A 66,845-nucleotide genomic window follows, 5' to 3' on the forward strand; every position below is an offset into this window, starting at 1 on the left:
AATATATACAAGTTACATAACTAGCAAATCCACTATCAACCGAACTGAAAACAGAGAAATTACAAATTACCGGAGAATAAATATGATTTCTCACTAATTAATTTTATGGTACATGAATTGAAACATATATATACACCTGGCATAAACTAAATAACTAGCAAATATTTATGTATCATTTCCTTTGAATACTTATTGATAATTTCCTTTCCAAATATATATATTCACACACAATGATTATAAAAATTATACGAAAATTAAGTCCGATCGATCCATTGATAATTCTAATAATAATGTGGTTAAAAAAATGTTGGAAAATGACACACAGAGAAAGAGAGAGTGGTCCAGGTGAGTCTATGGGTGACCAGCTTTATAGAAGCAACAGCCGTGTAAGAGATAAGGTGAAAGAAACAGGCGGAAAAAAGAAAACAAAAAACAAAAATCTCCCTTTAAGCTTAGCTAGCTAGGTTTCATTCCCATGTACATTATTCATTATTATTTTCTGCTAACATGCAAGAAAAACCACTAAATTCTCTGCTCCACCTTCCCCTCATGTAATACTAGTTAGTTAGTTTCTTGACCCTTTTGATCTTTTTGTGCTTTGTTTTGAGGGAAACAGGTCAAGCAATTTCTTCAGGGTTTTTGCCATTTTGCACAAGTAATCCTTTGTTTTCTTCTTCCTGTTCTTGAGTGAGATAACACACACACACACACACACACTAACAGACACATGATCATCAACTGGTCTTCTCACATCCCCTTTTGAGTTTATATTAATTAATTAATACTTGAATTTGTTTCACAAAGTTTCAGGTTTTTTTTTGTTTTTTTTTTTTTCTAATTTTTTCTGCAGAAAAAAATATGATGTCTGATGATGGGCTTTCTGCTGTTCCTTCTTCCATTAGAGGGTTCATTCAAGATCCTGATCATATGAACCCTAATAATCACTCAAACCCTAGTTCAAATCAATCCAAGAGGAAAAGAAATCTGCCCGGAACACCAGGCAAGCTAGCTAGCATATATAAATTATACAAGAAATTTTTAAAAAAAATAAATTTTGCAAAATCCCTTTGATGGCATAATATAAGACATGTATGTATGTATTCAGATCCAGATGCAGAAGTGATAGCGCTGTCTCCAAAGTCTTTGATGGCAACAAACAGATTCATCTGCGAAATCTGCAACAAGGGTTTTCAGAGAGACCAGAATCTGCAGCTTCACAGAAGAGGACACAATCTCCCATGGAAGCTGAAGCAAAGAAGCAACAAAGAAGTGATCAAGAAGAAAGTGTACATTTGCCCAGAAAAAACTTGCGTCCACCATGACCCTTCCAGGGCACTCGGGGACTTGACAGGAATCAAGAAGCATTACAGCAGGAAACATGGCGAAAAGAAATGGAAGTGCGACAAATGCTCCAAGAAATATGCTGTTCACTCTGATTGGAAAGCTCACACCAAGATCTGTGGAACAAGAGAGTACAAATGTGACTGCGGTACTCTCTTCTCCAGGTATCTATATATATATATTAATCATATACACAACAATATTCAACATATTTTTATATCTCTCTCGAATCCAATTTCTCTGTCATGCTACCTATAGCTAGCTATTAAATGCAAGTATGGAATTTAATATATTCTTGGTTAATTTGGTGTGAGAAATAATAAATGCACATCTGAAATTAATGGGACTGAGCTAGCTTGATGTATTTGAAAATCTTTCCTTTTCAAGCTATAGGATCTTGATTCTTGGAACATATATAATCCCATATTAATTAAACTCTGCTCTAGCTAGCTTTAATTGTTTCTATGTATGTAATAACAGAAAGGATAGCTTCATCACACACAGAGCCTTCTGCGATGCATTAGCGGAGGAAAGTGCAAGATTCACTCCAATTCCCAGCTCGGTGAACTTGAACCTGCAGAGAAACGAAGTAGTACTTTTGAACAACAATCTTCACAACGCTGCGAATTCCCAATTCGCCACCATGTTCATGAGGCAAGAACAACTCGCGGGATTAGAATCAGGAGGAAACCAGATGATGATGAGTAGTACTATGGATAATAATTTGCAGATCAAACCAAGACTTCCCATATGGCTAGATCACAACACAAATCCTCATCTCAATCTGAACCCAACATCTACCAACGCAAACTTCTTGGCATCGAGTTCATCAAACACCTTGCCTGCATCCGATCATCAATTAGTGCAAATCACGCAGAACCCGTGGATGATCAACAACAGATCGTCGGGAGATTTGAAAGAAGAGGAGGAAGACAAAGGTAGTAGTAGTATGTGCGAAGCCATAAGTAATTCAGTACTTTACTACAACACCAGCAGCAGCCAAAGCCTGCAGCAAGAAACGAATCACCCACCACCTCCAGCTCCAATGTCAGCCACCGCTCTTCTGCAAAAAGCAGCTCAAATGGGGTCGACGAGAAGCAACAATTCCGCCATTTTCGGCACCGGTTTCGGGATGATGAGCTCAAACTTCATGAATCCCTTGAACCTACAGCCAAGAAACGAAGCGAGTCACATGAATCCATTAATGGGCTCAGATCCTGATCTGATGATAATGGGCCAAAACAACAAAGGGAAATTACAAGCCCAATCAAGTTCGGTAATGGAAGCTGCAGAAAGCAGTTTAACCCGGGATTTCCTGGGCGTAGGAGGGAACGACGAACTAGCGAAATTCGCCACCATGGCTGCTGCTGGCTCTTCTTCCATATTGGATTTGAGGCATTACAGCAGGAATAATATCTGAGAATGGTAAAAACCATGAAAAAGTTACCGGTGGTTAAAAATCCGACGACAAAAAAGCTTCCCTTATGGATTCCATAACAGTAGCCAGTACTTGGAAAAACAGAAGAGATCTTGTGAATTGTCAGAGGGGGGTGGGGGCCCCACTGCATGTTGGCGTTGGAGGGGACGTGACAAAAAGGTGACTTGGCAATCACAAGAGTACTGAATCGATCGAATTCATAAATATTTTAATTATAACAATTATATTACTGCATTGCATGTAGAAGAAAGATTTTAATTTCTTTTTGCCCATGAATTGGAAAATTTTCTCAGTTTTTTTTTAAAAAATTTTTTGGGCCTAGGGTTTGATGAATTGGACCACAACACACACTGTAAGCATGTGATTATTGGGAGGGGTCAGTATTATTATGTGTGGAGTGTGATTTTATATTTGCATGTCCGAAAGGGATTTTTGCATGTGACCGCCTGCTTCAAACTTGCCAAATTTCTTGGCATTATTACCATTTAATAATTTCTTAAACTATGCATGGAATCATTAATTTGTCCCACAGAATATTTTCGAGAAATCACTAATACTTCAATTTTTTTTTTTTTTTTTTTTTAGCTGGTTGATCTGTTAACGGTTAAGTCTCGAATGTTAGCTTTATGTTTGATTTAAATTCCGTTATTTCTTATTGGATCAATTTTAGTTTTCTCTTTGAAATTAAAAAATTATCCCGAATGTTGGAGGTTGCAATAAAAGATTTAATATAATGTGTAATAGTGGGTAAGCGTATGTATATACTAATTAAAAAATTAAGTATAAAAATGTTACTTTGAATCCCACACCAATCCCTTGTCATTATATTTATGGAAAAATGATTTTAACGTGCTTGGTCTAACAAATACATGTCACATGAAGAGGGTATGTGTCGCACAGAATTTAAATATTAAATTATAAGTTATGTAATGTAGTGTGTTCTTGTAGACTTGTAGTTTAAAAAAGATTGAATAGTGTGTTCTTGTAGTTTAAAAAAAGATTGAACTAAAAAATAATTAGCAATAATAATTTAATTTCACGTGGATTCAAATTTTTTCAAACAATTAGAAATACATGCACCATGTATCCATAATAATATAGATTCAAAAAAAAATGTATCCATAAATGATCACACTTAGATCTATTATGAGATAGTGTCTATAAAAATAAATTGAAATGATCTCTCAGACAGTTATCCCACTTAAAAAAAGAGTAATGCTAGATGTACACCTCGGTGTACACCTTGGTTTACACCCTTCCTTATTAATTACAAAACTTTTCTTGATCAACTAGATATTTATTTTTTATCATGGGTATTTTGCAATTAATGAGAGAAATTAGAAAATTTTAAGTAAGAGTGTAAACCAAGGTATACATCTAGCATTTTTTAAAAAAAAATTCAACCATGCCGATAGAGAGATATTAATGTAATCTTATAAATTTTATTTCCTAAAACTATATGTGGAAAGTCTAGATGGCGAATTTACTAATTTAGATTGTCTTTTAGGATCTATAATAACTAATAGGAGCCAAATAATAAAAGTATATAATTATTTCTTTTGATCTATATATATCTGAATGTATCCAATATTTAAAGTTCAAAAAATTGATCCAGAACTCATAGTTAATTTTTTTTTAAAAAAAATATGCATGTAAACTTTCCGCTGCAGCTTTATGTGAAACATATCACTTTTATCCAAATATCATCATTGTATATAGTACACTCTCACACAATGTACAGTAGTACTAAATATAACACATCAAATATAAGGCGTTAGAAGCTACGTACATGTCAGCTCGCGAGTTTTATCCATTGCGATCCGAAAGATAGCGTGCCCAAGTTCAATTGTCATAAGCAAAAAAAAAAAAAAAAGAAAAGAAAGAAAGAAAGAAGGTTTAAGGTTTTAGATTGATCAATTTGAATATATGAACTCCGTGTCCCTAAAACCATTCTTAACTCCTTCAATTTTATTATTATTATTAATTTAATATTGTATGTAAAATGTACATTACCAAAATACTGATTTTATTGCTTGTGAATGGCGTAACTAAACGAAATTTTTTTTATTGAATCAATTTTTTCCTCTTAACTCCATTTTAATGCACCCAAATGATGGCTAGCGAATGTTCAAGCAACGTTCTGAATAAAAGTAGCAAAGAACTATAGAAGATTTTGGAATTGTTATTTAAATACTATATATCTACCTGACGAAGCAGTATCTGTATTGGGCTGAAAATGGCAACATTGCCATTAAGCCCAAATGCCTCATCCCAGCATATTTTAACAAATTTGAAATATAGACTTTTTAACAGTATATAATAATAGCTCTTTACTTAAAATAGGGTGCTGGTTAAATAAAGATATATTTCTAATAAATGTTCATACTTAATGAGATCTTACACTAAGGGTAATAACCAAATCATATATCCAATGGTTCGTATATCTACACATAGGCGTAATTAATGATACATTTTTTACGTGACAAATCATAAGACATTAGATCTATCATTGGAGTAATGCTCATAAGATAGGTTGAACTCTACTTTTTAACGGATCGAAAAACTGATCATTCAATAACTTTTTACTCGTCGTATAATATGTACTGACCCAACCTTATAAATAATATTATTTTATATTTTATTTATTTTTAAAAGAATAAAATAATAATTTATTTTTTTAATATAATATTTAATCAATCAAATCAAATATACTATAATCAATCAATCAAATTCAATATTATATTAACTATAATTTCTTATTTATTTTTTATTACAATACATTACTTATCCATATATTATTTATCTCATTACTCAAACCAAACGGTACCAAAGAGTATATCTTATATTATCCCAACTTTATAATAAAGCAATATTCTCATCAACATTTATTAGGAGCTTCAAACAACTAAGCAGACATTTCGATTATTTCAAACAAATCCCTTAATAAACATAATAATCTCATAATACACAAATCGTAAGTACATAAAACCCAAAAAGAAAACAATTAAATTGGGGAAAAAAAATAGTGGAGAAAATTGACTCGATGTTACAAAATTTAAATTTAACTTTTGTCCCCATGATCACGGAAATTTAAACTGGGCCTCAACTCGGCCCATCACTTCACATTTGAATCAAAACCCAAACCAAATCATATCATCGGAAAATTGGGCTCATACACTCGAACAGCAAGAGCGCCTTAAATTCGTCACAAGTAAAATATTCCAAATAACGCAGCTCCAAAGGCCACCGCGCCATGCACAGCATCACCAGTTGCCCACGAAGAATCAGCCGGAGAATCGGTAGCGGCAGCCGAAGGGCTACCGGACGCTTTTTTCTTCTCCGTACCCCCCGCCACGGGCGCGGGAGCAGGAGAAGGCGGGCCGAAGATGCTCAAAGGGAGAAGAACCTTGTCCACCTGATACACCGCCAGCTGATTATCCGTATACACGGTGTTCCCCAATGTTGCATCGGTGACACCGGTGGAAATGTTAACCTGGTTGCCGGAAGTCGTGACGTTCAACGGGAACTCCCCGTTTCTGGTGTCCCCGGCCTGAGTTCTCAGTGGATTGCTTACAGTTTGGAACTGTGACAGGGACAGGAAAGTTGGCAGGACATGAAACTGGGTCAGTGCCACCTTATCTTGATTGGTTAAAGTGTTGAGAGTGCCCGGTTTGAGGTTCGAAAAGGCGTTATCGGTCGGAGCAAAGACCGTTAAACCCTGGTTGGAGTTGTTGAGTTGGGTATCGATTTGTTCTCCTAGTTGTGTGGTTTGTAGGAGACGGATGAATATGGCGAACTGGCCGCCTTTTTCGAGGATTTTGGTTATGTTGGTCGGACCAACGGGAGCGGTGGCCGGTGGCTGAGCTAAGGTTTTGGTGCATTGGAGGATCATAAGTAGAAAAAATGGAATATATGGGAGAGAGATCAAAGAGATGTTTTTGGCCATTTTTGTTTGTAGAATATTGGAGAGATTAGAAAGGTGGTGTGAATTTGAAGAGAAGGGAGAGTAGGGTTTTTATGGGAATGGGATAGTTTGGTGAAGTGGCATTTTAGTTGGCAATTTTTAGTTACAAAAATGAGGTGGACCGTGCCCAACATGGTTGGTGAGAGGTTGAAGTATCGATTACAATTGAAATTATTAGCATCTATTGTGGTTCAATTGCATTGGTCCATTGCATATAACTTAGATTTTAGAATGATCTTTTTATATATATATAAAAAAATGCTAATTCTTCATGCATCCACTTGAAAATTTTTAATTTAGAACAATATTTTAGTATTTTTAACTTAATTTGTATCAGTACAAAGGACAGGGAGAGAGAGTAGACATAACATGGGATTGCTTAGAATTGCAGGGAATAGAGGACATTATCAGGGGTTCAAATGCATGATTGTTTTCTTTCCTTTAGTTGTACAGATAATGGCTTTAAATGTAATTTGGTTGAGGCAGGCTTCAGAGTTAAGTTTTCTTTAATGATTATGCCAGCATACAGTTTCAATTTTGTGTCTGATGTTAATGCGATTCCTTCTCCCACCTTTTAAAATGGACATCTCTCACACAAATTATATGATTTGATTCAATCAATTTGGGTTGGAGGTTAACTTTGATTGAAGGGTGGGGTCAAATCGTGTAAATAAATAAATGATACAGCACAGGAACATTAAACCTAAACCAATCCCAATCAAATTACTGATCAGTGTAGTAAAAAGTTTGATATTCTATTTTCGTTATTAAAAATTAAAATTACTTGAACACAAAGCAAATTGTTTTCGAGGTATTTCCCATGTTCAAAAATTCATCAAAACAAGCATATGCAAACATTCTATTAATGCTAATACATTCTATTATGTTATATGTAAAAGATTAGTCTCCGAGGACTATACATTGTATTAGAGAAATTGAACTAAACTATACAGCACGTATAAGCAAGAACGAGATATGAGGGCCTACCTAATCTTGAAAAAGAAGAAACAAATTTAAAGAATATGTATGTGAACTAACACTGGGAACTATTCTACAACCATGTCAAGCATAGAATAAACAATGCTGGAAGGTGTTCAATTAGATCCTACAAAGCACGTATCAGATTCTGCTACCGAGATTCCAACAAATTTACTTCTCCGACTCTGAAATCTGTGCTAAAGCGTCCTCGGCCTTCACCCTCTCGGGAATGAAATCTAATTGCAAAAACAGTTTCAAGATATGGAAATGAATCAAGAAGGATCGGGTAACAAGTAGAACATGAGATGCTGCTAATTTGTAAGAGTTTGTAATAAAGAAAGGGAAAGCACAATACCGGAGACAAAGTCAAATCTCTCTCGTTTAGAAACAACAGAAGCTGCACAAATTTTACACAAGAAAATCAATACACTGGATTAAAGTGAAAGTTCGATAGGTTCTGATAACTTTAATAGGTCTTATTTGAACCTTTGTGCAGAAAATGTGAGAAGACATTTTAATGTATGAGATATCCAAAATCCAGATAAAGAATGATGCGGTCTATATGTATGTTCCATATGCACCAGACATTCCCACATGATATAGCATCATATGATTAGTGTCACTTCTAGAAAATGTAACAAGAAATTATCACTCTAAAACAGTATTAACAGCCAGTTTCCAAATGATCTTCAGAAATGAAAGGGACACCCAGCTAACATTTCAAATCTTGAATGTCAATAATTTAAATCCTTTAACTTCATAACTAAATAAAAAAACATACTGAATATTGATAACATAGATACTAAATCATGAATTTTGCCATGAAAAGTTGAAATGTGAATACAATGATGAACATCATATGCAACATTGAACTTCAGATATAAATACACCACATGGAACGCATTACTTTAAAACATATCTAACAAAACTATAGAGGGAGCATTACATAAATGGTCATATGCAATATAACTTTTGCGATCGAGAAATGCACAAGCATAAGCCTCCCTGCTGAACAGTTCAAGAAACTTCTCCTGCAATTGATAAGCACTATAGGTCATAAACAGTAGCTTAAAAAAACAGTAGGTTCAAATCAAAATCAAATCTAAATGGAAGCTTTAAGTTTTGCTACAATCACAAATTATTACCTTACCAAATGATGAACAATTACCAAATATTGTCAACCAAAAACTATAATCAGAAGCAATCCTATCAAGTACCATCATAAGTATTCCATCACATTTTGGCAAAGAACTCAAATACATAGATTAACAGTACCAAAAATCAGCAGACAAATTTCAAGGACAATAAGATGAAGGAAATTACCAGAAAATAGCAATAAAAGAAACTGATCCAGACATTTCTGCATTTTTCCAAGTTCATTTGGGGAACCATGTTCACCATTGTGTACACCAAGATCCTAGGGCTACAAGCATACATTTTAAAAATTATCCTTTTCAAGCTTTTACATGCCTTGTCCATACCGATCTTATTTCCAGGAAAAAATTCAACATAGCAAAACACATTCAAAATATCTTCGGTCTTCGCAATATATTGTGGAAAAAGGATAATCAAGAAAGGGATTCCCTTCAATAAGTTGAATCTCTTAAATCATTAACACTTATGAACTCCTTTCCAGGAATGGTTTCAAATGCAACTTCATGGCAAAGTTGACGCATATAGGACGTAAGAAACGGTATTGCAAGAAATTTACAAAAATAGAACATCATATCAAAAGAAACGATTCCTAATGTCTGTTTGATTTTCAACCGAAATTAGAGAATGCACACGTTAGCCATAGTCTACACTTTGAATGGCAAAAATCCGATTCCGATCTCACACAAGAATGCATCTATACAACTTTGTTATGCATAAGCATCTTTGAATAACTACAGTAGAATGCAAAATGTGTGATGCGGATGCCAAAGTCATTTTTAACTTGAATCCACCAACAATTACAACACATCTGCAGCCCATGTACCTACAACTATCAACGAAACTAATATCATGATAAATTCTTACAGAAGAATTCATGTGTTCCCAATTGCCGGTTAATCGAAAGGACTAGATGTTTTCTCCTCATAACACAACATGGATTGATTCTCTACAGTCTAACCAGAAAACACACTTTGATGGAGCAGTCCTTTCATGAAGGTCATCAAAATCACCCAAAATTCAACTTTAGACAATTTTTTCGCACCAAACATTAAGAAAAACGTCAATTCAAACTCTAAGAACAGAGGTTGGAATCGATTAAAAGGCATACCGAAGCTCTGTTAATGACGTAAACCGCCTCCTGTGAGAGTCGAACATTAGGAATCTCGCTCCGAATAATCCGACTAACGCGATTCATTGGAAATTTATAAAGAGCATCCTCGCTCTTCCCTTCCGCCTCTACTTCTTCCTTTTTCCTTTTCGTTTTGCCCAGATTTTTCACTTCCTCCTTTTGACCTTTTCTCATATAGCCATTGATCTTTCCAACAAGTACTTTTTCCTCATCTTCGTCAGAAGCGATTGTCCCATTCTCCCCGCTCCCGCCCACCTCCTCGCTTGATTCCACAGCGTCACCGTTTTCAGTGTCCGTGCTTGAAGAAGGAACCACGAGATCCTCAGGCTCTTCGCCCTTAATATGGCCATTCATAGGCTTTTCATCTTTAACATGGCCATTCATACTTATACTCCTGCTTCTGCTTTTAGTTTGATTGGTGCTGGAAATGGCGCCGGAACTTTTCTCTTTGAGCAGTTTTCGGCTTTCTTGCGCCGCCGTCTTCCCCATCTTTCGCCGCCGCTCTCAATTTAGGGCCAAACTACAAATACGAGCACAAATCACAAATAGTTAATACTAGACTATTGGGCCGTCTAATGGACCATTCTTCTTGGGCCTTTTTGGACCACAGAGCAGGCTACCAAATTGAAAACGATAGAATTAGGAAGTCAGTTAAAAAATAGTTGACATGTTTCCCTAAAATCTTTTTAAAACACCTCAATAATTTTATTAAAAATTTGGTATTTGGTTGGAGAAAATTCTAAGCCCACTATTCCGTTAAATTATCGTTACAATGTTTGTAATTTGTTATATATTGTATTAAAATATTTTTCTACATAAAATAAAATACTCATTCTACTAAAAAAATACACATTAAGAGTGAATGATTTTCAAATATATCAAGGTTACTTTTGGGTTCATGGATGAAATCCATGAATTTCAATTTTATTGTGGGAAAATTGTAAATTTGGTCTTGTATGTTTGTCACTTTGCGATTTTGGTCTTCTATGTTTTCATATTTCAGTTTTAGTCCTGTATGTTTTGACTTTTGGCAATTTTGGTCCTTTTTATTCGAAAATGCTTACGTGACACTATATACGTCAGCTCCAAATCAACACTGAATTGGTGTCACGTCAGCGCTACGTCGGAAAAAGGACTAAAATTGCCCAAAAAAATAAAGATAGCGGACTAAAACTGAAATCTGAATATATAAAGGACTGAAATCGCAAAGTGACAAATATAATAGAACTAACTTAAAAAATTTATCATAATTAACATAAAATAACTTATAAACGTGTAGGTGGTAAATTTCAAATTTATTATCACCGAAACCCAAGTTTATAGTGTGCAAAAAAAAGAAGAAGAAAAGAATGCTTGTCCTAATCTTAGAAAAACAATGAACTAAATACGTGTGAATTTCCAATTTTCACTATTTTTTGCATCAAAATTCGACAAGACCAGCGGAGAAGTAAAACAGAAAATGCATCAAACGCACCAAACCAAACACGAAGAGAAACTCACTCAACAAAAGCCAACACAGCACAAGTTTCACACTATATATATGACACCAACTAACTCAAACAAAAGTAGGAAAACAAGAAATCACGACCTCTTTCTCCGTATATTTTTCGACCATATTGGAATTTAGAAACCATATATACAATGGGAAGCGAATCTCCGGCGGCGCCGTTGCTGGTCTTTCTTCTGTTATCCGGCATGGCGTCGCTTTGTACAGCCGTGAACGTGACGTACGATAATCGGGCGTTGGTGATCGACGGGAAGCGTCGAGTTTTGGTCTCCGGATCCATTCATTATCCTAGGAGTACTCCTGATGTGAGTGTGCAGAAATGATCAATTTTTATTTAATAGTGTTTGTATAATGTATAAAATTTTGTTTGATTTGCATGCATGCAGATGTGGCCGGATTTGATACAGAAATCCAAGGATGGAGGACTAGATATTATAGAAACTTATGCATTCTGGGACCTGCATGAACCAAATCGAGGCCAGGTTAATTCTTCCAGATCTTTCAAATTATGCTCAAATTTTATACAAAATTATTTTCAAATTTAAGCTTATATATATATTTCAATAAGAACAACAAAGTAATGGGATAGATTCCATTTTTGTATCATCATGATATCTAGTTAACACATGCTATATAAGCATATCGAACTGATCGGTGAAGAGAAATATTTGCAGTATGATTTCACAGGAAGAAAAGATCTAGTAAAGTTCATAAAGTTGGTAGCTCAGGCTGGCCTATATGTTCATCTCCGAATCGGACCTTATGTATGCGCTGAATGGAATTATGGGTACGTAAAAAATACTACAATATTCTCTGTTATGTAATTTTTTTAGAACTTTTGTGTTTGCAGATTTTTCTTGCATTCCAATGAAAATGGTAATTTTTTTTTTTCTAATATGAACTTAATTAACAAATGATTTATTGATCTGAGTTTTCTTCTCTAACACAGTGGATTCCCCATTTGGTTGCATTTTATACCCGGTGTTCACCTTAGAACCGACAATGAGCCATACAAGGTAATTGATTGGTTTCCTGTATTTATGATTGGGTTACTAAGTTAGCGTATGAATGACATGATTATTTTACCTTTTAGGCCGAAATGAAGCGATTTACGACCAAGATTGTGAGTATGATGAAGCAAGAAAGGCTGTATGCCTCACAAGGGGGACCGATTATTTTGTCTCAGGTATTATAGAAGGAATGATTCGTATAAAAAAAGACATGTTTTTTGTTAGCTCTGAATCTTTTTTCTGAAAGGTGTGGTGGCATTTCAGCATTCTGGTATTGATGATGCTTTTGTTTTGAGGAACTTAATGATAGTTTTTTTCATGGCAGATTGAAAATGAGTATGGCAATGTTGATTGGGAGTATGGTCCACAAGCCAAAACTTACATAGAATGGGCTGCCCAGACGGCTACATCCATGAACACAGAGGTTCCTTGGGTCATGTGTCAGCAGAATAATGCTCCTGATCCTATGGTGAGTCGGCCCGTCTGACTGTATAGCACATCGATAGAAATCTTGTCTTCCAACTGTTTTACACATTCAGAGATTTGAACTGTGAACTTAGGTTCCGACTCACAATATCTGTTCGCAATGAGTTTACACTGCCTTTGTTTAATGAAATCTTGGTTGGTATTGATAGAATGCATACTTATTCTCGTTATCGTTGCAACAGTTTGATGTGTCGAATAAATGCATACTTATTCTTGTTTGCAGATAAACACTTGCAATGGCTTTTATTGTGACCAATTCACCCCAAACTCTGATAAGAAGCCAAAAATTTGGACGGAGTTGTGGAGTGGATGGTAATATTTCAGCCCTTGAGTAGCGTCTTTCGTTGTAATTTTGTATATGTTTATACCAGAAGTTATGAGGTATCGCGCGTTGTAAAATGACAGGTTCACTTCGTGGGGCGACCCTATTCCATATAGACCTACTGAAGATGTCGCTTTTGGTGTTGCGCGATTTTATCAGCTCAATGGAACCTTAGTCAACTATTACATGGTCCTTTTTGTATTCATCATTGTTTTAGTGGTGATCATCAGAACTTTTTCAAGAACTTTCAGTTTCATTTCTGCAGTACCATGGCGGAACCAACTTCGGCAGGACGTCTGGGGGACCTTTCATTACTACCAGCTATGATTATGATGCTCCTATCGACGAATTTGGTATACCTCTTCCTTTGGTTACATTGTGCCACGATAAATACAATCATTCTTTACCATAGCAAACATGATTTTGTTGTTACCAAAGCATTTAAATGTAATCAGTTTCATGGCTTGATGTGAAATTATGTGGAAAATAATCAACCCCTCATTCTGGTTTTATCATCCTTAGGTCTTCTTAGGCAGCCTAAATGGGGTCACTTAAAAGATCTACACGAGGCCATAAAACTTTGTGAAGAGCCAATGGTAGAATCGTTTGGCAATACGACGTCTCTTGGCCCGAATTTGGAGGTAAAACTTCAACTTTCAAATCCATTGATTTCCTAAAACAAAGGCTGACATTTTCTTGCTTGAAAGCTTTGTTCTGTTAAGTGTTTATTGAGGTATAACATCTGGAATTTCCGCTGTCTCAGGTCACGGTTTACAAAACTGAATCAGGGCAATGTGCTGCCTTTCTAGCCAATTTGGGTAACCAAACAGACGCGACCGTGAGCTTCAACGGCGATTCCTACGACTTGCCTGCTTGGTCCGTTAGCATATTACCTGACTGTCAGAATGTAGTATTTAACACTGCTAAGGTTGGCCTGGCACGAGCCCTTCTGTTCAAAAATATGAATATAGAATCATGATACTCGTTTTCCCCCCCCCCCCCCTTTTTTTTTTGCAACTTTCATATGAAGCATCTTGGATGATGTTGTTTGTATAAATGTCTTTTCAAACGATAGATCAATTCTGCGACGACCATACCAAAGTTCATTCATCAAGCTTCACAAAACGGTACATACTCTGTTGCATCTAACCAAAATGGTACCACTTCTGCTGGTCCACCTCTCTCACAATGGAGTTGGTTCCGTGAACCTGTGGGCATTTCAAGTAAAAGCGCCTTTGTATTACTCGGGTTGGTGGAGCAGATAAATACTACCGCTGATAAAAGCGATTACTTGTGGTATTCTATGAGGTACATATATATATATTCTGTGTCATGAAAAATGCAATTTCTGAGAAAGATGAGTGTTATTTGAAGTCTTTCTCTTGTTTCCCAGCACCCAAATAAATGGGAACGATCCTTTGCTTCGAGATGGATCTCAGTTACTACTTCATGTTGATTCACTTGGTCATGCCCTATATGCATTTGTCAATGGACAGCTTGCAGGTTATCGAATTACTCGCTCATAATGCGAATCTCACTCATTGACATAGTTTACAGCCAAGGGATGACTCGAAAAGAGAAGGGGACTCAAATAAAAAAGGATCTAAATCTTCTAAAGTTCTTTCATGTTTCAAGGTCACGGTTCAACAATAGTTTTCCGGATGAAAATATTAACTGAATGTTATGTAGGGAGTGGAAAAGGCAGCAACAGCAACAATAAGGCTTCGCTAGAGGTTCCGGTGTCCCTCGAGCCTGGAAACAATAAAATAGATATCTTGAGTTTGACAGTAGGACTAAAGGTCTCAACTTTCTGAGCTCTATTTTTCAATATCAATGAGTTGATTTATCTTCTAATAGTATGGTATTGCCTAATCCAGAATTATGGAGCTTTCTTTGATTTAGCGGGAGCTGGAATTAATGGCGTGCAGTTGAAAGGTGCAAGTAATGGCTCAACGATTGATTTTTCCTCAGAATCTTGGACATATCAGGTTGCGGACTTCAACTTTATATATAGTATTCAATGAAGTTAAAAGTAATTATGCAATCATGGTGAGGTTTTCTTACATGGAAATATGCTAAACAGATTGGTCTGAAAGGGGAAGAAATAGGCCTGTCCGGAGGAGGTTCACCGATGTGGATTAACGGGCCTGTTTTGCCTAAGAAGACACCTTTGACATGGTACAAGGTGATGACATTTCTCTCTGCTCCGCAAACTCAAAACTCCTTTCTCTATAGTGCCATTCTTGGCTATATTTCCCCTTTCTGATTCAAAGTGAATCTTTTTCCCCAGACACTGTTTGTTGCTCCTGGTGGAACAAGTCCATTTGTGATAGACTTTACAGGAATGGGAAAGGGTCAAGCCTGGGTAAACGGGCAGAGCATTGGACGATATTGGCCGTCCAATGTTGCTAATCCTAATGGTAAATGCACCGATACATGCGACTACAGAGGAAACTATGACCAAAACAAATGCCTGAAAAACTGTGGAAAGCCAACTCAAGAGCAGTAAGTCACAAGAAACTACACATTTCTACTTAAAACTTTTTAGTCTAGCCAGTGACTGATACTCATGCAGTCTTAATGAGATTGTTTAATCTTGCAGATACCACGTCCCGCGATCATGGCTTAAACCGTTTGGGAACGTCCTGGTGCTATTGGAAGAAGCCGGAGGCGATCCAACCGCTATATCTTTTGGAACTAGAGAAACAGGACATATATGTTCAAAAGTTTCAGAAAATTACCCCATCCCATTAGATATGTGGAGCTCTGTCTCTGACCACTCACGAGGCAGCACCAATGTGAAACCGACCCTTTCTCTCCAATGCCCCTCCCCTAATCAAGTCATATCAGAGCTCCAATTCGTTAGCTTCGGTAATCCTCACGGAGCATGCGGTAGCTTCATACATGGTCGATGCAGGAGCAAACGTGCTAGGCGAATCGTCCATCGGGTTGGTCCTCCTTGTTTTTTGACACCACCTTATCATCAAAATCCCTTTTGCTCACTTGAGATTACAAACTCTTTTTGCAGGCCTGCATGGGGAAGGCAAAATGCAGTTTTGAGGTCTCTGTGAATACTTTTGGCGACCCTTGTGCAAATGTTACAAAGAGCTTAGTGGTAGAAGCTTCGTGTAGTTGAGTCGCGTCGGGTTCCCGGATACAATCGAAGCATGCATCTCAGCAGGAGCTGGGGATGAAAATTTTCATTTCTCAAATTTAGAGTTAGTTCATACTTGAGGCTGTTACATGTAATACTGGCCCTGTTGAAGTTGTTCTTGAGGAACTGTTTCAGGTGTGGTCAGGAATCTAGATGAGTAAGATTATGACAAAAATAATGTTAGATTTCATGTTGTAACTTCTTCCATTTCTAATTTGGACATGGCTTGCCTTTTGTTTATTCACAGTTTTCCTTCCAAGAAGCAAGTAAAAAATTATCCCCATCTTATCTTTCTCCCACTTATATTTTGAATTGAATATTTCAATAATTTTAGAATGTATTTAAGGCATGTGAATAAAATATCTACACATTAAACTTTCAGAATCACGAATTATGTTTCTTGAATTAAAATTTTCATTGATACTGATATTTTAGACAGACTATATATGCGTGTGCATACACTATAATTAGGGGTGTCAATAGAATTAGCCCAAAAAAATTGACCCCGAGTGAAATTGAACGTTCGTTTATATACACTATGATTTGGGGTGTCAAAAATAAATTCGACTAGAAAAAAAAATGGGGTTAGGGTTGAGGGTTTTCGAGCTCGGGTCAAATTGGGAATTGGAATCCGATTAAAAAAAAATTAATAGAGTTGTGTCGAGTTCAGGTCAACACGTTTTGACCAAATATGACCTCAATTTTTTTTGAATTATTTTTTATTTATTGATTTAAATTATTGGCTACATTTTAATATATCGTATGTTTGAAGCAAAATTTATTGTATATTGATATCATAAATTTTCATTATATAATATTTAATTTGTAAATGCTTGATTTTTTTAATAATGGTTTATTTTGTATAGCAAATATAATTTAAATTTTCTACAATTAGACTTTTAAATTTAAATCAGTGAGATTTTGTTATTATGTGTTTAAATTAAAATATTTACTATTATTATTATTATTATTATTATTATTATTATTATGTGTTTTGAATTTAATTTAATTATTTTAAAAAAAATAAATTGGGTTGGTTTGGGTTAATCTGATTCGGAAACCGGGTTGGACATTTTTGGATTAAAACATATATAATTAAAACACTAGTCACTATGCACATATTTTATGTATAAATGTAACATGATCATATGAATATTATATATATTGTGTATATTTTGTTCTTAAAATTCTTGATAATAATTTTTTCTTTTTTTCTGAAAAACAAATTTAAGAACAAATTATATGTATTAAAGCTAAACGTGTGAGAAAAAATTATGAGATTATAAAGACTTTACCAAAAGAAGTTAAATGTATATTCTCGGAGGATTACAACTGTGCCAGAATCATCTCTGATCATACTCCCAAAGCCCATTCTCAGAGGATTTGTGAAAATCGCCGCATCCACGTTGCATTTAAGAAAATGAGATGGTGGCTTTGTCCAGCTGGTTGCACCAATATTTGTGTTAGAAGATGCAGTGGTCGAAGTCCCTGAATGTGCAAAAATGTAATGGCTGATGACGTTAAGCTCATTTGATATTAAGATCTCCAATTTAGGATGAATAAGAAAAATAAAATTATGGTTTAAAAATATGCTCCACCAAATAATTATCCATTCGTACATATATCTCCTACAATTGTTAAAACAAATTAGACAATCTCTCGACCCACCTCACCACATATATAAAATAAGTAAGCTAGATTGGTTTTCGATCCGTCAAAATAATCATTCGAACCCGACCCTATTTCGTTTTAACCGTTCCATATTCTCTCCATCAGCTTAAGAATTATGAAGGATACAAGGAATTGTAAAATTTACCTTGTTTTGGTAGCCTTGAAACAAATCTAAATATTTTGAATATATTTATTTTTTTGTTTTTTAAAAAAGAAACTACTTGGAACTAACTAGATTGGAGATTTTGTTCACGCTATTATATGAATAGTGTCCTTAATTAGCGCTACCTTAGAACAACAAATATATGGACTCATGTAAAAAATACACGCGACTCTATAAATAGCACCGTAGCAGGAGTACTGATATCATCCAAGTAAAAAATAATGATTTGACAAAATGTTGCAAGTTAGGCCATTAATTGAGAAAAGAAATGAAAACGTGATGGCATATATATCTCTAGTTAGATCAACATTGAAAAGAATTATAGAATGGTCTTCAGATCTGAATGACCCTGTATAATCACTACATAAATTACTCTACCTTTGCTTTTCTATATAGTTGTTTTCCTCATATAAGCATGAGAGGGGTTTCACAAGGAAAAAAAAGGCATACTTACTCATCGTCTAGATAACATAACAATCTGAACATATGTACATTATTTATCGTTCAATACGTGTACACTAGTCAAACGACTCAAACCTATGGTACATGGATACAACAATTTGCAACACATGGATGCAACCATTTCAAGTAACATTGTTATCTATGAAATTTAATATTTGTTTTTCTTTAAATAATGAAGAACACTCACATTAATGAGTAGGAATATTGTAAGATATTTTCACATATCTTTATTTGTGAGACATGTTAATCATATTTCATTTTTTATAGATGACCTAAACAAAAGTTTCGTATCACAAAATTGATCCATAAGATAGTATCACGCGATTTTCGATATCAATCTATCTCGATATCAAATAAGCTAGGAGTTGCGGATAATTTACATGTCTAGGGGGGGCTATATTGATATTGAAAATGACATTTGATTTTTGAAAGAGCAATGGATAGGTGGCATGTATGAGCGAAATAATTGGGAAAGACACGGGGTTTCCCATCGAACACAAAAGTAGAATCCAAACGAGGGACCCAAACCCGCCTCGACATTTTGCCATCGCCACGCGGCCCCATCTCCATTTCCAGTGATGTGTGTGCATATTTGTGTGAAACTCCATCAATTGGACCTAATAATTGCATTGTTCGGCAGAAGGGGAGCAGAATCTCATCGAAACATCGGCTTCTTCGCAAATCTAACCAAACACCTGAGACCCGTCCATAGTTCCATTCATTGGAGTTGGAATTGCAACTCGGGAATCATTTTTTTTATTGTCAATTCTTTCCTGAGTTCCCTCGTCTTTTGTTAGCTGAATTTAAAGAAAAGGGCTTGCCTTGGAATTGGGATTTAAGTGGAGATCCCACCTGCTTCTCCGTTGTTCTTATCATTTGGTTAATGATTTCTTGGAGTTATTTTTATGGGTTTTTGAGACCCGGATCGTTTGTTGATTTCTGAAGCGAGGGATTTATTATTGTCTTCGTTAGTCGTTATCCTGATCTCAGGGTTGGTAAGGTAAGTAAATTCTTGTGAGTTTAGGCTTCTGTTGATTGGAGTCGTCGTCAAAATCTTTTAGATTCATTTGCTATATCTTATGGATGCAACTCATTTGCCATTTCTTCGAATGGGAACAAAATTTAAATGGACCTGATTGAGAAATTACATTATTTTCTCGTTTGTTGAAGTTGTAATATCGCCATCTTGATTTAAGAAAATACTCAATTGGTTTTGTTGTTTTCTATTGTCTGATTTGTGGTTGCGAAAGGCGAAGGAATAGTTGTTTTGGACGAGCAGGAAATTGAAGGCTTGGTCCGCACTGATACATCCTCCTTAGCATATTGTTGCATTTATCAAACTGAAAACAGAGGGTTCGATATGTTGGCATTGAATTATGCGGGGATCTATTGGATCAATTGTTTCATGCATTTTTCTGAATGGCATCCAAAAGAATCGTGCATTTGATTGTAAAGCCCAAGTTGTGTGTTTTCCTTGGAGAACAGGTAGTAATTAACTTTAATTCAAATTTGGAATACCGGATATATCTCAGTATGTTTTGTGATATGTCATGGTCTGCTGGAATAGATTAAAATGGAGTAATTCCATTTGCATTTACTGGTCATAATGTACCGCTGCAGCTGTGGCCATGTATCTTTTTATTGCTTGTTGAATGAACCCTCTGTTTTCATGTTTGATAAATGCAGCTGTGGTCTTAATTTTGAATTTGTTATTTTTTCTTCAGGTTTGTGGGATCAAGCTTGTAGCTGGTTGTGCATTGCAATTTCTCAGTTGGGACTTCTAGTTTTGTAACGTTTAGGATAATTTAGTTGAGCTAAGTAACAGAAAATGGGTTGCTGTGAGTGTTTTGGTTTCGCCTTTGCAAAAAAACCCAAGAAGGTTATCCGACCCAGTAGGAGGTTATCCAATGACACTTCCCAGGAGTTCTTGTTGGATGAAGAGACAGGCGATGAAGAAGATGATTCTTATGATGGCGACATGACTGATATGGGGAATGGGGGTGAATCTGATTTCCAAAGTCCTACAAAACGATCAGAGGAAATTCTCATGCACCGGATGCAGAGTGGACTTGTTTGCAGAGAGATCCCCGTTAAAGAAACTCGTAGTGTCCTTCGTTCAGAGGTTAGCTACAGCACATCTATTGTTATTTTTATTCCTCACTAGTACTTGCAAATAATAATCTTCTAAGCTGTTGTGGGCTATCACTCTACAATATTTGCTTCATGCGGTGCCAAGCAAACCTTGACAAAAATGAGAGGATTTTAAATTTTCAAATTGCCTTCTGAATTTCTGACTCTCTCCCTGCTCCTGCAATTTTATTTGTTTTTTGGTGCTTTTTTCGGCTCCTGGGTGATGACAAAGTTTATTCTCCAAAATCAATCTAAAGAGGCACCGGCCGCCATTAAGTGTGTTTTTGATGGATATTATAAAAAATTTACTGAGTCACAATTAAGTATAGCATCTTAGAGCTTCTTAGGAAAACAATGTGAATGCTTCGTGTTTGCTGAAATTTAATGGGCATTTGTTTGTTGGAAGAATTTGATTGCTCTTGTCTGCATCTTTTATTATAATTATCTACGTTTTTTATATGGATTAAAGGAGATTTACTTTGATGGTAGTAGTCTTGTATTCAGTATTGGTTAGTAATCCTGCTAGTATTTAACTTGTATAAATGCAGGATGAAAACGAAAATAAGATGGTTAATGAATATGTCCGTGAAAGCAAAATAGGCGCTGGCAGCTATGGAAAAGTGGTGAGTCTGAATGTTATAGATACATGCCTTTCTGGGTTTCTTGTATGAGATATCACATGTAATTTGGGGCCTTGAATGTGTAGAATCTCTATCGAAGCCGTTTGGATGGAAAACACTATGCAATAAAGGTAATGTCTTTTTTCTGTCTTGCTCAAATCTTAGCTATTTACATCTGCAATCTCTTAATTCATATAAAATCTCGTCTAAACCTTCTTTTCGGTAACAAAAAATTTTCCTCGCTCTGATCTGTCACCTTCTTTGCACATAATTAATTGCGAGGTGATCTTATAATTCAAATATGAATGCGCTCAAATATGTTGATCAACGTAGCACTTTATTTGGCTTTATGTCGGGGTAAATTATAGCGCTCTAGAAGTCAAGAGGTATCTGGATGATAAAATAACGTTCTTATATTTATTGTTAACGAGTCAGTTACAGAAGAGCAACACTATCTTTTTGTCATAAATGATTTATTGATTTTCAAATGATAGCCTTATGTGATGCCTGCCAGCAATTCTCATTTTCTCAACACAGGTCTTTCACAAGTCTCATTTGTTAAAGCTGAGAGTTGGACCCTCAGAAACTGCGATGACTGATGTTCTCCGTGAGGTACTTGAGTATTTCATTTTGTATGTCATCTTTTGGGGTATGTTACTAGTATTTACATTCATTCCGTGGAACCTTTATCGTCGTAATTATTATTATTAATATTATTTGCTTTTATTTTGCACCCCACCGCTTGTAAAGTCTTCGAAAGCCATTTATATATAAATTTCTTTTAAGATCAACTGAAGGGCGCCAGCATTGCTTGATCCTCCATTTTTATATTTTATTGTTGTTATAATATAGAATTGTTTGCAAAATATTTGTTTCCGATGAAAAATTGTTTGCCAAAATTGCATTTCCATCTTTTAATCACCTGTTATTGATCATACTGTCGCTCATACACAAACATATTCATTTTAGTGTTTTAATATTATGACTCTTATGAATAGCACTTGCAAATCCCTGTTGGATTGTCCCATTTATACCTTAAGCCTTTTCCGAATTTGATTATGCTTTATTTGGCTGTTTTTCCTACCTATATTAAAAATAAAAAAAAAAAGACCAAGCATGGCATGCTTTTATGTAAAACAGTAAAAAAAAACATACAAGGGAGAAGGATCAAGCCCTCCCTTATACAAACAAACAAACCACTGCGCTTAGACATTCAATACAAAGGATTGGAACGTGAAAATAGCTGACAAGTGAATTCTAAAAGCCTAACTTCTCAGAAATGCTCCTGGTGATTTTCTGGTTATCATCGATGCTTTCACCGTTTACCAAATAAATGAATTTCTGTGTTTTCAGGTTTTAATCATGAAAGTATTGGGTCATCCAAATATTGTCAATCTCATTGAGGTTATCGATGACCCCACAACAGATCACTTTTATATGGGTACTCTATACTATTCCTCCTTTCTACCTTATCAGTCGATAATTGTTGTTTATGTGACTATAAAACTACTGTTGTTCAGTTCTCGAATATGTGGAAGGCAAATGGGTCTGCGAGGATACTGGTCCTGCGGGTAGCTTAGGAGAAGACACTGCTAGGAAGTACTTGCGTGACATTGTTTCTGGTTTGATGTATCTTCATGCCCATGTACGATGTTCAGACATGGAAATTTTCAGAGATTTTCTGTCCATTTTCTCTTTTCTAGAATGTATTTTTTTTGCCATCTGAAAAAATATCTAATTTTACTATTTACGAATAAAAAAAAGCTGGAAATTAACTTAGAATGTTGTTTGCTAATAATGACAGAATATAGTGCATGGGGATATCAAACCTGATAACTTATTAATTACTGGTTCTGGCACTGTTAAGATCGGGGATTTCAGCGTCAGCCAGGTTTTTGAGGTAAGAAATTATCGGTGGTAGATTTCAGCATGAAGTATAAATATTTTACTTGTGAATTACCCATGGGATCTATCTAAAAATCTTTTGTTGGTATGTGTGTTTTAATGGTTGTATTTTTTATTGTCGGCATATGAGGTGGTCAACCGAAAAATGTATGTGAGGATCCAAATGGACTACTTTTGAAAAATTCACATCGAGTAATCTTTGTCTACTTATATGGTAGTTCTTTTCACCACTATGCCTCTAACCTTTTGCATTAGGGTGATCACGATGAGCTTCGTCGGTCTCCTGGAACTCCAGTATTTACTGCACCAGAGTGTTGTTTAGGTACAACCTATCGTGGAAAAGCTGCTGATACATGGGCAGTTGGAGTAACTTTGTACTGTATGGTTATGGGTAATTACCCTTTTCTAGGAGAGACTTTACAAGACACGTATGACAAGGTATGCGGAGTCAAGTCACAATCTCACAATTCTTCCATCTTTCCTAAAGTTTCATGTCCATTTAACCGATTTTGCTCATGTCAGATAGTAAATAACCCATTGTTACTCCCGGACGATATGAACCCTCTCTTGAAGAATCTGCTTGAGGGCCTTCTTTGCAAAGGTCCGGCATTTGTTGGTTTCATTTTCAGTATTTATGGATATGTGTTTTGGAAAAAGTAAAAAAAAAAATTTAATGTAAAGATTTCATCAACTTAAATCATAGTTTAATACATCAGAAATTAAAGAAGTAGGTGGATGGACCCGACACTTGACCAGGAAAAAGTAATTTATGAATGTAATTTATGAATGGAGAATTTTGTGAATGAAATAATTGTTAATAGATGTCATGTCATGTAAAAATTTATTGGTCAGTGAAGTTTCATCATATGATCATATATATAGAATTATTTTAATGGCGTGCGAGGTATTTTACAAATTTAAGATATAGTGTATCATGTTATATAGTATATGATTTACTGATTGAGTGCATTGCAAAATGATGGTAAATTTTCTTTTTCCGCGCGTGCATTACTTCTTTTTGTTTCCCCAATTATTTGATTTTATTCTTCAGATCCCACACAACGTATGACTCTAGAGGATGTTGCCCAGCACGAGTGGGTCGTGAGAGGAGATGGGCTGATTCTCGAGTACTTATGTTGGTGTAAGCGCAACAATCTTGAGACAGGAGTGTCTGCAGAGCGCGAAGTTCATGCTTGAACTTGACAGATGCTAAAACAAGCGTTGCTGCACTGAAGGAATTGGTAATACAAATATTCGTCACTTTGACAATTGGAAAAGTATACATAAATTGAATAGGGATGCTTATAGGAGTTGGTGGCTAGAATGCAGATGAGGTTAGGGAGAGCTTTTAGTCGATAGGGAGATCATAGTGTTTGTTGATGCTTTTGATTCCCAATTTTTCAGTGTGTGGGGATTGTTGTTTTTTGGGTTGCAACTCCAAAATTTATTTAAGAATTCTTATTTTTGGAATAGTTTTAGCTCTAGCTAAATCTACTCAGAAATGTCCTATTCTGTAAACTTTGGTTGTTAAAGTGTGTTTAGGAAAAGCTGCTACATTTTGACATTGGATCAAGGATTTGCTGGTGAGACAAATTGGTGGAATAAGCTTTTATATCAAGTATTTACATTGGTTTTTATTTTATATTTAGGAGGAAAATATATATCAAATTTCTAGTTCAAATGTAGCTAGAAACAATATTTTTTATCCAAAAAAAAAAGAAAAGGTTTCTGATTTCTAATCTACAGCATTGATTTAATCAATAACATGGGCAATAACAATACAGTCTAATTAATTCATGTATCTTATTACGTAGTATGGATGAATCTTCGGTAATATATTCTAGAAACCGAAATAAAACAAGATTTAAACAGTGAAACCATCTGTGCTTGCTGAATCCGATCAGATAATGATTGTTTATGAAGTGATAATTACCTAGAAGTCATTTGTAACAGTGTTCTGGATACGAGGAAGATCACTTAATTAAGTCGGAGCATAGATTCACACAAAAAACGAGAGATTGAGACGTTATTTTAAGGCTATTGTTATAAGAATACATTCAAAGGTGAATATTTACCAAAAAATGTGTGATTCATGTTTTTACGGTGGATCTCATAATTCATAATGAGGAGAAATATTCCACTTTAAATGCACACTTAAAATGTTATCTTTAGAATAAAATGAAATTTTTTCCATAGTATAACAATGTTTTGGGACTTCAAACATTTTAATGATCACTTGATTAGTAGTAAAAACCAACCTTTATCACAAATTATAACCAACCATATTTTTTTATATATATTGATTGATTGATATATAAATACGGCTATGTGATTATATCTAACATCTAACACATGAAAAGTTGGTAAAATGACGTTTGTTTTGAATCGAACCAAGTGATAAAACAAACAATATTCGACACTTGGGCATGAAATGTGTCCTAAAAATGCTGGAATAAACATATGGTCGCAACATCTTTAAAATAGTGACGAGATTCATATACATATGTATATATGGTCGGTAATTGGTCATTTAGATAAGTATCGATCAATTGATAAACATCGGTTCATATTTAAAGCGAAGTTGTGAGCACTTTTTTCATTTTTTATGTCAGCAAGTGTAAGCATCTAATTATGTTTGAGAAAAAGCTAATAAGAAAGCAAAAGTTGAGGTTCAAAATCATATATTCAAATATTATACCTACCAATTGGTTCCAAATCGCTGCTTAGTTGGAAAAAGTCTACTATTTTATATATATGATGAAATTTTCATGATATACAATAATCTCCAGTTATATCCCACCACTAGCTAGCATTAATAAAAATGGTATTTGTAATATTTCATTTCTATATATTTTCGTTTTAAATTGTTCACGTGATAAATGTTACAATAATTTTAATCAAAAAAATAATATGTTGAATCAACTGTGTTATCGAAAATTAAAGACGAACCTAACAATTGCGGGTTTATTTATCTTCTATGCAAAAATAAGATCATGTCCTAAGATTTTCTATGCAATTAATTTCCCCAAATCCTAAAGATTTTATTTTATTAAATAATACCAAAAGAAAAGGAGAAAAAGGCAAATGTAGGCAAGACATCACTAGTCACTACCCACGTACAATTAAAAATGGAAGAAAAAAAAAATCTCTCTTTAGGATTTCCGATATGATTTGGGTCCTATATAGCTCACCATTCTTTGATATTACTAGTGAAACGAAATTTAGGAGGACAAATTAGCTTGGTGTGATTTTGACACCATAATTATCCAAGCCTACTCAATAATTAACTTATTCCAATCCCACTTGGCTTAATTCGTGCCTCAATAATTAAAAAATGCCCCAACATTCTTGAATGCGGGCCCTTTAAAATCGTGTCACACGTTCACCTTTTTCTTGATTGAATTTTAAACTATATACCAAAAAATTATTTCATAATTGATATGACTAATTATAATATCATATTCATTGGTTTTTTCCCCTTCCCAAGCTCAAATATGCTCTCCTTAGTTGATCTCTTGTTTCTTGCACAAATAAGTGCTCTCGTTTTCTACTATATATATATATATATATATAGATGAAATATAATACGTATCGAAATTAAATTTGTAAAATAATAATAACATAATTTAGGAATTAAGTCTCTGATCATAATTTGGTGGGATATGGGAAGACTTAATTACCCAAAAATTCGAACAATATTAGCATATAAAGATGAGAAAATATTCAAAATTGGAAAAAACAAAATGGTTTAAGGAAACGTTTATAGATGTGAGTGAAACCTAGAAAACCAAGAAAAGTGATGTACACATTGGACCACGAACATGTGTCGAATCTCTATATGGTCCCCTTAACTTGGATGGGAATCATGTGATTTATCCAAACAAATCACATTTTTATTTACACTCTTTTAGTTGGTATCAAAATAAAATAAAACCATAATCTTTTTTTAAAAAAAAAAAAACCGAGGACTCGAAGTCGAACCGGATCATGTATATCTAAGTATCTAACCATGCCACGTTAATAAGCTACTCGAAACTTGCGTAACAAATCTGGATCGAAATTCTTGCTTTCCATTGCTTTTCATGCAACCAAATTTCACTTTGTATTCCATTGCTTTTCTTGCAAGCTTTAAGGATGATGCCATGCCCCATGCAAACTTTCAACTTTCCAGAGCAATTAAGCTAGCTAATATATATATATATGTATGTATGTATTTTATTATTATTTTTAATATAAAGAACCATTTCTGTTAAGTATATATTACATATATGGGGTATATAAATTATAAACATTGTGATGTTATAACTTCACTTCACATAGATTGCATGCACGTTTAGTACGTGAACTTCGAGTCTTGTTCAATACATATGAACCGTTGAATATAACATATAAATCGTGCTCATATACCAACATCGACCTTACCCGACTTCGGATACCCAGTAATAATTCTTGTCCTTGTACTACACTTGCAGTATTTGAGGTGTACGTTCCACTAGAAAAACTGGAAAGTTTATTTATTTGATTAAAAGTAAAAAACTCAAATTATTAACTATAAGATGAATGATGATGATAATATAATAGAATTGAAGAAGGTGGCTTGCCCGGCCCACCAGCACTAGCTAGCTAGCTCCCTAGCCTCCACTGAGCGGGCAGCCATTGAACCACCTCCACTCCCCAGATCATCTTCCTTCATGCCTTTTTTGGTTCAATTAATGCACTAAAATATTACCCAATTGTCGCCCTCTTCTGTGTAAATATCAACCGTTTCTGACTTCATAAATTCCGACACAATTTACTACTTCTTCGGCACTCATTTCAAGAAAGTTTTAAGGTTTAATTCCCACCCATCTTCTTCTTCTTCTTTTTTTTTTTGTCATTTATCTTGCGCCAACACGTTTTGTGGGATTGTTCTTCTTTGGTGAGAACATGAAAACTAGTGGAGAGAAGAAGGGCGAGCAGATGCATGATGGGAGTAGTGCGTGTCAAAGGCAAGAATTTGTTTCGGTTCCTCAGGTATGAGTATTGAATTTTTGTGTGAAATTTTATTTGATGATGGAATTCAAGTAGTGATGTTAGAATCGCGATTTTGTGTTTGATTGGGTGTAATGATTGGTTTTTAATTCAATCCCATTTCAGGAAAAGTTCAATCTTTACTTTTATTTGGTTCGGCTTTTAGCTTTATGTGATTTTTCATGTCAAGAACTTCAATTACTTTGTAGCAGAAGTTTGATCTTGTGATCAAAGGGTGGTGACTGGTTAAATTGGACTATTAAATGCAGAAACCTTCATAGTTCTGAGTTCATTTGTAATGCAGATTGGGCTTGCTTTATGTGGGCAAGTTCTATGATTTGTTAGAACAATTTTTGGCTCTAGATCTTTTTTATGTTATAAGATCAAAGTTATATCCAAGATTTTGCATCATGTGAAACTAAAGCTTGAAGAATTTAGAAATTTAGAGGGGATGAAATCATGCTTTTGTGATTATATTTATGATTATATAATTAATTATGTATAAATATACCATGCGTAGGCAGGTGGTTCTTTTGAATTCACATGAATATACACACATTCTGTAGGTTGATATATATAAACCTTTGTAGTGTTTAATCTTAGCAACATGGATGTCAACTCTTATGCACATGCAGTGCTAGTTTTTTGCTGCACGAGTATGTTCGAAACCGATTTTGTTAGTAGTTCATTCATGAAGCCTTTTTGCGTTTGAAACAACTAACAATCAAATATTTCAGACAGAAAAAACATTGGAAATGACTGCAGAAACATCAAACTACAACAAGCATTGGAAAAAGCCAAACCTTTTCTTGGAGATACCCAAGGTTTCTGATCAAGAATTTGTCCGAATGAAGATGCCTCCCACTCCAACCCCCACCCCAAGAAGAGTTAACTTCTTTTTATCACCAAGCCCTTCAGATTTGAGATTTAATGAGTCACCTGGACCTTCCTCAACTCGCGCCAAATCATCCATTAGAAATCTCTTGACCAAGTTAAGTTTCAAATATCGAGATACCAATTCAGATATAGAGAAAGCTACAACTGTTGACTCTGTTTTTCCTCCCGTTGTTACCCAAGATAAGCCCTCGATGTCACGATCATGGTCACTCTCAAAAATTTTTACGCCTAGAATAAAGAGGATGTCGTCCTTGCCTGTAACTAGGGATTCCAATCCAGATGGTGCTCATGGTGGAAGCATCGACAATCATCTAAATAACGTGAGCTATTCGAAATTTCTTTACCTCATTCTCACAGAATCTAAGTCAATAAAAAGCATATCTACTCTTTTTAGCTGGTGATATGTAAGTTCTAGAAAAAAGACTTCGGTTTTAGGAGCCTAACGGTTCATTGTGGTTTATGTATTTATTTTAGACAAATAACACGCGACACATGTCCCGATCACTTTCGGTCCCAGTCATTGACAAAGAGAAAGGCATTCGAGCAAAGGATTCATTCTTTCGTGTGATTCCCTCAACTCCTAGAGTGATAGATGGAGATCCTGAAGTGTCAATAGCTGCAACAGTGGATAATGGTATTTGTTATATTTTTCCATTTATAATCAGGGTGCTTTTTTTGGAAGACGGAAATATTTCTGAATCAGGATCCCATTAAATTTTTGTATGCTAGAATCATGTGATCAACTTCTTTTAAAAATTTCGATGTCTTGGATCTTTTCTACATCTCTTTTACTCAGAAGATGAATTGAGACACTATAATAAAGTTTGCTCGGACTTGCAGAAAATAATGAAGCCAATGGTGAAGATATACCCGAAGATGAAGCTGTTTGTCGAATTTGCTTTGTTGAACTATGTGAAGGAGGAGAAACCCTTAAGATGGAATGCAGCTGCAAAGGTGAACTTGCTTTGGCTCATCAGGAATGTGCATTAAAATGGTTTGGAATTAAGGGTAACAAGACATGCGATGTTTGCAAACAAGAAGTTCGGAATCTTCCTGTCACGCTTCTACGTATTCAAAGCTCTGTGGATCATAATACCCCCACACATAATTTCGGGCATATGGAGATCAATGGATACAGGCGAGTGTGTTTCATGTTCGTTTTTCACAATATTTTTTCAAATGCCGCAGTACTATATCCAATTGATCATCATGTGTTTTTCTTTTACTTGGCTAATCAATTCCTCTGATACAGGGTTTGGCAGGAAGTGCCGATTCTTGCCATTGTTAGCATGCTTGCCTACTTCTGTTTTCTTGAACAGCTTTTGGTAAGATATATCGAGTACTATACAATCATCATCTCGGGCTCAACTTTGATTAGTTCCACTCATATTTTGTCACATGCAGGTAGGAAAAATGGGCAGTGGTGCAATTGCCATTTCACTTCCATTTTCTTGTGTGCTTGGCCTACTCTCATCCATGACCTCTTCAACTATGGGTAAGCTTTAGTTTAGATTTTATTAGAAAACACTATCATGAATTTGGATAGAAGGATTTGGTAGATTTAAGTGACTACAAGACCCATTCAACCTCTTTGCCTAGTTTTCAAATCGATGAATTTCAAATCCCTCAATTTCTGTTATCTTTTGAACCAACCAAGATTCTTTAAATCATCAACTGTCTGAGTCATTTTGGATTTATTTTTTCCAAATTCATTTCTCAAATTCAAGACAAATTTAACTTGTGATCTTGATATAAAAACAAGGCTGCCTAAGTAATATGAAAACACAACTTCTTCAGTGCAAACACTATCATGATACTCTTGAATGGAGTGTGAATGTCTATGTAACATAGCGATTGAAACATGGGGTTTGTTTAGCGCCAAGTGCACGACTCTTTACGCTCTAAGAAAGGCTAATATAATGTTATTCATAATAACATGGGGTCATGTTATGTTTTCGATTATAGTGAAAAGAGGATTCATTTGGGTTTATGCATCGATCCAATTCGCCCTTGTGGTTCTCTTTGCTCATATCCTATACAACATGGTAAATATTCCTTTTCTCCACACCACTCATGTGTTCATCGATTCTTGGACTTCTAAAGATGAAAAAAAAAAAAAAAAGAAAAAAAGGGAAGAACACATAAATTTATCTTAGATTTGTTTTGCGTTGAAATTTATAGGTTCATGTGCAAGCGGTCCTATCAATCCTTCTTGCAACGTTTGCGGGGTTTGGTGTATCGATGAGTGGAAGCTCCATTACCGTGGAGATCCTGAGGTGGAGGAGACGAAGGCATGCTAGAGCAAATCAGAATCAGATGATATTGAATCCTGGTCGACGCCCCCCATCGAGCCATGTTGCTACATCATCATATGGGAGTCCTTCCTCATACGACAGAGATGTCGAAAATCCTGAAACGTTTAGTGGACGATAATTTTTTATGTTATGTATGTTTGTTGATCTTTAAGTTATAATGTGTCACTAGTTTTGGAAATGATTCATAGACAATGCGGTTTTTTATCTGGAATAGTATGTTAGACTTAGTAATAGTATGTACCAGGTTTTTAACATGTGCCCTTAAAGTGGGGGAAATCAGTGTGGGGCAAGCTTTCGGTTTCGTGCTAAAACTTAAAAATTAAGGCTTCCTTAGGTGTGAATCGATACATATATAAATTAAATCCTTTTTTATGCAATGTTTGGGCCTCAGATTCTTGAGTTATATATCATTCAGTCATTTCTATATCATTATATACATCATTCGAGTTGCTCATAGAACAAAAATAATAATAATAATAATAATAATAATAATAATAATAATAATAAGAATAAACAAATATATTGTATATCGATATTTAAATTAATTAATTATCGTAGGATTTTGTGTTGAATTTATTACGAGATTTTCATAAATGAAATTCTTTTACTGATTTTTTGTTTTGTAAGAATTATTGCATAAATATTTGTTGTACCTATGGCATGAGTAAAAAAGTTTATATTTTGGCTCCAAAACGAGTTTCCCCTTCAACAGTCAAGCGAGCACGCACTACACATTGCGATCTCTCTCTCTCACACACACACACGCAGAGGAGATATAGAGAGAGCGAGGAAACCATGGAAATCGATGGATTCGGAGCGATGATGGTGAATAATGAGACGAAGAAATCGAAGCTGCTGTCTGTGGAAGATTACCTCGATTTCTTTGATAACCGAGATGCTCTCCATCTCACAGTCAATCAACTTCAACAGGTTACGTCTTTTGTCAGATTCACCTTCCGCTGCTCATGTTTTTAGTTGATTTCCCCCAATATCTTTTGTTTTTGTTTCGAAAATCATTTATCGTTTCAATTTTTTCACCGTTTTGATCCATTGGCTTGATTTTATTGTGTTTACTGCAGATCATCAGCATGCACGGCTTCAGAAAAATCAAAACTCAAAAGGTATATATGTGAAGAATTCAACCACAGTATAAAGTTCTATTCGTCAGATATTTTCCTTAATTATGATCTTTTCCTTATTTTTCTCGTGAACTCCGATTCGGTCGATTTCAGAGAAATTTGATTGATATTTTGAGCGCAATGGAGCTGAGTGACCTGCGGCGATCGACGCTGTTAAACGACGGCGTATCGGGCGATGCTCGCCTGGGTTTGGAGGAAGTGATCGACGACCTCAAACATCTCGACTGGAAGGAATGCCACGTCACCTCTCTCCTCACCCAAGGCGGCGAAGCCTCTGCCACCTCCAACTCCACCGCCACCAGCTGCAACACTCTGTCGGTTAAGCGCAGAGGATCCAAAAGGCGAAAAACTAGTAAGCTATCTGAGGTTGGGCGGCTTGGGGCAGATCTTCCGATGAGTTCCCCTGGTACAACTGTTGATGCGGGAAGTACTGCTGCGAGTTTGAACTTCTGATCGGGATTGCATTTACGATGTGGCATGTTTGGAAGGTAATAATAATTCAACCCTATCTTCGGATTTAGCTGCTGCATTGTTTCATTATTATCGTATTAATTAAATATAAACTAGAGAACTTCGGATTCATAATGAAATTTTGGGGCTATCTAAACAGCAACAACATTTTTTTAGACTATATACACATGAAATAGTTGATTTCAAAAATCTTGATGTTCATGAATTTCAAATTCCCTCTCAACGATTATGTTTTGTTATGAACAGTTGTATTGAACTATAAATGTTATCGACATTGTTAACATTTGAAATAATCATTGAGTATTAAGGTATTTGTTGTTAAACATAAATGTCGTCATTGGATAGTTTATACTGATCGAGTTCAGCGTAATTGGAAATTGGAGGAGATGAAACAAATGTTAAGAGTACCCACAGCAGGGGGAAAAAAATTAAGTTTTCTCAACAAAACCTCAACATGAGGGAAATTAATATATTCTCCTTATCCTACAATATCCGAATGTATTTTGTAATTTATATCCAGAACATTTTAATCTTATTTATTCCTAATTGAAGATTTGGTCTTTTTGAAATATAAATTTCTAACTAGTATTTTTAAGTTTTTTTTAAAAAAAATAAAAACACATTTTTTTTATGAACAAACCTTCAATAAGAAAAAATTAACATGTCGCATATATGAGATAAAGAGCGGACGGGCACAAAAAAAGATTTCACAGTTCTTATTGAGACGGAGATTATAGGACGAATTCCGACCCCACCCTTAGTTAAAATAGCAACCCTAATTACCATTGAAAATTTATCCCTATTAAAGATGTGAACGAACTGACTTGTTTAATTAGTCATCGCCATTATTCGATGCATTGGAGGTACGAAATTTTCAACTGATACGGTGATACCAAACCAATAATGAAATACTCCAAAAGTAATTATCTAATGGCCAAAAAAATGGTTGGTAGATTATGTATAGAGTTTTTGGTAGACTAACTTACACTAATTTTCGCCCATAGCGAAATATTTTCTGAAGTTGTAGCAATGCTGAAAATCTTTAAAACTCTAAAATTTGAAAGTTAAAAAGGTGGAAAAAATTTCCTTATCACGTTGAATTGAAAAAAAAAACATATTATATTAAACCTTTAAAACCAACCAGAAATAGTATTTTAAAGTAAATTCAGGCTTAGCACTTAAATTTTTTCCGGTTGAAAGCTATTTCAAGAAAGGTTCAAATAATTTACTGTCAAATACAATCATTATTTTACTCTGAAGACTGAATTCCAACCTCAGATCCAACTTAATTTGACAATTTTCTAACCTGATGAGATAAAACAGAGCAAGCAAGAGGTGGCCGTGGCGAGGAGGCAGCCAAATAAGGTTAGAGATGTCGGTGGAGAGAAGGGATTTATATATACATACATATATAGTACATATATATATGTATGCATGTATTATGTATCAAAACTTGACACTTGACAAAACCCAAAACGAAAAACCGTAATAAAATGGATTAACTTAATCTATCCGCTATTTGTCTCATTACCTCGTATAAGTATCAACGGTGCCTGACTGTTTCGTCCAGAGGGTTTCGTGATGCAAGTTTTCATAGCTCATCCTTTACGTCGGTCGTAGGGTTCTTGATGTCTTCTTTAGCATTAGAATCATTCGATGCTGGAGAAGATATTGGTTTCTGGAGTTTAAAAGGGATAGATGCATGTTTCTTGAGAAATTTGTATAATGCCACAACTGTACGTTCCGTTTCAACGGGTATCTGTTAAATGCGCGAACATGCTCAAAACCGTGATGAGGTGAACATGGGACAAAATTTTAAAAATCAGATATCCAAGTTTATGGAAACTTACAGGATCAAGGCTTTTCTTTCCAGCTGGGAAGAAGAGAATTGTGGGGAATCCATCAGACTACAAAAAGTAGACAGCTCTTCAGCATCAATAATATTTTCAACAGGCCGAAACTATTGCTCCTGATCTTTTTTCCCCACGACAATATTACATTCAATAAGCCAAATGTACATTCAATATTACATGCATGCCTATGATTATAGATATTTCAAGATCAAGTGTCTCGTAATCTCGTTTGCATACATGCACGGGGTGAAATGTTATGCTACCTGAGTCTCTTTTAGGGGATAATACACAAATTGGATTAGAATTTAGAATGCAGAAGGATCAACGAATAAGGCATATCAAGCACTACTACCATAGTCTCTTCTAGATTCAAGATTTGGAATGCTATACTACCTTAGCTTTGTGATGTTCATTCGTGGTTCCATCCATTTTGGCTACAACAAGTGATTCTACACCGTGCAAGTGCTTGGCCAGCTTGTTGTATGTTGGTTCAAGAGCTTGGCAATGGCCACACCATGGCGCATATATCTGAATGAACATATGCTCCTAGATTAGAAATTCACCCAGAAATAAAAAGTAGATATCAAATGAAGTATAGATTAATACGACAGTACCTCAAGAAGAACATCTTTGGATTCGTCCAAAACAATATCATCGAAATTATTCCCAACAACTATTTTCACATCGCCGTCATTCTATAAAACGCAAGGTCACCGAAAAGATTGATCAGACGACCGAAATGACAGATTGCATGGGGCAAAAAAATTATTTAGAACTCACATTCTCAGGAATAGGATCTGATTTGAAGAATGGCTTCACCTTGTCTTCAAAGAATGACTGCCCAAATGCCTAATGAAATAAGGACGATAATCTCAGTAAAAATTTTAGGCCACGAAAACAGGTTTTCAGGACTCAAATCAATGCACAAGCAAAATAACAAACAAATCCACATAAAGCAATAAATGCAAAAGCAATGAACCAAAATGAGAAATTTTAAGTGATACTTCACCTTAATATTCTCAAATGTAAATTCCTCATCCAGTATATATTTCCTAGCATCATCAACTGTGTATCCTAATACCTGCAAGAGTTCTCACAATCTTGAAATTTGACTGTCCTCGGATTATGATATTCAGAGCAAAGGAAAATGTGTACAGAAACAAAGGTAACTTGATGAATAATATTGAGAAGTTTACTTTCGGTGAGTCTCCCGTGACTCCAAAATAATTGGCTACAGGCTTCCCAGTTTCTTCATTGTCAACTTCCACAGATACAAATATAATCTGCGTAAATTTTGAAGAATGGATTATAAAGTTGTCATTTACTTGAAAATGAATGTCACTGGAACATTGTGCCGGGAATTTTTCCACAACAAAAACTTCAACCTTTACATACCATTGCATGGTTCAAAGTCAAAATAATAAACGTTTATGGCTTGAGTTAAAAAATGATTGTTTAATTGGCAGAGAGCGAGTGTGTGGCCAAAACCAGTGACAATCCAACTAGCACAAAGATTGCCAATTTCAGGTTGGCCCCTTCTGAATCAATAACTTGAAATAACTAAACAGTTGGTTTAAACTTAAAATGAACATCTTTATCTACAATGCAAAAATGCTAAATAATTACTCTCTTGCTGTTCCAGTACCTTTCCCTTGAAAAGTTTGGCGGCTTCTTCAAATATTGGAATAACTTTTTTTGAGTCCTTGGATGAGGAAAAAAGCAGAAGCTGAAATGAGAGGCAAAAGGAGTTCAATGTTATGACCGTGAAGATACAAAGTCCTGCATAACATAAGTTATCTGTAGATTTCAATGGCACATTTTGGCAAGGGAAGGGAGGTGCGGAATTAGAACAAAAAGACTCGCCTGCTTTTTAGTTTTGCTCTCGAATATCAGTGATGCACTTTCTCTGCTAAAAATGGTCACTAATGGAAGCTTGTTGGCAGAAACAAATTCAGCTATGGCTGACTTTTGGAACTGACCATCTGCATTAAAAACAAGAGGTGAATTTTCGGCAAGATACTACAAATAGACGACATCCATTGGCATGCGTTTAGGACTAACCAAAATGGGTCACTTTCTCAGCCTCATTTTTCAGCAAGACTAGAGCAGGGCGTTTAACATCTGCTTCCAAGTGAAACATCTTTGCCACATTGAGATTTGAAGTTTGATAAAAATTCACATCATCATCAAGTTTTGACGCAGCAGCAAGCTCTTGATTTTCTGAACCCTGTAATTGTGGGATGAAAAATAAGTAGAAAAATGATATTTTTTATTATCAAATGAAATTAAAAAGATGAAGCGGAGCCAATTCCAAAGAGAGGCGTAGAAAGGAATAAGAAAATTGTAAAGTCAAAAAAATGCTAAATATATCAAAGGCATTCTTCTAGTACCCAACACTTAAAAACATGAATGCAGATGTGGGAAGGTTAGACGTCACCCACCTGCTAAACATCGATGGACAGATTTTTGCCACATGTTGATACGGCCCATGTGGCAAAAAAAATATCCATTGCGAAGGGTACTACCCAGGGGTGGGGTCTAATTATGATAGGTGTAATATGATGGTGATTATCAAGTAAAATCTGGCACACCATCATAAAAAAATACGGTCAAAGCAAGAGTTACTTACCACCAACGAGTCAAGGAAGCCCAACACGACCTTATTCTCGGATGTTAGTATGCGCTCTGCTTCCTCTGTTGTTGTTATATTGGATATACCAGGTCCTGTTTTTTTCTTGATCCAAGTCACAATGGCTTCCCTACATGGAAGTTAATTTTCTTCTCAACTTATCACTCCACATTATGCACATGAATTACCACCACAAACTTTGTATCAATTATATTTCCAGGGTGGTGCTATCATCAAGTAAACAGTAAGGTGGTTGATATACCTTTTTCCTTTTTATGCTTTGCGAGAATAGCACTACTTTGCATACGAGATATGAATAATAACAAGAGACACATAATCAAATATACTATCAGTGTTGCAGCCGCACAACAGGGCTGGACTAGGAGCTATCTGATCGTAATGGAAACACAATTTTAAAATGATGTTACCCGGACATGCTACCTTAAATATATGACTTCCGCTCATTCACACAGTCTCGTATAAAAGGAAAACAATCAATCTTCAGGCCAGAGTTTTATAGCATAATGAAAACAGAAACATCAATTTCAAATCAATTACAATTACTCAAAAGACATTTTTTGACATTTACTACAGGCATCTTAGCTTATGGGCGGAAAAACTTTTAGTTTAGAGCGAAAAGGAAAGAACAGATTGATGCTGCAAATATGAAAAACAGATTTCTAACGATCGGTTAATTTAACACTACCGAATCTCACAAAACATATGAACTTTCTAAACTTTGGAGGAAACAAAATCAGCAAACAAGCAGGAAATCAAAATGGCTAAATTTCAGAAATTTGTGTTTCTCATTCTATCGTAAAATATTAGAAATGCCCAAAAGCATATAAAGGAAAAAACGGGAGACCGAAACTCACTTGGAACGCTGCCCTGAGTAAGGTTTATGCTCCCCGTCAACAAAGAAGTACACAGTCGGAAACCCCTGCACTTCATACTTCTCAGCTAACTCGTTCTCAAGAGTAGCATCCACCTTCGCAAGCTTCACATTCGTCGCTTTCAGCTCTGTAGCGGCCGCCGCATACTCCGGCGCCATGGCCTTGCAATGCCCACACCAAGGCGCGTAAAACTCCACCATCACGTATTTATTGTCCTCGACAAAGTCAGTGAAATTACCATCCGTCAAAACGAAAACGTCCTTCTCATCGAAATTGGCCAAATCATCCTCCACCTCGCCGTGATCGAAGCCCGACGGATCGAAATCATCGTAGTTTTCGAATTCATCCCCCTCATTATCCGAGAATTCTGCTTCCGAATAATTGTGGTCGGAAACAGCCTCGGTTTCAGGTTCTTCTAGAAAGCTCAGGTCTTCGTCGTCGTCAACGTCATCGGAGGACGAGGCGGAGGCGGAGAGAACGTGGGCGGAGAGGAGGGAGAAGAGGAGGAGGGAGGCGAGTGCGAGTAGGAAAACTGGACGAGAAGCCATGGAATCAAGGTTTAACGAGTGATGTTGACTGTAAATTGGAGTGGCTTTTGACTCAGATCTAAAGAAATGACTGGTTTTATTCTTTATGGAAGATGGAGGCCCGACACGACGTCGTTTAAGCAGAATTTAGGATTTGATCCTCGGATGGATACCTCATTAATTACATTAATTAAGAATTGAATAAATGAATTTATTACCCCATATCTTCTTAATTAACGCATAATTTATTTAAAAAAAGAAATGAATTTTCAAATATATATAAAAAAAACAAACAAACAAACAAGCAATGCTTGTTAGTTGTTACATTTTTATTGTGTGTGTATGTGTTTTTTTTTTAAAGAAATATTTTTTTATGTTTTTGCGAGTTTAAAAAAAGATTTTGTATTGAAAAAAAAACATTGATTTTATATCAAAAATGTCACTTTTTAATTGTAATGATTTTGGTCGACTTGTCTCATTTCACAGCATGCGCGAATTTATGTTAGCATAGCCCTTTTTTTTGGGTATTATATATATATATATATATATATATATATATATATATATATAATTTTCTTTTTTGATGAGATATTTATATATAATTTCAAAAATAATTAATAGTATAGAAAATTTTAAATTTTGTATATGCTTATTGTTTAAATTTTTTTTTATAAAATTCAATATATGACTTTGGCTTCTCAAATATTAAATACATACTAAATTAAATATCTTTTTTGTTTCAGATTAATTTTTAAAATTATAATAGTTGTGTGATATGAATGTATTAAAAGGTGATATTTTTTTATGATTTGAGAGAAAAATATATTACTTGAATAATGAAACTATTTGTTGTTGCATTAAAATAAATTGTAGTGGTTGAAAAAAAATAAAAATTTTGAATCCTATTTATTTTTGTATTATTCTAAATTAATGAAATTTTCAAATGAGTTTCAAAATATATTATAAATAAAATATATTATGTTTTCTTATAATATTATATAATTTATTAAATTAAGTTTAAGTTCACCCTAATTTTAATTTAGTGTTTTTGTGTGAGCTTTGAAATGGGAAGTTCTATTTTGTGGTGTAATAATGTGAGGAAGGCGGCGATGGATTTGGTGGCTTCAAGATATATATCATAAACTTTAAACTTTCCTGGCATTTATTAATTGATTTATTTTATTAAAAAAATAATAGTATTGTTGTTTTTATACTAGTTCATATTAGGCAAATAACTTGGTGTCATGGTACATCTTTCTTTTTTTAGTACCAAAATTACTCTTATAAAGTGTGATGATTATAATATGACCCTGTTTGATAATATAAAATTATAAATCAAACTAAATAGGAAACATTTATTAAACCAAAAGAAAGAAAAAAGAAAAAAGGCAACCAGAATGTTGTGTGTGCATGTTTTGGGTTTTTATCATTGGGCCTATAGTTACCCAAATGTTGGGGGAGAAGACTGGACTGGACCCTCGAAGGCTTATTCGTTAAAAATGCGCCCCACATTTGAAAAAAACAGTCCACGGTGAAATCACTATATTATTCCCCCCGCCCAAAAATAAAAAAGGAGAAGGAAAAATTCGAAGGTATAAAAAATTTTAAGCATTTTTTTTATAAATTTTGAAGTTGTGCAAAAAAGAAACAGGATATAAATATAATCAATCGTTGGTGATTTCCATAAAAATAGAAGATTTCATATTGGAAATGATAAATGGTATTCGAAAGAACCAAAAGGAATCAAGGAACCAGAATGGGAGCAAAACTTGACTAAAGGATTAAGGATCCAGAAACTCGGTGTACTATAATGTAAAGTTCCTTTGGGTCTGTAACAAATAGAGACGTTTGTTCATGGCATATCTTTGAGATTTTAGTGGTTTCTAATGATTCAGTGATTCAGACGAATGTATATCATCAGAAAGAAGTGTTCCTATCATAAAAAAAGATTCGCTCGTTATAAATACTGCATGAATCATCATTCCAACACATCCGAACATAATCAATCAAAAAATTCGAGTGTGAGAAAATTTTGTGTAACGCCCCACTGTATCAAGACGGGTCTTTTCAGCGTGCTTATGTCCTCACTCACACGCACCCTGGAAAACTTCCCAGGGAGTCACCCATCCTATAATTGCCCCAAGTCAAGCATGCTTAACTTTGGAGTTCTTATGTGATGAGCTTTCGAAAAAAAGATGCACCTTCTTGATATGAGTTGTACATATCAAATCTTTTGTACCTCTTATTTCGGTGTGGGATCGGTTCATTCATGTCATCCGTTGCCCATTCTTTGGTGGGGTTTTCATCTTTCAGGTATTAACCACCCATATTGCGGACCATGTAATGGTATCAAAGCCGACCTCTCTTAGTACAGTATGGTTCAGGGACGAACCAAGCGGAAGCTGGTGGGTATGTAACGCCCGGGGCTGAAGAGGCAGGGAGTGATCGCCGGTGCCAAGAGGTTGCACGGACAATAAGCGGCTCCTGGTAGGCTTCTAGGCGGAGGGAGACATGAATGAACCGATCCCGTGCCGAAATGAGAGGGATTCTGAGACTGTGTAGGTATAAGACTACATGGTTGAGGAGGGCTTAAAAGATTTCATATGTACTATTCATATCAAGAAAATGCACCTTCTTGATATGAGTTGTACATATCAAATCTTTTGTACCTCTCAATCCGGTGTGGGATCGGTTCATTCATGTCACCCGTCGCCCATTCTTTGGTGGGGTTTCCATCTTTCAGATATTAACCACCCATATTGCGGATCATGTACCGCCCTAGGACTTTTTGGCTCCGGGTGTCACATTTTGCACACTGGTTCTTCGTCTTTTTTAGAAGAAAATATTTTTCATCAAAATATTTGTGATTTGGATATTGGCATGGGCGGCTCCATGTAGAGGCAAGCAATGACGGACCCAGGATTTGTAGTCTGCCCAGGCTCAAATTCTAAACTTCCGCATCCTTTAATATTTTGAATTGAACTACCCGGACTACCACAAAATTAAACCAAAATTATTCAAAATTTTTATATACAAAATTTTAAAAAATTTCGAGCCGACCCGGGTTTTCGGGCTAAAGCCCGGGTGGACTTGAACTTGGGTCCGCATTTCTTGTATGTTCCTTAAATTTTTGTGTGAATATGCCCTTAGTTTTTTAAAAATGGTCAACATAAATTATTATTAATAGAATATTAAAATATTATTTAAAACATTATATCATTAACTAACAACCCAGGTTTGAAGAGTGACAATAATTTTTTTCTTCATCGTTAATTTAATTCATCTTTGTTGTTACTCCAAACAAAATTTTTCATCAATCAATCGAACATAAGATGAATATTTGAATGAAAGTGTAATTACTTATATTAAAAATATTATATTTTGTACCATGTAGGATATAATTAGTACTAATTATTTTTGAAAAATTGCAAGTTGTAAGAGACATATTGTTAGTTAGATTTAAAATTAAAAATATTATTTATATTTATTTATTATATTTTATTTTTTATCGAAGATTACATATATGCATGTATATATACATATGTGTACGTGTGTTCTCTTTTGAATTTTTGCCCTCACTCGATAAAATTCCTAGATCCGTCCCTGGATATTGGTATAGTGCAAATACAGTATTCGAGCGTTCGATTGTTAAGTTGAAAAACATCCAAGGTATTCAAGGTTGTTTTCAAGCGTACACTTTGAAAACAACATGTTGAATCCGACATTTTGGTGATAACAAACAACAACTCATTGTATAGGTATGTGCTGCCGATCTTTGTATTTCAGGAATCTACTACAACTCCTACCGCAACCATCTAAAGCTTGTCAACCGCCTTTGTCTCTCGACCGGTAATAGTCACAAGAAGCTTGTCAACCGCCTTTGTCTCTCGACCGATTGCAGTCACAAGCCTATCGACTGGTTATTCAAACCAGCAGAGGATAATCTATCTACCGGTAGAATGCCAACTGCTTATCAAGATATCTCAAGACAAGTACTTGTGACAAGACGTTCTTTGCAAGATCTTTTATTAAAAGCAGAACCGGAGTATCAGAAGATCTGATTAACTCTTGCATCGAGACAACATGTTGCACTAAAATGGCAAAAACACAGAATGGCTACAGATAAAGCATTCGACCGTTTATACCAGTTTTGGACTCTTGAAGTTGTCTGCATTTAAAGAAGTGTACGATCTTCATGCAGAATCATCAATGCATTTATGAAGCATTAAATGTGCATTCAATGCAGCACCAGAACGTTCAAAATAAAGACGTTGATGATTGACCTATATAAAGGGAAGATTGCTCAAGAAGAGGAGACAAGCAACTCGAAAAATCTCAATCACTTGAATACTATCAAGAAGTCCTCATCTGATATACTGAAGCAATACTTGAGCACACTTACAAGATCATTCACTTGCTGCTCAAATAAACCCTCGCCTATAGTTTACATATCTGATCTTCAAGGATCATCCTAGGGTTTTCAAGCCTCTCGACCGCTCTGCAGTTTGAGAAGCTCAACAGGACCATACTCATTATTGAAGAGACTTGAAGCTACTCTGAAAGCTTCCACCAGTCTGATAAGAACTGAGAATCTTATCTGTGCAAATCTAGGAGTATCGGATTTGGCATTGGATAAGTCCTAAGTCTGAAGTGGGTGTATTGCAAGACGTTGTAATAACCAAAGTCTTCTAGTGAATTCCTTCATAAGTGGAAGAAGGGGAGACGTAGAAGGATTAAGCCTTCGAACTTCCATAAATCGTGCCTTAGTCTTTACGGCTATTTATCTTACATATTGCTCATACATTGTGTTATAAACATTGCATCACTAAAACCTCTGAACTATTTCCGCACTACTTAAGTTGTTCAAACCGTTTTAGAATTTGAGAAAACAGATTAAGTGAACTAAACTTCACTTGATCACTTTGAAAAGATACAAGAAAAGTTTCAGAGTGTATTCACCCCCCCTCTACCCTCTGAACCGATCCCAACAAGTGGTATCAGAGCGGGTTCCTTTCTCAACTGCTGATCTAAAGTTTTAAAATCATGACTTCTTTCAACAAAATTCCTATGTTTTCTAAAGAAGATTATGATGACTGGAAAATTCGCATGCAGGCACATCTTACAGCACAGGACGATGACATGCTATATGTCATAACAGACGGTCCTATCAAAATCATGAAGGTCAACCCAGCTCTAACCGATGGTGCAGGACAAATGATTGAGAAACCAAGAGCTGAGTGGACTACTGAGGACAAAAAGAAGGTCAATCTTGACAATGTGACCCGGGACATCCTATACAAAACACTGGACAAGAACATGTTCAGCAAAATCAAGTCATGCTCCACAGCAAAGGAGATTTGGGAGAAGCTCACTCAGCTGTGTGAAGGAAATGACCAGACTAAGGAAAACAAGCTCACCATGGCCATTCAAAAATATGACAATGCCAAAATGAAGCCAGGGGAAACCATGGCTGAATTTGATGAACGATTCAGTAGTATCATTTGTGATCTTATTGCTTTAGGAAAAACTTATACTAACCGTGAAATTGCTGTGAAGGTTATGAGAGCCTTGCCCAAAGAATGGGAGATCAAGACAGTGGCCATGAGGGGGTCAAAAGACTTAAGCAAGGTTGAACTGCATGATCTCTTTGCAGATCTCAAAGACTACGAGTTCGAGCTCAACATGAGGACAGAAGATGAACCATCTACCTCTCAACCAACCAAGGCCTTAACCTCAACGGTGATACGTCCACCGGTCGAGGAAGCTCCAAAGAGATCAGCTGAGCAAATCAGCAACGAAGCCATGACACTCTTTGTCAAGAAATTTGGTAGATTTATGCGTAAAAACAATTCTAAATTTAAAAATTATCATAAATCGGACCATACAGACGATGGTCCTACTTGTTTTAACTGTGGCAAGCCAGGCCACTTCATTGCAGATTGCACCAAGCCTAAGAGCAATGATCAGAAGCAATTCTCCGGAAGAAGAAGGGGCAAGGAGGACAAGAGGACGTTTAGAAAAGGAAGAGACCAAAGGGTTCTAATAGCAGACGAAAGAAAAATCAAGTGGGCTGAGTCTGACTCTGACAACCCCAATACCGGAAGCTCTTCAGATGACAGCGATGATGAAAAGGTGGAATATCTTATGGCTGACATCGAGGAAGAAGCTGAGGAGGTATTTGACTTTGGCTCACCTGAATTTACTCACAGTGATCTAGTTACTGCTTTACACGAAATGGCTAATGAATACAAAGCACTATCCAAGGAATTCGAGGAAGTAAAGGCAGAAAGAGCTGACCTAAAAGATAAGTCAAGCGAATCAAGCTGCATGCAGCGAAAAGAGCTTGATGGTCTTAAGGTCAAGCTAAGTCTGCTAACTACTGAGAATGACACCTTGAAAAGAGTGTTCCAAGCAACCTTGACTGAGAACAAAAAACTACTTGAAACAATTAAGGCTTGGAATAAATCTTCTGTAACCATTGACAAGATTCAAGAAATCCAAAGACCGGCACATGATAAAACCGGTCTAGGGTTTGGAACAAATGAACAGTCTATGGAATCCTGTATTCAGTCAAGCCTGGACAAAGGCAATCTTAACAAAATAAGATTTGTCAGGTCCAGCACGATATATGAACACGATGAGTGCAGCTTTGACAAAAATCAGAAAGTATCTAACGAACGAAGCTCTAAGCATAGAGGGCTGGGATATGTGGATCCCCAGATCTCTAATCAAAGAGGAACTTGGATTAAACCAAAACCTAATGAAAGAAGAAAGGGAAACCAATCTAATTTCAAAAGGCCATGGAATGAGTCTAACTACTCTAAGAGAAGATGGTCAAAGGAGAAGCCTTACCAGTACTTTAATTGCAGGCCAGTTCAAAAGAGGTATAGGCTAACTGATAAAGATCAAAAAGGCAAACAGCACACAGCAACCTCACAAGCACACACAATTACTGCTTATCAACCGCACAGATTTCTGGACACACACACGGGCAAACCTGTAAGGGTGTTCCAGGTGTGGGTTCCGAAAGGGCTAATCCGACCTGAACCCTACTAGATATGGGTACCAAAAGTTCTTCACTTTTTGCAGGTACTAAAAGTCCAAACGGGCGAGAAGACCACTTCTATCAAGGACACTACCTGGTACTTAGATAGTGGTTGCTCACGACACATGACAGGGAATCCAGAACTTCTAACAGAAGTGGTGTTGTGCAAAGGACCAAAGATCAGCTTTGGAGACAACTCCAAAGGTAAAACCGTGGGTAAGGGTAAGATTATCCATGGTAACATCATTATTAAAGATGTGTTGCTTGTTGACAAACTGTGCTATAATTTGATAAGTATTAGTCAACTATGTGACAATGATCATTCGGTCGAGTTTCACAAACACACTTGCCTCATAAAAAATGACAAAGGTGAGACTCTTATGACCGGTGTAAGAGACCTAAACACCTACAAGGTAAACTGGTCCTGCTCACATATTTCTTCACCTACTTGTCTTACTGCTCATCATGATAAACATTCGTTGTGGCATAAGCGGTTAAATCATCTAAATTTTAAGTCCATTTCTAACTTGAGGAAGCATGATTTGGTTTCTGGTCTGCCTGAAGGAGATTTTATAAAGACAAAGTTTGTCCTGCTTGTCAACTAGGAAAGCAGGTGAGAGCAACCTTTAAAAATAAAGGGTGTTTGTCTTCTTCCAAATGTTTAGATTTACTCCACATGGACCTATTTGGTCCTATACCAGTAAGAAGCATAGGGGGAATGAGATATGCTCTTGTTGTTTTAGATGACTTTTCTCGATTTACTTGGGTCATCTTTCTCTCTTCAAAAGATCAAACTGCACCGCACCTGATTAAGCTTTTTAAACGCTTGCAAAATGAACAATCTACTGTGATAGATAGAATCAGGAGTGATAGAGGGACTGAATTTTTAAACACCACTCTTATGACTTATCTAGATGATCAGGGAATCAAGCATGAGTTGTCAGCTGCTAGATCCCCACAGTAAAATGGGGTGGCTGAAAGAAGGAACCGTACTTTAAAAGAAGCAGCCAGAACTATGATTGCTGATTCAAATGTTTCTCAAAGACTTTGGGCAGAAGCAGTTAACACAGCTTGCTATACTCAAAACAGATCTATGATTAATAAACGATTTAACAAAACTCCATATGAGATCTGGAATGACACAAAACCTGATATTTCATACTTCAAAATTTTTGGGTGCAAATGCTTTATCCACAACAATGGCAAAAATCATTTGACAGCTTTCGATGCCAAAGCAGACGAAGGAACTTTTATTGGTTACTCAGCCGTTAGCAGAGCTTATCGAGTGTTCAATCAAAGATCACTAACGGTCGAGGAAACCATTCATGTTGTTTTTGATGAATCTACTCTTTGTACAGAACAAACTCAAGGGAGCATAAATGATCTGAGTCATAGACTGGAAAACACAAATCTACAGGAAGAGAGTGACAGTGATCCATATCCTCCAAAGAAGGATGATCCAGTTCCCTCTACCGTGTATGATCAAACAAGGCCAGAAGAGGATCCACCGGTTGATAACGATCCTCCTGCCTATGATGATCCAGTAAACGAGGACGTTCGTCAACCAATTGATGACAACCCTGTAGGGAATTATTTTAGGTGGAACAAAGATCATCCACTTGGGTTGGTCATAGGTGACCCTTCTGCTCCTCGAAAAACACGTGGTCAAATGATTAATGAATTCTTGCATGCAGCTTTCATATCTCAGGTAGAGCCCAAGAAGATAGATGAAGCTCTATCAGATGCCAGTTGGATTGAAGCTATGCAAGAAGAGTTGAATCAATTCACCCGCAACAATGTTTGGCATCTAGTTCCTCGACCGGAAAATCAAAATGTGATTGGAACTAGATGGGTGTTTCGTAACAAGCTCGATGAACATGGCACTGTTGTGCGTAACAAAGCTCGACTTGTTGCCCAAGGATTCAGACAAGAAGAAGGCATAGACTTTGAGGAATCCTTCGCGCCAGTTGCAAGACTAGAAGCAATCCGCATCTTTCTTGCCTATGCAGCTTTCAAGGACTTTAAAGTTTATCAAATGGATGTCAAGTCTGCATTCCTCAATGGTCTACTTCAAGAAGAGGTGTACGTTGAACAACCACCAGGTTTTGTCAATCCTACTCATCCTCAATATATCTATAAACTTGACAAAGCCCTCAATGGATTAAAACAAGCACCGCGTGCATGGTATGATACATTACTAAAATTTTTACTGCAACATGATTTCCAAATTGGAACGGTCGATAATACCTTGTTAAAATTTGTAAAAGATGATCATGTGTTACTAGTACAAATTTATGTTGATGACATTATATTTGGGTCAACTAACCCCAAGTTGTGCTCAAAGTTCTCTAAGATGATGCAGGAGAAATTTGAAATGAGCATGATGGGCGAGCTAAACTTCTTTCTTGGACTTCAAGTGAAGCAACTTGAAACTGGAATATTTATCAATCAATCCAAGTATGCCAAGGAATTGGTAAAGCAGTTTGGAATGGAACAGTGCTCAACTGTATCTACCCCCATGAGTACATCAATCAAGCTTGATAAAGATGAAGGGGGGATCCCGGTCGAGGTAACCATGTATCGAGGCCTTATTGGCTCATTGCTTTATTTGACTGCCAGTCGACCGGATATCATGTATTCAGTTTGTTTATGTGCTAGATTTCAAGCAGCACCTAAGCAATCTCATTTCATTGCCGCCAAACGAATAATTAAATATATTAAAGGAACTACTAATGTGGGTCTTTGGTATCCCAAAGATTCAAATCTTAATCTTATTGGCTATTCAGATGCAGATTATGCAGGTTGTAGAATTGATCGCAAAAGTACAAGTGGCACATGTCAATTCCTTGGAGATAGACTAATTTCGTGTTCAAGTAAGAAGCAGACATCAATTGCTACCTCGATCGCCGAAGCAGAATACCTTGCTGCTGACAGCTGTTGTGCTCAAATACTTTGGATTCAACAACAGCTTAACGATTATGGAATCCGGCCGAGTGAAGCTCCAATCTACTGTGACAATACAAGTGTCATAGTCATCACTCACAATCCAGTGATGCACTCTAGGACAAAGCACATTGATGTCAGGCATCACTTTATCCGAGATCATGTCTTAAAGAAGGAAATCAGGCTGGAATACATCTCTACCGATCAGCAAGCAGCAGACATATTCACCAAGCCTCTACCGGACGCTAAGTTTTCATATTTTCGAAATATTCTTGGCTTAGTAGATCTAAGTTAGTATGCATGTTTTTAGGGGGAATGATTGCTAGTATGACGTTAATAGCTTAGCTGTTATATTGCCATAAATGTTGGCATATCATCCGCCTTTAACTAGTTTCTGACAGGCTTCGTACTAGCAGCTTTGTGCTTTGAACCAGATGACATTAATTGGGCGCGGTGATTATACTCTTCAAAACTTTTTCAATTTCAAAAATACTTTTCATGACGTCACCCTATGGCCCATAGGTTCCTATATATACTTCTTTACACTTGTATATCAACCTTTCACCATTGCTAAAGCTTTCATATTGCATTAAAAGTTCTATCGTATTACTATCAAGCTTTTGCTTACTCTCTGCTCGAGTTCTTATCTACAGATATCATGTCGATCCAGAAGACTTGCCTTGCAATCAACTTTGATTCCGTTATTGAGGCAAACAACGCAGGAATCACTGAGGTCTTCACCATGCTTGAAGCCTCTGGACTGAAGAAGTTTTTGGAAAGCAGCGCCATCTGCGATCTGCCTGTATTAAAGGAGTTCTTTGCAACCGCTCAAATCGAGCATGGGACTGTCAAATGCTTGATCCGGACAGAGTCCTACTCCTTCAATCAAAAGTTCTTCGCCAGTACATTTGATCTGCCCTCCAGGGGTTTGACAAAATGCGCGGATCTTCCTGATGGTAACTGCTCATACTGGTTGAAGGAGTTCTCAACCACTGATGCTCCGATCAAACTGCCGGCTCAGAAGACATCTCTTAAAGCTCCATTCAGGCTATTGACCAATATCGTGGCCAAGAATCTTCTTGCCAAGGCTGGATCATACGACAAGGTGACGATGGAGAAATTCCAATACATGGCTTGTATCGCCTCCAAAATCAACATCAACTGGTCAGACATACTGTTCAATACTTTATGTGAAATGATCAGGGGAAAAGGGCAATCCGAGGGATTTGCTCTGCAAATTTGCCACATCTTGAGCGTCCTCGGAGTGGACTTCTCCAAGACTGAGCCTCTGCATCCCACCAAATGGCTCAACAAGTCTACAATCTTCAAATTTCTGAACAAGAAAGAGATTGCGGTCGACACTCTGCCTTCAACCGCAAGTGTTGTTGCTATCACTCAACCGCCTTCAACAGTTCCGGTCGCGGCCAAACCAGTCCATACCAAGAAATCTGCCAAGCGTCAACTTATTATAGAGTCTGACTCTGAAGACGAATCACGTGAGAATGTGCCACTGATTCAAGCCTTCAGCAAGTCCTCTCCTTCTGTCTCCAAAGCAGCTGTGTCATCCACGCCTGCAGGCGAGAAGAAGAGGCAGCACAAGAAGTTAAAGTCTCTCTCTGGACTTGCTCCTACCGTTCCAACACCAATTCTGCCAACGGTTGAGACTACTACCGCTGCTGCTACTACTGCTCCACGTCCTACCAAGGGTGTGATAATCAGGGAAGGTGCCTCATCAACTCCAAAGGTCACTCTCCCTGATCCCAAGGACAAAGGGAAAGGTGTGATGATCTACTCACCTAAGGCTCAATCAGCAGCTACTGTAGAGCTCAACTTGATCATCTCTCACGTTCTCCGCACTGTCAAGCGTCACCTACAGCGCTTTGACAGATGGCATCATTCCCGTACTCACTTGACACTTGCTCAAATATTTCCTAAGTGGAAAGCTCTAAACGTTATTGAGCAGAAGATGCTTCTTTTTGCTGACACTGAAGACATCGTGGAGGCTCTGGGAAGAAGACAGCTCATCGACTTGAAGCTTCGAGGAAGCCTGCTATCTCTGCTGATTAATGAGCATGTCAAGAACTTCAAATCCAAGAGTCCTACCGCCGCTGATGACTTTGTGATTTTGACTGGACTACAGGATAGTCTACGACAAATCACTCAACTACTTCAGCACTTCCAAGCTCTTAACAACGTCAAAACGACAGCTTCAGCAGCTTGTTTACAAGCTTATGTACTGGAAGCACAGGTGATGATGAAGACTTTTCTTACCCAAGATCAGGGTGAAGAAGACGTCTCTGCTCTTACTCCTTCAGATGGGATTCTGACCGGTCTCATCACTGCTGACCTGTTTCAGTCATCCGCTTTAGGATCGATTGTGGGAGCATCTTCATCGGTCGACCCCTCCTCAACCGCAGTCCAAGCAGTAATTCAACCGGAAGCAGCTATGACTGCTCACTCATCTCCAGTGGCGACCGTTCACACCTCTCCCAGTCATCCACAAGATTCTTTCGAAGTGATTGAACAAGAGATTCCTGTCACCTCTGTGACAGAGGCTCCTTGCAGCAGTGAAGCAGTAGTGCCCCCAAAAGAGATACCAAGCACTATTGTATCACCTGCACCTCCAAAACAGCCAGTGACTGATGCTGACCAAGCACTTCAACCGTCTCCATCTACTGAAAAGTTTGTGGAAGATCTCATAATGGATGAACCGAGTGCTGATCCTGCTACTCCACCAACCATCTTGGCTGCAGTCGAGACTCTTACATCTCCAACTGTACCACTATTGGAAGGTCCATCAGCTAGCTCTCCAGCCAGATCACCAGCACCACATCATCTAGAGCCTGGCCCGGTTTCACCAAGGAATGACCCACAAAGTCAAATGCTTCAGACTGATGACTCATTAATTGAAGCCATGGCCGAAGCTCTGGATCACACTTTGATAAATAGGCTTCATGAGCTCATGCAAACAGTTCGATCCTTCTCACAAGACATCACAAACTCTTCCTTATCGGTTGACAATTCACGCCAGACGATGATTCGGCATTTTGAGACCGTGTCTCGAGACCTTGATCATCTGTCCAAAGAGATCACTGCCCATCATCGCACTCAAATCAAAACGCTCTCTACCGTCTCCGAACAAGTTGTCAGATCCGAAAACCGCCTTCATAGGCAGTTGAATGATCGGATGGACACTATGCAAGCTACTATACTTGCTCAATTAGATGCAAAAATTGACACTATGCAAGCCTGCCTTGGCACTCAACTCACTGAGATCATCCTTCGACTCAACCAAGGTGATGCCAAAAAGGGGGAAGAAGAGCAACGAAGAGCAGCAGAAGCAAGAAGACGTGAGGAAGAATCCAGAAGAAAAGAAGAAGCCGACAGAAGAAGAAGAGAAGGCGATAGGTCAGGAGGAGCTAGTTGGTTCAAAAGATGAACAACTTGTCTCTTCTTTACTTATCGCAGCTGCATCTCATTTTTTTCTTCAGTAGGTGTAATAAGAATGCTTATTGTAATTAATGAAATTCAGTCTCTCAATGAAGTTCATTTTAATGCTTTCATATTGTTCTTGGAGCACTTAAGTTTTGTCATCACCAAAAAGGGGGAAATTATTGAATCCGATATTTTGGTGATAACAAACAACAACTCATTGTATAGGTATGTGCTGCCGATCTTTGTATTTCAGGAATCTACTACAACTCCTATCGCAACCATCTAAAGCTTGTCAACCGCCTTTGTCTCTCGACCGGTTGTAGTCACAAGAAGCTTGTCAACCGCCTTTGTCTCTCGACCGGTTGCAGTCACAAGCCTATCGACTGGTTATTCAAACCAGCAGAGGATAAATCTATCTACCGGTAGAATGCCAACTGCTTATCAAGATATCTCAAGACAAGTACTTGTGACAAGATGTTCTTTGCAAGATCTTTTATTAAAAGCAGAACCGGAGTATCAGAAGATCTGATTAACTCTTGCATCGAGACAACAGGTTGCACTAAAATGGCAAAAACGCAGAATGGCTACAGATAAAGCATTCGACCGTTTATACCAGTTTTGGACTCTGGAAGTTGTCTGCATTTAAAGAAGTGTACGATCTTCATGCAGAATCATCAATGCATTTATGAAGCATTAAATGTGCATTCAATGCAGCACCAGAACGTTCAAAATAAAGACGTTGATGATTGACCTATATAAAGGAAAGATTGTTCAAGAAGAGGAGACAAGCAACTCGAAAAATCTCAATCACTTGAATACTATCAAGAAGTCCTCATCTGATATACTGAAGCAATACTTGAGCACACTTACAAGATCATTCACTTGCTGCTCAAATAAACCCTCGCCTATAGTTTACATATCTGATCTTCAAGGATCATCCTAGGGTTTTCAAGCCTCTCGACCGCTCTGCAGTTTGAGAAGCTCAACAAGACCATACTCATTATTGAAGAGACTTGAAGCTACTCTGAAAGCTTCCACCAGTCTGATAAGAACTGAGAATCTTATCTGTGCAAATCTAGGAGTTTCGGATTAGGCATTGGATAAGTCCTAAGTCTGAAGTGGGTGTATTGCAAGACGTTGTAATAACCAAAGTCTTCTAGTGAATTCCTTCCTAAGTGAAAGAAGGGAAGACGTAGAAGGATTAAGCCTTCGAACTTCCATAAATCGTGCCTTAGTATTTACTGCTATTTATCTTACATATTGCTCATACATTGTGTTATAAACTTTGCATCACTAAAACCTCTGAACTATTTCCGCACTACTTAAGTTGTTCAAACCGTTTTAGAAGTTGAGAAAACAGATTAAGTGAACTAAACTTCACTTGATCACTTTGAAAAGATACAAGAAAAGTTTCAGAGTGTATTCACCCCCCCTCCACCCTTTGAACCGATCCCAACACAACATTCTTAGGAATCTATTGTATCATGGAGAAACTTTTGCTTAGTTCGAGTGCATCACCCTGGATGTAGCAAATAGTTTCTTAAGGAAAGCGAGCATACACATTTTGGATTCGCATCACTGATTTTGTAGCAGAAAATTCTTGCAGTTCCTGACAGCACCACTGTACAAATTAAGAAGGTTCACATCAAAAAACAAAGAAGGTTCCTGGACAGAAGCTGAATCGAAGAAACCATATCCCACCACCATCAATCATGTCATGTTTAAAGTTAAAGAATCAAGGGCACGAACTGAACTATGGGTACAAACGAACCGAATCGAGCTGACTAATTATAAAATTTTAAGGCTCGAATTTGGCTCGATAAGAATATATTCGAGTTCGATCTCGATTCAAAGCTCGATAATTTCAAATATTTTAGCTTGAGCTCGGTTCGAAATATTCGAACCTATTCGTAAACTATTGCTTGGATATTATGGTTTGAAAAGCTCAAAATGTTCGAAAAGATTCGAAATGTTTATATATTTATTATATAATTATATTATATTAATTAAATTTTAAGGCTCACAAACTATCGAACAAAATAATTTTGGCTTGAGTTCGGCTCGAAAAAAGTTCGAACATGTTCGAATTTGGCTCGAATTCGATAAGCTCAAATACGAATCAAATATTTATCGAGCGGATTCATAAAGCTGACGAACATACTCAGTTCATTTGCACCCCTAAATTGAACACGATTTATTACATCAGATAGAGTAGAAAAATCGAATACACACCGAGCATTTGGAGAAAATGATAATGCACGAGCCAAGAATTGTTTTTTTTTTTTATTTAACATAAAAATATTTCATTAGAGAACCTCAAAAACCAAGGAATCACACCCATCCATGCTAAAGTTTCCCCATTGTGTAACTATCGTCACGTGAGTTCATGAGCCACTTTGTTTCCAGTGGATGTTCCATGGGTCTACAGAGGAAAAAATAACTTAAATATTCTCGGTTTTATTTATGTATAAGATAATTTGTTCGAATAGAGTAATTAACGTTCTTCATGAATCCGTTTGTGCTTCTTGTTTGTGAGATTGGATCTAAATTAATTTATATTACTTTCATCGTGGAGTTGAAAAGCAATTTGCCTTTAATTATAAATGTAATATTTATTATTTAATTATAATGATGTATGACCTTAAGAAAACGATTTTGAATATTTCAGCGAGTGAACTTAAATATTATCTGTTTTTTTTTCTGTTTTATTTATGAATGAACCTGAAATAATGCTTTTGCCGCCATCCCCTATGTTCTTCGAAGTTTTTCATTTTTTTTCTATATATTCTTTTGTTTCAAATTATATGCAGCTTCAATATCAACAATTTTTTCGCGAGAAGATTTTTTATATAATTATAATTATATGATATTCACGGATTATATTATGCACAGATTATATATATATATATATATATATATATATATATATATATATATATATATATATATATATATGAAAGATGCTAGTTAATATTAAATTTAAACTTAATTAAAGATAGTCTCTGACTTTAAAAAATAAAAAAATATTGTCATTAACGAATTACAATTTACAAATAATAATAAATTTATTTAGGGAATTAAAAAACAAAAAATACAAATGGAAATGTGGTACGAAAGCGACACGTTAACACATTCGAAAACAAAACAAAATGATGTTGCCCAAGTAGTTAAATAATACCGACCATGTTATCACTTATGATGGTGCTTAATTTAACATATGATTAGCCACTAAACATCTTATTCACTAATTAATAAAAGCATATGAATGCAAAAATATAAAAATTATTCCACGACTTTATAGTTTTCAAGGCTAAAAGTCCATGAGCAAACACGTAAGCCTCGATCAGTTCCCGACAAGATTAATGATAATGATAATAATAATTAATCAAAGAAGGAAACAAGATAAGATCAATTGTCTCATCAACCACTCGTAATTAAAAGATCTCATTTCAAATATATATATATATATATATAATATATATACATAAGCAATTATATATGGGCAACTACCTGAGTAATAACTAACGTGTCACTAGGTGTCACATCAACTGTTGCTCATATATGTGTCCATAGTGGTTGTCCATGATATTGTGAACATTCACTTATGGACACTTGTGTGAACACCAGCTAAAATAATATTTATTTATTGGATATACATAATGTCTCATCAAAAGTATTTGCATGAATGATGAATGTTATCATATCAAAATGTATGTGTGTATCTATGTGTTGATGGCCAAAGAAAAGGTCATTAATATGTAAAACAACTTTTTTTTTAATTAATGAAAGAAAAATATATAATCTATACTATATTATTAAAATGAAACTTTTAATTAATGTCATGGTTCGTCACCACAATTTTAAATTTATCATAAATTAATTTGATATTCATTTGATAACTCTTCAATTTTGGAAATAATATATTTTTTTGATAGATATTAATTTATATATGAAAATGTCATATATTTTTTTAATTTCATCATTTATTTTTATTTTTTTGGATTAAAAAATATGTTATACAAGCACACAAGTTGCGTGCATCTGAATACTGGTTTTTATTAAATGTTTGAAAATGTTAACTTTAATTTACTTATGCGCGCAGTTTCTATATGTAAAGTATTAAATATGAATTTTTATAATACAAGAGGAGCCACCCCTTTCTTAATTTAATTTAATTTAATTGTCTACTGTAGACATCATTTTCTTTTTAAAGTTATCGGGTATGTTGACCATGTATTGTCCATGATTTAATACGTGGCATACACATGATTATTATAATCATTTTTATGTGAATAATGTGATTTCTCAACAACTTATTATTAAGCATTACATAAATGATAAAAATCCAACTCGTGAATATTATTTGATTAAGAAGTCTTAAAATGACTTTAGTATGTGTGGGAGTGGGTAATATTTTATTATTCATTAACGTATGCAATTTAAGAGAAGATATATTATATATAGTCCTCTATTAAAACCGTCGACATTATAGCATATGCTATATATCTTACTTCAAAAAATAGTCAAATCGATGCTTCACTTGGATCATTCACAATACTGCCCTTTTATATTTTTCCAGTATCATTCTAAATATCAGGTCCTTAGTGTCAACGTAAGTGTATAAATAGGAGCTTGAAAAACATCTCAATTAGAGATATTATAATTTGTCTCCCCTCCGATCCCTTATATATATTGCGGAATTAATTGATTTATATATATCTCGAGTGTGTTATTTTAAGGATGGATTAATTAATTGATTTATATCATCTCACGTTTCCAAGGCAGCAAGGAACATCAACATATATATAAAGATTCAATGCAAACCGATTACTTTTAACTTATTAATACATGAACATAATAGTACTCGAGTACGTACAAGGACAGCAAGAAATCATGTAGAAAAACGAGATAAATGCACCCTTAAATTCCCAGACGAGAGAATTAATATATATCTACATTTTTTTTGTCATGCAATTGTGCAAATTGATCGATACCCCTCCCAAACGACAATATTTATTTATTTATTAATATTGTAATTTACTATAATTCAAAGATTCATGACTACTCAAGCAGTGTTCCTGAATGATCCCAAAGCCTTGAGAGCTGAAGCCCTCAATATGTGTTCATGGTACAGCGCAGCTATGGCAGCTCCAATGAAAGGCCCCACCCAGAAAATCCACTGTAGATATGCACCAAATTACACCATTTTTTAATATTCTTAATTAATTCTTTTATATATATATATTAGTTTTGAAGGGAATAATAAAATTAAAGAGAGTGAAAGTGAAATTACGTACGTGGTCATCCCAGGCCTTATCTTTGTTGTAGATCACGGCGGCGCCGAAGCTCCTGGCGGGATTGATTCCGGTTCCGGTGACGGGGATGGTGGCCAGGTGAACCATGAAAACTGCGAATCCAATTGGAAGTGGAGCCAACACCTAATAATTCAACGTAACTTTAATTATTGATGCTTTTATAAATATAATCATATATATTTAAGCTATACTCCATTAAATATTTACCATGTTTTGTCGCAGTAGTGTATTATTATAAATACTCGGTGGAATATATATGAATTATTGATCTATTGTTTAACAGTCGTCAGGTTACCTAATCGTTTGTTAATTTGTGGAATATGAATTAATTAGCAAATGATGTTCATGGCGGACCCGACATTATTTGAATATGGGAAAATGGGTTTTTTAGTCCAGTAACTTTACTCCTTTTGAGTTTGGTCCAATAATTTTTTCGACGTGGGTTTTGGTACACTGATTTTGTATTTTCAGTGTTTTTTGGTCCAACTGCATACGTGTCAGCTTCTGATTGGTTCACGTCATCATTTTGGACCAATGAAAAGTTGACACGTATGAAATTGGACAAAAAAACATTGAAAATGCAAAGTTAGTGTACCAAAACCCGCATCAAAAAATTTAATGGACCAAAACCAAAACATGGACAAGTTAATGGACCAAAAAATTATTTTCCCTTTGAATTATAATTCTATTTTATCTCTTTTGCCATGTTTTATTTATTTGTTCAAATATTCATTCTCTACGGGAGGAATACAGCTACAAAACCATTTTGATCTATCTGTTATTTCTTTTAAACACTAATAATTAAAAAAATGACATGTTGTATAATATTGTGTATTATTGTTTTATTTAATAGTGGAGTCGAATCAAGTCGAGTGGAGTGAAACAGATGATATGACTTACGGGGACATGGGAGTCACGAGCACTTCGCTTGGGATCCGTGGCCGAGAAAACAGTGTAGACCAACACGAAGGTGCCAATAATTTCAGCACCCAATCCCACGCCCTTGTTGATCCCCGGGGCCAACACGTTTGCGCCGCCGCCATACCTGTTGTAGTAAGATTTCTGGAATGCTTTCACCAGCCCCACCCCGCAGATCGCCCCCAAACACTGGGCTACCATGTAAAACAACGCTCTTATCAGGGACACTTTCCGCCCCAGGAACAGCCCAAACGTCACCGCCGGGTTTATGTGCCCTCCTGCAAATCAACCACCATCACTATATATATATAATCAAACGGATTTTTTTCTCAAATTAACATTGCCTAAATATAAGTGATTTTGAATTTTTTTTTTAGTGATTGCAAACATTGTCTTACTCAAACGGTGGTCGTCGAATCGAAGTTGTTTCATTTTATTGTTAGAGCTAGCTAGGGGACATATATAATATAATAGATTTATATATGTGACGTACGTACCAGAGATGCCGGCGGTGCAGTAAACGAGTATGAAAATCATGCCGCCGAAGGCCCATGCAATGCCCAGAATCCCGACGCCTCCGCACTCATCGCCGCCGTTGGAAGTGTCCGACTGCCTGACGTAGCCGATAACAGTCAAAACGCTCACGTAGAGGAAAAGAAGGGTGGCGATGAATTCTGCTATGACCGCTCTGTAAAAGGCCCATTTGGTGAGCTCTCCGAAGTCGAAAAGCGGCGCCGGAGGTGGGTCGTGGTAGTCTTTGACCCCGTAGCCCGCCCCATGCTCCGCCTCTAAATCCTTCCCCATGGATATATTGTGTGTACAAGTAGCAGTGAAGAATGTTTACTTAAGATTGTGGATACTTGTTAGAGTGGAGATGGGCTGGTATTTATTGAGAGAAGACTGCAGCCTGAAACCAAATATTAATATTAAATTGTCAAACATTTTTTAATATATGTAATTACATTTTTCAAGATATAACTAAATAATAATGACTAAGCTAGACCTAGAATTCGATGGGCGGGTTACTATAATGATATTTTTTAATAATCAGATTCTTATATGTTATATTATATATCAATTCGATAAGGTATTTACTTTCTTTAATCATATAATATGTTAAAGTAATGTTCTAAGCGGTAATTAAATTAAATTTAAAAAGTTTGTGGATGTGTAATTGAGTTGAGTCAGTAATGGATTCAATTACCTAATAATACATTAATCTCTCCATCCACATCGAACTAGAGACATTAATCATTAATAGACGCACATTAGTAATTGACAAATCACATTATTTTATGATAAATTTTTGTGCCTTTGATTGTTTAACATATATCTTAGGGTTGGAATAAATTATTTTTTATTGAATTATATATAATTAAATTAATTTCACAATTATATGAATGCATTGTCTTCAAATATTTTTTAAAATCGAAATCATTTTTCGGTGCTTTGTAAAATCAGTGGTTACGTTATTTCAAAAAAAGAAAAATAAAAAAAAAAAGAAAAAAGAATCAGTGGTTACGTTTAACCAAATGTCGCATTCATTCAAGTATGAATATTAGAGAATTGAATACGTTATGAATTTCACGGTATAAAAATTATTATTAATATTATAAATTTATATATTATAGCCGCCCAGTATAAATTAATTGGTGACTAGAGCAATAATTAGCCCAATTTATCCAATTTATAGCCGACCATTTTATATTGATCGCGAATTTATTCTCTTGCATGCCCCACCAATATCGTCACCGATGTACGGTTTCCATTTTTTAAATTTTTTTTGAGACATTCATTCATTTTTTTTTTGTCTCGAAAAATTGAATTTTTTTAAAAAAAAATTGAGAGAAGGATTTGTTTTGTAGTTGAATTTCATATATATCAAATTCAGAGTTTTGATTTTAAATTGAGTTGTAAACCATTAGCCTATAAAATTGGTGTCGTCCTCATGTATTATTGGCAAAATTTTTAAATATTAGGTTCGAACAGGTAAAATAAAATCCAACCAAATTTGGCTCTAAAAATTCTAAATATATTCTTTGAGTGAGATTTATAATTTGTTCATTCTGTGTAAACATCTTAGCAAGTTTTTGAACTAAAAGTTTAAAATAATTTTTTTACATATTTCTATATATGATTATTTCCCTATTTTCATTTCCATTGTCTAATTACTAATATTTTAGGATCAACAAATGGATGTCTACCACTATTACTAACAACAATAGCTTTATTTTGCAAAATTTTGAAATAATAAAACTTTCGTAAACATGAAGTTTTCGGGAAAAAGTGCACTGTGTCAAAGAAAGGGTATTGTAGAACAATATAACTCGGTGACCGGGGTGGTTTTGTAAACATATTAAGGCAGCGTCTCGTATTATTTCTAGAAAATATTTTTAAATTTGTCTTACATAAAATTTCAAAATGTTATAAATGAAAAGCTCAAAAGTATTGTTTTTTAGAAACAATTTCAAACGATAGTCAAGATCGATTAGATTCGATGCAATTCAATCTTCTTATATATCATGTAACTTTCACTAAGTTTTTTTTTTAAAAAAAAATTAATAAAATATATTTACGATTAAAGGTGCGGAACTCTTTTACATAGTTGGCAATTCTTATCCAAATTGGCACTTAACCAATCTATTATGATGCTTTGATGATTAATTGTTAAAAAAAAAAAATATTCGGTCCAAAAAAAAATGAGGCTCGGGGCGAAGATTAGAAGAAGAGTTTCTTAAGTTAATTTAAAAAAGAAGTTGATATTTACACTCCATTTTTTTTATTTCACTCTGTAAATAAATTTGCACTTTATTTTACACATGAATTGGAGTGTATGTAACACAAAATAGAGTGTAAATATCAAATTCCATTTAAAAAAATTAAATATAATCGAGCTATACGAAATTATCTTCATATTTTGTGAATATAATTATGATCCCAAAAAAATCACATTGAACCATCAAAATTGATCATAATTTAAGTGATAATTTAATTTAGAAGCAAGTTAATTTAGTCATTAAAGATAAATTAAATAAAAGTTCCAATTTTCAAAATTAAGTTTCGAAATTCGTACCTTCAATCCATAATTTTCAACCACAACATGAAAATTAACTATAAATATTAAAATATAACCTTAAATTAAAAATAAATTGAACGATTCGTAAGTCAAAATTTAACGCACACAGAGGTCAATAGAAAATTGGTCGAACATCAAGCTATAAAAATCAATGCCAAGAACGTGAAAAGTGATGGTCGACGACAAACAACGTCAAATTGATAGGTGAAGAACGAAGCGAAAATTGAACATATTAATTTGGGTGATAGCTTTGTTGTTGACGATGTATAAATATTATTTGATTTTTTTAATAGACTACTATAATATAATAATAATTAATTAAAGTATATTAATACATAATATTTATAATATACATGTATAATAATTTTTTTTAAAATTTGGGGCCCCACTGGGCATGGGGGACAGGGCCGCCCCAGTGTGAGATCGTCTTACACAAGATCTACTAAAAATATAATTACAAAAACTCTTATGGGATAATAACACAAGTTTTTTTTTTTTTTTTTTTTTTACAGTTCTAGCTCATACTCACCAATACACGAAAATATTACTTTATGTCAAAATCATTATTTTTTTAGTTTAAAAATTAGGTCGATATGTTTCACATATAAAGATATGTACATACATCTCACATTAAACCTATGCATTTGTGGTAGATAAGATGTTGAAACTAGTAATGGGTAAGTTTTCTCTACTAGAGAGACAGAATTGGGTTGAGTTTATCGATTGGTAGCAGCAATCTTTGGCTTTAGTCTTCGGAGATTGGATTGAGTAGTATTTTAGAATGATCTTAGATTTTTGATTCGATTCGACTCAACTCATGAAAAATTATTATTTTTATGTTAAAAATATTATTTTTCATTACATATATTTAGATCAATTCGTCTTGCGGATACAGATTCATGAAATCGTCTTAAAAAGAGAATTACTCATACATACTTACATACATACATACATACATGATACATGGACTAATTAATTAGCACCACTAAGTAAATAGTCTACACACTTTACATAATTAAGTGTTATAATTACAGTTCCCAATGTTATCCTTTGGGCCCTCAAGCCCTCAACAATCATCACGGACAAATATTTTCAAACACATCGCATAAATAAAATAAACTTAGATGGGAGTTGTTAGAATGCAAATCTTTTTAAAATGGGATTAATGCTGTCACACTGATGCCTTAACCAATGATTTAGTTTTGGCGATTAACATATATAATTAATGGGAACTGTCACTTATCTCTAAATACATTATCCTCACATATATTTACTAACCATCTCAAGTGCATTGGAACAACGATTTTACAACCAAGCATAATTCTTGTGTATTATCCAAATGCTCAATTAATAGAAATATATCAATAAAAACACGAAAAATACTACTAAATATTGAAAATTGACTACATAGAACAACCGAAACGAAAATGAAATCTAAATAATTACGATATATAGAAAGGTTATATGTGGTACATGTCATTTAGTTTATATTATATTTAAAAAAATAGATGATAATTACTTGACACTAATTAACTGGAGCACCACCGTCACCATGGCCGAGCCGACCACTGAAATATATAATTCCACCTGTCCAAATTCGTTTGTAGCTTTTCTTTGTGGTTATATTTGCACCACTTGTCCTCAAACTATTTGCCAATTTAAAATAAATGTGGTCTGAATCTTGGTTCAAATATTAATTTCTCATAATCTCCCTTCGGGATCACATGAATATTGTCATATTGAAATTATGCCGAATTTATTATCAGGAAAAAAAATGCCAAATTTTGTAATTTATAATTTCGTATAACTGGTTGCACATTCAGATTGATGGCACTTTTGTTTTCGAGATTATAACAAGTCCACTATTAATTATCGTGTCTTAGCTTACTAATTTATCCTCTCTTTAGCAAATTAAACACATGTATAATTTCGTAAAAAAATGATTATTACATTATTTATTACAAAATTGGGATGGGGGTACGTGATAGTTTTTTATTATTATTATTATTATTATTTTTTCACTTTGGTATATTGGCTCAAATTCAAGTTTTTTTCTCAAATGAGGTCACTTCAGCCAAATCACGGTGTCTCTTATGAGAACATCTTGTAATGAACAAGTTGTATGGTATATGTGTAGGCAAAACCAATATCAACGAAAGTAGAATAAATTTTTATATTTACTCAAATAATAATAATTATTATTATTTATGTTAAATTAACCATAAACATGGTAATGCACGTCTACATGCATACCAGGAACAACTTAAATTTTTACCCACCAAATGATATTTTAGATAATTCGTTTGAAATACTAAAATTAGTAAGTGGAATACAAAATGTAATTTATCTTTTATTTATTCTACCAGTTGAGGGTATTTTGGTTTTATGCGATATTTTGTGTTATCCATAGACATTCGGCCTCATAGGTTCATATTAACTAAATTTGTCTTTGAATGGACATATTTCAAATATACTCGAACGTAGTTTTCTTGTTTATAAAAATAAAATCATAAAATTCAAATTCATCTTTTACATGTCTAAATAGTTTTTCATGTTGATTCAGATCGATTTCAAGTTCACCCAATAATAATATTATTTGAAATTTATTCTACTTTATATTATTAACGTGTAAATAAATAAGATGTGGATTTAAGATTTAGACACCGCTTGGCTCATGAATGAGATGATAAATGATGAATAATATAAAAATAATAAATAAATATAATTGGATAAGATAATGATGCATGACACTGAACCTTTTATAAATTGAGACAACCATCGTATATAAAATACAAATGAATAATCAATCAATATATTATTAATCATTCACACCGAATGAAACCTTAATTTATTATTTCACTATAAATAATAAAACTATAAGTAAAATCAATAAATTTAAAACTCATCAATCCAAATACAACATAAGATAATTGCTACAAATACAAATTTGCCGTTCGGAAGAGAATCAAAACATGCATTATTCAACACGGATTGGTATTACATATGGGCTATGCCATATATTTCGCAGTTTGATAATATATTTAGATAGCGTCTTGGAGAGCTTAGAAAATACTTTTCAGCTTTTTTTAAAAAAAATTATTTATAATTTCTTCCAAGCACTTAGTAATTGAAAAAAATTCATATTTCACTGAGCCTCTCTAACTATTGTATTTTTCGATATTTAATATATTATTATTATTATTATTATCATTATTATTATTATTATTATTATTATTATTATTATTATTAAATCTTATATCTTATCGTATTTAAGATCAGCTTGTGTGCTCTAAAGATGGCTCAATTGATAAATATTGCATGTTACTCTCAACTAGGGGTGTAATCGAGTCGAGCCGAGTCGAGTAGCACACTACTCGAGCTCGAGCTCGACTTATATTTAACTACTCGAGCTCGAGCTCGAGTTCGATCGAGTACTTAATTTCGTACTCGAGCTCGAGCTCGTCTATATCTCAAGCTACTCGAGCTCGAACTCGAGCTCGAAAATCATATATAATTATATTTAAATATATATAAATAAAAAATTATATGAATAAATAAATAAATAAAATATTATATAAATTATATTTATATATATATTTATATTATATTTTATATTTATATGTGTTATCGAGTAGCTCGCGACACATATATGTTCTCGAGTTCGAGCTCGAGTCGAGTTTTGACCGAACTACTCACGAGCTACTCACGAATAGCTCGGCTCGTTTGCACCCCTACTCTCAACTTCAAAACCACGTATACAACAGCCCACAACAACAAACTCATATTACTTCAATACCAAGTTTATATGTACCATCTGTCAAATTAAAAAAAGAAAGAAGAAAGAAGAAGAGTAGTTTATTATACTATATTTGATATGATTTCTTCCTTTAATAATAAAAAAACACAAAATACACTTTTTAACATACTAGCTAGCTAGGGGTACTGAAATTTTATTAGACTCCTCACCCCCATCCGATACCAAAGCCTAAACTTAGAAACAAGGGGTTTTGAATTTGAGATCCAGATATGACAATCACCTCTCCGGTGAGGATTATATATCAGCCGGTGATAGAAAAATTCACGTCATCTAAACATTGATATATACAGATTTGATATTGTGAGCACTCATGATGTGCACTTATGTGTGCATCGCCGACGTGACATCCTCTACATTCAATAGGTGAACGCCACATCAGCAGTTGCACACATAAGTGCACATGATAGATGCTCACAATATCAAAACTATTGATATATATACACACACGCACACACTGTATTCCATGTAAGTATTTTAGGAAAAAAACAAACTTAACATCCTAGGGACGAAATATTATTATAAGACTCCAACTTTCACCTCCAAACATCACGGTTGCGATCGATCTACATCGCATTCCTCAAAAAACAACACTGATGGCCTTATTTTCGGCTAAGAAAATTTATGGGACAACCCAAGAAGAAAAGAAGACAAGATGCAGTACAAACACTCGAGAATCATTAAATCTTGTTCTTTTCTCCCTCCTTCTACCCTATCTTCTTTGATGGTTTCAAGTTTAGGATACCGGGAAGGTTTTTTGGGGACTGTGACACGAGACGGGGCGATCTCGATCCAGTACTCCGTCCGCGCCGCCTGCTTTGCCATTTTCTTCTATGAAAATAAAGCAACAAAGTGTACGATAATATGAACTGTTCTGATTTGAGAACTTTTTTCTTTTTTTCTTTTTTGAATTAATCACGTGAAGAAGTGGAAATACAAGGTTGTTTAAATAGGTAAAGTGCATGCAAAACTGCCAAAAAATATAATGCATCTGATAGAAATTGACGGTATCAAGAAGCTACACGTGCGTACAAAGAAATCAGATGCCCCTAAATACAGGTAAACCGCAGTACAATACTTAATTTGCATGACAATGATTAATGTTTTCTTAATCTTTTGGCACAATGGCA

At 35.3% G+C, this 66,845-nt stretch overlaps 9 protein-coding genes across 14 annotated transcripts; 5 read left to right on the forward strand and 4 right to left on the reverse strand.

Annotated features, from left to right (window-relative positions):
* Positions 1–421: 421 nt before the first annotated feature.
* LOC140881032 (zinc finger protein JACKDAW-like) lies at positions 422–3,312 on the forward strand. Of its 2 annotated transcripts, none has more exons than XM_073285994.1 (4): positions 422–655; positions 811–1,000; positions 1,106–1,505; positions 1,822–3,312. In XM_073285994.1, the coding sequence occupies exons 2-4, from the start codon at positions 859–861 to the stop codon at positions 2,759–2,761; spliced, it is 1,482 nt and encodes a 493-aa protein (XP_073142095.1). In that variant the 5' UTR covers positions 422–655; positions 811–858; the 3' UTR covers positions 2,762–3,312. The 2 variants fall into 2 exon arrangements, with proteins under 2 accessions (XP_073142095.1, XP_073142094.1); XM_073285993.1 differs by having other exon boundaries at positions 851–1,000.
* Positions 3,313–5,705: 2,393 nt separating this feature from the next.
* LOC140884039 (fasciclin-like arabinogalactan protein 11) lies at positions 5,706–6,746 on the reverse strand. Its single transcript, XM_073290706.1, has one exon. The coding sequence runs from the start codon at positions 6,723–6,725 to the stop codon at positions 5,985–5,987; it is 741 nt and encodes a 246-aa protein (XP_073146807.1). The 5' UTR covers positions 6,726–6,746; the 3' UTR covers positions 5,706–5,984.
* Positions 6,747–7,610: 864 nt separating this feature from the next.
* On the reverse strand, positions 7,611–10,513 carry LOC140883250 (uncharacterized). The gene is made up of 4 exons (XM_073289642.1): positions 9,985–10,513; positions 8,668–8,752; positions 8,077–8,118; positions 7,611–7,957 (listed from the first exon to the last, which is right to left on the reverse strand). Exons 1-4 carry the CDS (start codon positions 10,492–10,494, stop codon positions 7,893–7,895), a joined length of 702 nt encoding a protein of 233 aa, XP_073145743.1. The 5' UTR covers positions 10,495–10,513; the 3' UTR covers positions 7,611–7,892.
* Positions 10,514–11,591: 1,078 nt separating this feature from the next.
* On the forward strand, positions 11,592–16,745 carry LOC140877951 (beta-galactosidase 8-like). The gene is made up of 19 exons (XM_073281550.1): positions 11,592–11,817; positions 11,899–11,994; positions 12,187–12,299; positions 12,462–12,528; positions 12,606–12,698; positions 12,848–12,991; positions 13,232–13,320; positions 13,414–13,519; positions 13,596–13,683; positions 13,853–13,971; positions 14,094–14,258; positions 14,406–14,638; positions 14,724–14,833; positions 15,020–15,129; positions 15,208–15,318; positions 15,414–15,515; positions 15,621–15,835; positions 15,933–16,278; positions 16,359–16,745. The coding sequence occupies exons 1-19, from the start codon at positions 11,647–11,649 to the stop codon at positions 16,464–16,466; spliced, it is 2,586 nt and encodes an 861-aa protein (XP_073137651.1). The 5' UTR covers positions 11,592–11,646; the 3' UTR covers positions 16,467–16,745.
* Positions 16,746–19,241: 2,496 nt separating this feature from the next.
* LOC140877952 (serine/threonine-protein kinase GRIK2) lies at positions 19,242–25,002 on the forward strand. Of its 2 annotated transcripts, XM_073281551.1 has the most exons (12): positions 19,242–19,780; positions 20,031–20,265; positions 20,505–20,902; positions 21,459–21,533; positions 21,617–21,661; positions 22,068–22,142; positions 22,884–22,971; positions 23,051–23,175; positions 23,335–23,430; positions 23,691–23,873; positions 23,958–24,036; positions 24,487–25,002. In XM_073281551.1, the coding sequence occupies exons 3-12, from the start codon at positions 20,609–20,611 to the stop codon at positions 24,630–24,632; spliced, it is 1,206 nt and encodes a 401-aa protein (XP_073137652.1). In that variant the 5' UTR covers positions 19,242–19,780; positions 20,031–20,265; positions 20,505–20,608; the 3' UTR covers positions 24,633–25,002. The 2 variants fall into 2 exon arrangements, with proteins under 2 accessions (XP_073137652.1, XP_073137654.1); XM_073281553.1 differs by lacking the exon at positions 20,031–20,265.
* Positions 25,003–28,030: 3,028 nt separating this feature from the next.
* LOC140883056 (uncharacterized) lies at positions 28,031–32,014 on the forward strand. Of its 4 annotated transcripts, none has more exons than XM_073289359.1 (9): positions 28,031–28,266; positions 28,359–28,448; positions 29,183–29,662; positions 29,817–29,976; positions 30,183–30,480; positions 30,595–30,667; positions 30,747–30,837; positions 31,308–31,387; positions 31,524–32,014. In XM_073289359.1, the coding sequence occupies exons 2-9, from the start codon at positions 28,362–28,364 to the stop codon at positions 31,773–31,775; spliced, it is 1,521 nt and encodes a 506-aa protein (XP_073145460.1). In that variant the 5' UTR covers positions 28,031–28,266; positions 28,359–28,361; the 3' UTR covers positions 31,776–32,014. The 4 variants fall into 4 exon arrangements, with proteins under 4 accessions (XP_073145460.1, XP_073145461.1, XP_073145459.1 ...); XM_073289360.1 differs by having other exon boundaries at positions 28,373–28,448; XM_073289358.1 differs by having other exon boundaries at positions 28,031–28,448.
* Positions 32,015–32,356: 342 nt separating this feature from the next.
* LOC140880647 (uncharacterized) lies at positions 32,357–33,568 on the forward strand. The gene is made up of 3 exons (XM_073285268.1): positions 32,357–32,587; positions 32,737–32,778; positions 32,890–33,568. The coding sequence occupies exons 1-3, from the start codon at positions 32,453–32,455 to the stop codon at positions 33,247–33,249; spliced, it is 537 nt and encodes a 178-aa protein (XP_073141369.1). The 5' UTR covers positions 32,357–32,452; the 3' UTR covers positions 33,250–33,568.
* Positions 33,569–34,477: 909 nt separating this feature from the next.
* On the reverse strand, positions 34,478–39,270 carry LOC140880646 (protein disulfide isomerase-like 1-4). Its single transcript, XM_073285267.1, has 12 exons — positions 38,625–39,270; positions 37,750–37,879; positions 37,182–37,347; positions 36,984–37,102; positions 36,766–36,846; positions 36,317–36,403; positions 36,130–36,201; positions 35,901–35,969; positions 35,735–35,815; positions 35,514–35,648; positions 35,118–35,174; positions 34,478–35,026 (listed from the first exon to the last, which is right to left on the reverse strand). The coding sequence occupies exons 1-12, from the start codon at positions 39,188–39,190 to the stop codon at positions 34,859–34,861; spliced, it is 1,731 nt and encodes a 576-aa protein (XP_073141368.1). The 5' UTR covers positions 39,191–39,270; the 3' UTR covers positions 34,478–34,858.
* Positions 39,271–57,394: 18,124 nt separating this feature from the next.
* Positions 57,395–59,692, reverse strand: LOC140878088 (aquaporin PIP2-1-like). The gene is made up of 4 exons (XM_073281691.1): positions 59,323–59,692; positions 58,808–59,103; positions 57,890–58,030; positions 57,395–57,771 (listed from the first exon to the last, which is right to left on the reverse strand). The coding sequence occupies exons 1-4, from the start codon at positions 59,627–59,629 to the stop codon at positions 57,658–57,660; spliced, it is 858 nt and encodes a 285-aa protein (XP_073137792.1). The 5' UTR covers positions 59,630–59,692; the 3' UTR covers positions 57,395–57,657.
* Between the last annotated feature and the right edge of the window lie 7,153 nt (positions 59,693–66,845).

Source organism: Henckelia pumila, chromosome 2, assembly GCF_033568475.1.
Source record: "Henckelia pumila isolate YLH828 chromosome 2, ASM3356847v2, whole genome shotgun sequence".
NCBI lineage: Eukaryota > Viridiplantae > Streptophyta > Magnoliopsida > Lamiales > Gesneriaceae > Henckelia > Henckelia pumila.

Bases quoted from the DNA above. Each gene is read 5' to 3' on its own strand.
- LOC140884039 (XM_073290706.1), bottom strand. From the start codon at position 6,725: ATGGCCAAAAACATCTCTTTGATCTCTCTCCCATATATTCCATTTTTT.
- LOC140877952 (XM_073281551.1), top strand. From the start codon at position 20,609: ATGGGTTGCTGTGAGTGTTTTGGTTTCGCCTTTGCAAAAAAACCCAAG. The intron at 21,534-21,616 runs GTGAGTCTGAAT...TTGAATGTGTAG, and splicing joins CTGGCAGCTATGGAAAAGTG to AATCTCTATCGAAGCCGTTT. The intron at 23,874-23,957 runs GTATGCGGAGTC...TGCTCATGTCAG, and splicing joins TACAAGACACGTATGACAAG to ATAGTAAATAACCCATTGTT.
- LOC140877951 (XM_073281550.1), top strand. From the start codon at position 11,647: ATGGGAAGCGAATCTCCGGCGGCGCCGTTGCTGGTCTTTCTTCTGTTA. The intron at 13,684-13,852 runs GTATACCTCTTC...TATCATCCTTAG, and splicing joins TGCTCCTATCGACGAATTTG to GTCTTCTTAGGCAGCCTAAA. The intron at 14,259-14,405 runs GTTGGCCTGGCA...TTCAAACGATAG, and splicing joins TAGTATTTAACACTGCTAAG to ATCAATTCTGCGACGACCAT.
- LOC140880646 (XM_073285267.1), bottom strand. From the start codon at position 39,190: ATGGCTTCTCGTCCAGTTTTCCTACTCGCACTCGCCTCCCTCCTCCTC. The intron at 35,649-35,734 runs GTACTGTCGTAT...ATGTTCATTCAG, and splicing joins CCAAAGATGTTCTTCTTGAG to ATATATGCGCCATGGTGTGG. The intron at 35,027-35,117 runs GTAAGTTTCCAT...CGCATTTAACAG, and splicing joins GAAAGAAAAGCCTTGATCCT to ATACCCGTTGAAACGGAACG.
- LOC140881032 (XM_073285994.1), top strand. From the start codon at position 859: ATGATGTCTGATGATGGGCTTTCTGCTGTTCCTTCTTCCATTAGAGGG. The intron at 1,001-1,105 runs GCAAGCTAGCTA...GTATGTATTCAG, and splicing joins AAATCTGCCCGGAACACCAG to ATCCAGATGCAGAAGTGATA. The intron at 1,506-1,821 runs GTATCTATATAT...ATGTAATAACAG, and splicing joins TGCGGTACTCTCTTCTCCAG to AAAGGATAGCTTCATCACAC.
- LOC140878088 (XM_073281691.1), bottom strand. From the start codon at position 59,629: ATGGGGAAGGATTTAGAGGCGGAGCATGGGGCGGGCTACGGGGTCAAA. The intron at 59,104-59,322 runs GTACGTACGTCA...GTTGATTTGCAG, and splicing joins CTGCACCGCCGGCATCTCTG to GAGGGCACATAAACCCGGCG. The intron at 57,772-57,889 runs GTACGTAATTTC...GCATATCTACAG, and splicing joins ATAAGGCCTGGGATGACCAC to TGGATTTTCTGGGTGGGGCC.
- LOC140880647 (XM_073285268.1), top strand. From the start codon at position 32,453: ATGGAAATCGATGGATTCGGAGCGATGATGGTGAATAATGAGACGAAG. The intron at 32,588-32,736 runs GTTACGTCTTTT...TGTTTACTGCAG, and splicing joins CAGTCAATCAACTTCAACAG to ATCATCAGCATGCACGGCTT. The intron at 32,779-32,889 runs GTATATATGTGA...GGTCGATTTCAG, and splicing joins GAAAAATCAAAACTCAAAAG to AGAAATTTGATTGATATTTT.
- LOC140883250 (XM_073289642.1), bottom strand. From the start codon at position 10,494: ATGGGGAAGACGGCGGCGCAAGAAAGCCGAAAACTGCTCAAAGAGAAA. The intron at 8,119-8,667 runs GTAATGCTCCCT...AAATTTGTGCAG, and splicing joins TATTGCATATGACCATTTAT to CTTCTGTTGTTTCTAAACGA. The intron at 7,958-8,076 runs GTATTGTGCTTT...TTTTGCAATTAG, and splicing joins GAGATTTGACTTTGTCTCCG to ATTTCATTCCCGAGAGGGTG.
- LOC140883056 (XM_073289358.1), top strand. From the start codon at position 28,362: ATGAAAACTAGTGGAGAGAAGAAGGGCGAGCAGATGCATGATGGGAGT. The intron at 30,838-31,307 runs GTAAGCTTTAGT...TTTCGATTATAG, and splicing joins CATGACCTCTTCAACTATGG to TGAAAAGAGGATTCATTTGG. The intron at 31,388-31,523 runs GTAAATATTCCT...TGAAATTTATAG, and splicing joins CTCATATCCTATACAACATG to GTTCATGTGCAAGCGGTCCT.